The 63412-nt window shown below is 54.4% G+C and overlaps 1 protein-coding gene across 1 annotated transcript; it reads right to left on the bottom strand.

The window, feature by feature from the left end:
* Positions 1 to 24106: 24106 nt before the first annotated feature.
* CAPN15 (calpain 15) lies at positions 24107 to 57863 on the bottom strand (the record flags this gene model as incomplete). Its single annotated transcript, XM_079542853.1, has 12 exons — positions 24107 to 24284; positions 24442 to 24620; positions 24874 to 25034; positions 25227 to 25456; positions 26284 to 26445; positions 26816 to 26968; positions 27082 to 27207; positions 28055 to 28278; positions 30743 to 30926; positions 31121 to 31329; positions 34223 to 35720; positions 57688 to 57863. The coding sequence occupies 12 exons, from the start codon at positions 57861 to 57863 to the stop codon at positions 24107 to 24109; spliced, it is 3480 nt and encodes a 1159-aa protein (XP_079398979.1).
* Positions 57864 to 63412: the final 5549 nt, after the last annotated feature.

Raw genomic sequence — 63412 nt, forward strand, 5'->3', positions numbered from 1 at the left:
GCGTGCACAGGTCCCAGCGCCCTGGGGAGCAGGCAGGGCTTGCACCCGTTGTGCTGCCGATGACCCTGAGGACGTTCTCTCCTGAATGGAGGTTCCCTCCACCACCAGCCTCCCCAGCAGTCAGGATCGTCTCCGCGTTGTGCTGAGCATGGTTTCTTGTGGGCAGAAAACCCCATTTTGTGTTCTTCTCCACTCAGCTTTAACTGTCAGCTTCTCTGCCCTCTGCCACTACTTTTTCCAAATATTTCTATATTCCTTTTGCTAAAGGTCAGAAACAAAGCATTTTGCATTATAAACACGGTCTGTTTTGCCCTTTCTCACTGCTCCCCCTCCCCCCAAAATACCCCACCTTGCACTGCTGGGCTGTCATTCCTCTGCACGGAGGGACCACAGTCTGAGGTCTGAAGGTTTGTCCACAGGGCTTGAAGTCCTGCTCCCAAACCTGCATCTTCTGACAGCCATACCTCCTGAGAAACATTTGGAGCAAAAATATAACATTGTGCTCAAAGCTGAGCATGGGAGGGGAGACTTCCATCTCCAGCTGGCACAAACATGGGAGAATTTGGCTTTGCAGGGGAATCTGGTAAGTCCACCTAATGCTATGGCACCTGGGGAAGAGCCCCACGAGGGCTGGTGAAGATCTCTTTATAACCACCTAGAGAGCTAAAGGGCTGAGATCAGGCTGCCATGCATCTGAGTGGCACCTGATGCAGGCACAGGGCAGGGCTCTGGCTGCTGCCACTCCATCAGCAGTCTGAAATGTGCAGCCCTGATGCTGGAGTTCCTTACCACATCCTTACTTTTCCTAAGATTTTGCCACAGATGGAGATGTCCTGCCTGCTTTTCTCATAGGATAAGTGCTCCCTCTTGCTCTGGGAGGACCTGGCTCAGTTCTTCTTGCCTGCAGCCTGTGCTGATGCTGGCTGGGCACAGGCTCCTGACAAACCAGAATTATCTTTTCCCCTCTAACAGAGCTGAATTCAGCTTTAAAGCTCAGAGCCAACATACGTGCACTGAAACCCTCCATTCCCCTGATTCTGCTGCTCATAAAGTGAGTTAAGACATTTTGGACACCTGCACAGCCTTCACAGCTAGCTGAATGGAAGCCACATTTCTTGTCGCTGAGGAGCCCAGGAAAACTGAATCCTGGTGCAAACTCACACGCTTTCTGCCTGTCTTGCTGAGCAGGCCCTGCACAGCTCTGTCCTTGCAGATTTATACATCTTCCACTGGCCACTGATTGCTCATAACGACCTTGAAATAGGATGGCTGAGCAGACCTCACCAGGCACTGCTGGGATGAGAACTTCACCCAGAGTTAGCAAACACAGAGGGATCATGTTTGGTCCAGAAATTCCCCAAGCTGAGTCTGTTTGGGTGCTTGGGAAGTACCCAGATGAACTCACACACACTTACTCTGCCCTTCTCCTCTCCCTTGGGTTTCTGTTACTGAATACCATCCAGGAAACATACAGTGTGACCTTGTGCAGGCACTGGGTTCCTATGTCGCGTGGCATAGGGCTCAGCTGCTGAGCAAGAAGGGGAAGTCTCAGGCCAGTTCCCAAAGAGCATAGATGATGTTCTCAGCTCCAACTTTCTGTTGGGAAGGCTGATTCCCTTGGCCACAACCTCCCTCAAGTCAGATGACAACAGATGTATGTATCTGGTTATTTTTGAAGGAAAGCTTTTCTCTTTTGTGAGCCAAAGGCATGGCCAGATCCCACTCTTGCTGAGTCAAGCATCTGGAAGTAAAGCATCCTTCTGCCCAGAGCTGAAGACTAGCTGAAAGTCCCACCAGAAGGGTATTGTCCATGTTGGAAACTGAGATGTTTGTATTTCAATACTTAGAATCATAGAATCATTCAGTCACAGCTCATTAAGGTTGTAAGAAACCACTACCATCATCCAGTCCAACGGCTGACCCACCCCCACCATACCCACTGCTCCACAGCCCTCAGTGCCACATCTCCACAGCTCATGAACACCTCTGGGGATGGGGACTCCACCACCTCCCAGGGCAGCCTGTGCCTCAAGCCTGCAGCTGGCTTCAGGGTGGTGCGAGGAACCTTCATAGCAAGTGCCAGACCCATTATGGCAGCCCGTCCCATAGGGGGAGATGGGAGGAAACCCTCAGCCAAGGGAAGGGATTTCCATATTGATGTGACCTCATCCTGTGTGGAACAGAGATGTTGGAGACAAGCATCAGTGATGGAAACCATCATCAGTGATGGAGAGCACTGCAGGTGATGGAGAAGGCAGAGGCCCAGAGGGGCTGGTGCTGCAAAGTCTGTCAGTTTATGCTGCAAGAGAGGAACTCCAGAGACTGGAGGCAGCTGCTCTAGCAGAATGAAAACAGAGCTCACGTCCCTCCCTCCTGCAATTAGAAAGATGGAAAAGGGGAACAGAACAGCTTCACTGATGACCTTTCCCTCTTGCAAATCTCAGCCTGCCTCGCTTCGTATACCAGCATCAGGAGCAAACAGCCGGGCTGGGACCTGGCAGGCCAGTGGTGGCACAGAACTACCCAAGGAGGTTGGCCGTGCGTGTGTGTGTGTGTGTGTGTGTGTGTGCACACCAGAGTGCTTGCTTTCTTCCAGCCTGCAGGCTGCTTCGGGGAGGAGGGGGAGCAGGAAGGGTTAGCTTGCCAGCTTCTCCCGAGGTCCATTGAGAGGTGTCTGTAGGGCTCATCTCGAAGAATGTCAGAGTGCATGTGCTCCGCGAGACGGCCTTTCAGAAGGCATCAGTCCTGCTGTCACACAGCGGACCGCAAATCAGGAGTGACAGCTGTCTCCGTGTGCACCATCCATCTGTGGCAAATGTGTCAGCTAGCTGAACACTCCCGAGGAAACTGCTACGGAGCTGGGGAGAGGAGGAGGAGAGGGAAAGGGGGAAGTGAGAGAGGGGAAAAAGCAGCAGCACCAGGGGTGAAGGATGGCAAGGTGCAGCTCAGCAAGGCCGAGGGTCCCAAGAGGTCCTGGAAGACAGAGGTGAATGTTGTTGTGCAATGGGGCACCATCACTGCTGCATGGAGATGCTTCATAAATATCAGCCCTTTGCTCTTCTGATCCAAGAGCCTCAATGCTCTCCACAGACATTCATGATGCCATAAAGCTGTCCCAGTGGGTGGCATTAGCTATAATTGTCCTGCAGTAGAGGGAACAGGACAAACGGACTGGGCCAAGACCAACGGCTGAAGGTGCAGCAGGCTTGGGAAGAGGATGCAGCAGTGCCCACACAGCCAGCCAAGGAATGGGTGAGGCATGGAGGTCATGGTGAGACAGCACAGCTGTTCTCTCTTCTCCTTCTGTACGTATCATCTCCCTCTTTCCTCATCTTTCATACTCCTGCCCATTCTGTCACAATGAATTCTTCGTCCTGAGCGAACGTGGGAAATCACAGACGTGTTTTCTACAACAAACAGGCTGTTCCAACAAACAACAGGCTGTTGTTTTATAGTTCCTGTGGGACAGAAACTGGATGGCTAACAGAAGGAAGTCATGGCTTTCCTTTACTCTCTCCACTCATCCAGTTCTTTGAGAAAGTGATTTCTTGGGATGTAAGAAATTTGGTGCCTACGAACCACTCACACTTCAGGGAAGATCAACCCAGCTTGCTCACAAGCATTTTTGATGCTTTCCTAGTAACACCCATTGAGATCCCAACCTTGGGATTGTTGCACCAGCTTTGGGGAGCTACCAACTAAATCACATCTACTGCTAGAAAGCTCCCAGGGATGTTATGCATGTGAAACTGAGGAACCCAGGGCACCAATCAAAGCTTTCCCACCAGCAGAAATATGTCTCATCACCATCCTAGCCTTGAAAACCAGCACCACGAGCCGTTCTGCTGTTAAAAGGCCAGTCTTCATTATTGGACCATGCAGTAATCAGGCAGATCAACACGATGGGAAAGGTTACAACAGAGGTGTGATGACAGAAGGACTGGCACAATGGAAAGGCGCCATAAAGGAAGGGAAGAACGTTGCTCAGCCATATCAGAAGTTTCCAGGTTTGCACAGAAAAACTCCACAAAGGAAGGGACCTCCAACCAGAGATCCTTCCCTCCCAGCAGTCAGCCCTTAAATGAGGTCTGAGAGGTGCAGCCAGGCTCCACTCCTTCCCCTCACACAGCTGAATTGCCTTCACCTGTGCTCCCAGGGCTGACCAGGTCCTTTCCCCAGGTGCTCAATCAGTGGTTCAGGCTGTGACCCAACAGTTCCCATTTACACCAGAACTAGGTATAGCACCTCTAGGGCTGTTTAGAAGAGGGTAGAAGACTTTTTAGCCCCATCTGATGGGGTGGGAGGATAGAATTAGAAAAAGGGTGCATAGCGATCAAGCTATGCATCTTTCACAGGAGAAAACTCTCCATGCTGGTCTCAGCTGTGGGCTGCAGGCTTCACTAAGCAGAGCTCCCTGGGCTGCTCCTGGTCACGGATGGGTACATGGGAGCGATTTTGTTTCCAGTCTTGGGATTTCTGGCATGACGTTCCCACTGTGGAGAGAAAACTTCAGCACACACCAGGCCATGAAACGTGTAAAAACACCCGTTTCCCCTCCCAGCTCCCAGAATTGGGACAGACTCCTCTGACAAAGCAGGGAGGTGTCCTGTTCTCTGAACGCCATCAAGCGTTCATCAAGCAGCCCTTCCAAACTTTCAGCATGATGAGATCAGTTTCCCCCTGAATTCACCGGAGTTTCAAGGAAAACTTTCCAACTAGAGAGGCATGAAATCCCTGGCACTGGTTGGAACGAACAGGACATCTCCCTTAGCAGGGTGGCACTGATGAGAAAGCCCCCAAAGCGCAGCGGTGACATTTCAGCTTGGCAGGTCCTGCTCACGGCCACCGGAGCTGCACACTGCACTGAGCACCGCTGAGGGTCGATGATCTCAGTGCTTTGCACAATGTCATCCAAGAGGCTGAAAACTCAGCCAGTGGCAGCCAGTTACATTTCAGTTGAGACGCTGGAGAAAGCAACCTAACGCTCCTGGTGGATTTGAGTAAAAGCCTCCCGTCAGTGATACTTTTTTATGTCATTTTTCAGCACCAAACCAGTTAGCATGGCCATAGTGCTATGTATGGTTGGACTAGATGGTCTTCGTGGTCTTTCCCACTATTAATGATTCTGTGATTCTCTGATCACTTGTTTAGGTTACGAGCTCAACCAAGTAAGTCGGTGGAATGTGTTTCCATAGGGAAAGCACAGCAAAGACACACGGATAATTCCCAGCTGTTTTCTGGCCCCCTGCCTGAGTAGAGAATTGCAGTGATGGTGGGTAGCTGAGCTCAGTGGCTGGGCTACAGAGCAGCCAGGTTTGCCAGGAAGAGGTGAGCCTCTATTCAAGAAAAGAAGGAATTAATGGATTAAAAAAGCAAAGCAATTTATGGAAGGGTCAGTTTCCTATTGTCTCTTATTACACGGCCAACTAAGATCAGTTGGAAGTCAGGGCAGACAAGTTAAAGACAGCTGCTTCTATGGGTTCCACCACCAAGAGCCATCTCCACTTTGTCTCATTGTTCATTTTCTGATTCCTTCTTACACAGGCTGTGGTCAGCAAGTTGTCTGAGTCGCCCATCCCTCACTTTGTCTTCACTGACATTGGAATGACCATACATCCTCACTGTTGATGGGCTGAGGTTGGGATTAGATGGCCTTAGTGGTCTTTTCCAACCTTATCTATGATTCTATGTTGGTTCTTTCTTATTTCTCTGTGAAGCAGACTGACTGCCGTGCCAACGTTCAGGTGCTGGAGCGCATCATCCCCACCCCTCCTTTGCTGTACGAGTGGTTGTGGTATGGACAGGTCTTGGGAGTCACACATGGAGCCAGCCGGAGCTGCTCGGGGGGCTGCTGATGAAATCTCAAAGAGAAGCTACATATTTTCAAGGGACTCCCAACACAGCAGTGACTGACATCTTAATTTGGGTAGGAGGAACAGAATGAGAACAGTGTGGCAGCGCTCAGGAGGGAGGATCCCCCTGAAATCAGTACAGTGAGAACTGCTCCAACCAAAGAGCTCTGGGACACCAGAACGGAGCAAAACTGAGCTAGCAATCTGTGTGATGTTCAGCTGAAAGCTGGAATCTTTGTTCTGTTGTCTCACCTGGCAGGTAGCCGGAGTTCTTTCACGACCAAACCCGGCCAACAAAGGATATGCACCTGCCTGGAAAACTCACCAGCAGCGTGGCCATGACGTGCCCAGCGCCTCAGGGAGAGGAGCTGCTGCGTTGCTGTCCTTCAGGCTGAGGTCCCGGAGCCCTGCGGCAGTGAAGGAGCTGCACCCTCACTGCATGCACCCACATCCACCTGGCTGCCCCGTCATGGCACCACGGCATCCAGGGATGGGGCTGGAGAGAAGATCCAAAGCATTTATTGTTTTTTGCCCAGAATCTTCTGTTAAACCCGTTCACAGATGTCCTGGTTGCCACAGGTCTTTCATTGGCAGAGTTTCACATGGGCATGTGACTTGCATATAAATAACACTGCTCTTGGCAGCTCTTTTAGCTGCTCACTCTTCCTTTCTCCTGAAAGCTCTCCCAGATCTGAGCTTTGTTCTGTGCTTGGTGGCTTGGCCATTTGCTTGGCCAGGGCAGACCAGTCTCACTCTCCTGCTTCGTCTCTCTTGCTTTTCCTTTTCCATCTTTCTCTTTTTTTATTTTTCGTTTCCTTTTTTTTTCCTTTTCCTCTTTTTTTTTTTCTTTCTGTTCTTCTTTTTCTTTTTCTCCTTCCCCTTCTTTTCCTTCTTTTTTTCTCCTATATCCCAATTTCATTTTCAGGAAATGGGTGTTTCACTCTTTCCTGCTTTGCATGCAGCCCCAAACTGGAGCCTCAACTCTCTTCCTCACCAAGTGCCCTTCCTAGGGACGATCCCAGAGCCACGCACAGAGGACCTCTTCTAAGTGCTCATTTCCATCCCCTTCCACCAGAGATCTCGCTGGTCAACCGATCTCCTGGGGTTGACCAGCACCCAGCTGCAGCCTCTCCATCCCAAATCCCAAATCCCAAACCCCAAAGCAGAGGCACAGCAGCAGAGCCCCGTCCAGCAGCGGTCCCATCCTGCCCAGCTCACCTGGCGGCCGCTGCCACCCACAGCCATGTCACCTGGTGCTGCCTCACAGTGACAGCTGCAGAGCTGCCCCACACGCACTGCCCAGGGGCAGGGATGTCCACTTGATGCACAGGTTTCTCTGCGCTGCCTTATGGGCTCGGGCTGCCTTCAAGAGCCATTAACACCGAGGCAGGGAGAAAGATGCAACAAAAAGGCTCTGCAGCCGAAGCTTTCACTTCTGGGAAAGTCCTCTTGAGGTTGTGGAGGGGAAGGACCCGGGGGGGAGAGGGAGGGTCTGGAGCAGGAGATAAAGAGATGAGGCTTTCACAGCTGAAAAATCAATAATCTTTGGGTCTTTCCTTCTGACTGAGGCAAAATCTTCACAAAACCTGTTCACACTTCTGCAGTTTTGACCATTTTGTCCTGCGTGATTGAAACGAAAGCAAGCGTTTGGGAAGACAAAAAGCTTCAACCTCACGCCTTCATGGCAGCCAGGTGAATCTCTGGAGTCCCATTAGAGCTGGACCAGGGAACTGTGGCAGTAAGCAGAGCTAGGAGTGGGAGCTGCTGATCCAGCACCAGAACCTGGCAGGGCCAGAGCTGGACAGTGAGGAGCTGAAGGTAAGCCTGAGCCAGCAGAGCTGGGGAGAACAGACTTCCTTTGGTTAACCTGACACATTTTTGGAGAGGGTGGAAGGTTTGGCTGTTGATGGGAATAGCACTATGGGAAGCTGCTCGGGAAGTGCCTGAGCTGGCACTAGTTGGTAAACTGCTTCTGAAAAGAGGGAAGGAGGAGGATGGCCTGTTGCACATTGCACAAGCCAAGTCCCAGCTTGGGAACATCTCCCAGGCAAGCAGTCATCTCAGTAGCAAGCACTGCTTGGTGTGTCTTCACTTTCTAAACTGACCGTGGGGATAAGCACAGTGCAGTGTGAGCAAAGGGCACTTGGCTCATAAGCACAGGGATGGTGCTGAGGGGATGCAGAGGAGCAGTGTGTTGAGCCCTGCTGCATCCTGGCCTCAGTCCCTGCTTCTCTCTGCTTCTCAGTGGCTTTTCTGTGTGGCAGAGCATGGAGCTCAGCTCCAGCACTGCCAGCAGAGCAGCACCAGCTTCAAAGGAGAGCACTGCTATGAGAGCTGCAGCATGGGGAACGGGCATCGCTCCCAAGCAGCCGAGGAAGAACAAAATAATCAAGCAGCTTTGCTGGCTGGAAGGTGCTTTACAAAGTCTTTATGAAGTGTGCTCTTTAAAAATGGATAAGGTGTGCAGAGCATCGGCCTTCCCTCGCTGCGAGGCCGTGGAGATGCTGCATGCATTGGGATCTGCCAGAACCAGGAGGCGTGGGGACGCAGCGCGTGCATCCGTCCATCTGTCCATCCATCCGTCCATCCGTCCGTCCGTCCATCCATCTATCTGCACCGCTGAGGGCAGTGCTTGTAAGGGACACTTCCCCACATCTCTGCTCTGTGGGGCCGAGCAGCCCCCTACGTCCGGGCTCACGTCCCACCCATCCCGTGCTGCAGCTGTATCCTGCACACCCGCTGCCTGCTGCGCGACGCGATGTGATGGGGAACAGCTGCTCTGTGCAACGCAGCTCCCGCGGGCGGGCGGCCGGCGGTGAGAAAACGAGCAGCGCTGTCAGGGCCCATCAGCACAGCCGGGCTGATGGCAGCACCCGTGCCACTGGGGACGTGGGGACCGGGGCGGTGCTGGGATGCTGCTGCAGTAAGGCGGGGGGGATGGTCGGGGCTCCCCACTGTGGGCAGAGAGCATTGGGACCGGAGGGGTGTGGAGGAGGCACGACCGGAATGGTTTAGGATGCGTGGAGGGGGAGGAGGTGTCCCCCAGTTGGTGTCTGCAGGGAGGGGGATGGCAGCAGAGCTGCACAAAATCAGCTGAGGAGAATGAACAGGGATGGTGCAACGTGCTGGAGTTCTGCTGAGAGGGCGCTGGCTTGGCTGGGAGTTGCTGAGCACAGGATTGTGCAGCCTGAGTCTTTCCTTGAAGGTTGGACTCCTGGAAGTCTTTGGGGCTAAACCTTTAAGGCGTCCCATCACCACAGGCACAAGCACACCATTTCTCTTCGCTTCTGATCCAATCTGCTTTGGTTTTGGACAGTGAGTCTCAAGGACGCCCTTGGACCTCTTACCTCATCCCAGAATCCCCCTAGAGACCTGTCCAATCTCCCCTGGACCACACTTAAGTCCCCCAACAGGGCAGCTCTGAATGGGTCCTATGGATCCCATAGGAGATGGTTGGGTATGGAGTTTGTATGAGACATTGTGTTCCATGGCACCAGAAGAGAAGATGCTTTCAGCTGAAACACGACCATCATACTGGTGAACACAAAGGCAACACTCAGCATGCAGGCAGCCCAGTCAAAACACAAAGGAAGCAAATGTTGGTGGCTGAGGTTTTGCCTTCAGTGCACTGGTGATGAGAGGGAGCTTGGTGCAATAGTTGCTGTGGCAAAAATAGGGAGAAAGAAGGGAGCATCTTTCTGCAGCAGGGAGCTGGAGTTGGGCTTGGGAAGAGGACACAGAGAAGAACCCCAAGGCTGAGCCTGGTCTTAGACTGGGAGCAGTGGGGCAGGCAGGCAGGCTGTGGGATTGTGTGGCCTTTGCAGCTCTGCTCAGCAGCACAGGAACTGTGGGGCTGCTGAGGTCACACACAGCATCCTTGCAGTACGACCTTCCCACTGCTGAAAGCCAAAGGAGAAACACTCAGAGGAGCCAGCAGAGCGACAGTGCAACCACAAAGCATGAACACTGGTGGTTGCAGGGAGTGCAGGGCAAGGGATGCTGGAGTGCATTTCTGCAGGAGAGCTTTTTCTGGTGGGGTTTGTGTGGAGATGAACAAGAGCAGCTGCTCAGGGAAGGTTTGAGTCAATGCAAAGGAATAGTCTGATTTTCAGGTGGCCCTGTGTGAAATCCGGAGTTGGGCTCAATGCTCCCTGCAGGTTCCCTGCAGCTCTACGATGCTGTGATTCCATGCTCTGTTCCACACAGGAGCATCTGTTTCCCAAGAAGTGCCCCTTCGCAGGGCTGCTCTCAGCAGCAAGTCACAGCCCCCACACACACAGCCCCCAGGAAGACCTCCAGATCCCTTCAGAGAATCCCAGACTCTTTGTTCCATCTTCACTCAGGCAAAGGTTCAGCTCTGGGCAGTTGTAGAGGGAATTTAGACTCACAGCGGTGCACCACGAATTACACTTCCATAGGAACAAAGCAGCATCCTGCATGTATCATAGAATGGCCTGGGTTGCAAAGGCCCACAATGCTCATCCAGTTCCAACCCCCTGCTGTGTGCAGGTCGCCAACCAGCAGCCCAGGCTGCCCAGAGCCACATCCAGCCTGGCCTTGAATGCCTGCAGGGCTGGGGCATCCACAGCCTCCTTGGGCAACCTGTGCCAGTGCCTCACCACCTCTGGGGGAAAAACTTCCTCCTAATATCCAACCTAAACCTCCCCTGTCTCAGTTTAAAACCATTCCCCTTTGTCCTATCAATGTTCACCCTCATAAGCTGTCATTTCCAAGGTACTGAGATGGGTTTGGTGACCCACAGAGCAGAGCAGCACGGAGACCCCAGCCCTGTTCCTATAGGACACGAAATGCCTTCAGGCGAGGAAGGATTTCCACCATTAGAAGGAGCGGGTTGAATCTAATTGCCCCAAAAGAGAAAAGCTCCGTGTCCCATCCCCAGACCCTCAGGCCTTCAGCATCTCTACATGCAGCAGGAAATTAGTAAATTGCTATTTGTGTGATTTCCCAGATCTTTGCCCATAGGACATTTTTGTCCTGTCACATAACGTAAACTCCAGGCTTCGGCTGCTCAGAGAATCGTAAGTCACCGGAGGGGGAAAAGCAGAGTTGTCACCTGGTCCCTTGGAGAGACACAGCTCTGCACAGCCATCCCCAGAGCATCCCCTGGATCGGTGCTGACACGCAGAGCCATGACCGCACCGTGTGCCCTTTGCTGTCTGCTCACGCTGCTGGGGCAGCCCCACAGCATGGCTGCACCCTGAGGTCACCAGCCATGCTCACATCCCCATCCCTGTGCTGTGTGTCCCCTCCAAGAGACCGGTCCAGCTGCAGGCAGATGAGCTGGAACAGGTTGCCCAAGGAAGTTGTGGATGCCCCATCCCTGGAGCCATGGCTGGATGTGACTCTGGGCAGCCTGGTCTGCTGGTTGGCAACCCTGCATGTAGCAGGGGGTTGGATGAGCACTGTGGTCCTTTGCACCCCAGGCCATTCTATGAGCTCAGTGTGCTGGGTAAGGGTGTTCCAGGGGGTGGGACAAGAGGAGCACTAGCAGTGCCTTCATCAAGGCATTGGTGCACACCGGGGGATGCTACAGCAGGAAATGTGGGTTGGTGGTGAGGGCATGGTGGGACAGTGCCCACCTGTGCTGGTGGAAGCCCAGCAGGTACCACCAGTGTCAGCAGCAGGGGTGACCTCCTCCCACCTCACACCCAGCCTCTGCTCAAATGGGACCTGAAGGGTGTGAAGGGTGCAGCTCGAGGGTTGGCACAGCTCTGGTCTTACGATCCTGGCTGTCCCTGCAGGCACATCCAGGGACTGAGTCAGGAGCTCTTGGCCATGAGGTACCATTGGAGAAATGTTATCAGAAAGCCCAAATTCCATCACCTCCCTGGGTACCTCTCCTTGTCTTTCGTAGAATCACAGAACGTGGAATCACAGAAATGCAGAGAGGTCGGGTCAGAAGGGCCTTCCCATCACCCACTCCTGCCATGGGCTGGCTGCTCCCCCCAAGCTCAGGCTGTCCCAGGCCCATCTGTGGCCACAGACACCTCCAAGGATGGGGCACCAACAATTTCTTTCACTCCAATACAGCAACCGAAGAAAAAAAGCAATGGGCACAGCTCTACACCTGCTGGCAAAGCTGATTTCCAGCAGATGTGTGCCATCTATGAATCAGTGCAGATGGACTTACCGGTGCCTCCTGAACTTCCTGGTGTTTTTTCTTGAGGAAACCACAACTCTCAGCATTAGGATTTGCCCCACTGCCTCACATGGAGATCTCTCTTCTCCAGAGGCTGAATTGCTGGAGCAGCTCAGGACTATGCTGTCAGTGCTGTGATACCCACTGGGCATCAGGTGCCTTCCTCCTCCTCTTCCTCGGTGGATGAGAGGCTCCCAGCAGCATGGGCTCTGTAAAGAGCAGACAATGCCAACCCACAGCTTTACACGTCCCGTCCCAGGGAGGAGATGCAGCAGCAGCCCTGGTGCTGTGCCAACACAGCCGTGCACACTGAGCGCACACCTTCCTCCCTGGGCTGTGGCTTCTGAAGGCACCCAGATGCGCAGGGGCTGCAGGGTGAGTGGGACATCCATGCCGTGCCAGAAAGGTGCTGCTGTTCCTTCCCAGCAACACGAGGCAGTTTGGTGAGAGGCTCCATCCCCGGTGCCCCCTCCCCCGCTCCACCACCACCCTCCATCGCATTCAGCCTGGAGGTGCCTGGAACACGGTGAGGAGCAGGGCTGGGGCTCTCTAGTTCATTGAGCCCATCTCTCCAATGCACAGTGTTAGAGGGGCTGGTTGTTATTGTCGGTGCTGATTTCTGTATTCTTCTGCCTCTTTCTCCCTGACTGGCCTGGTGGCCCTGTCATTACTAGGCTTCCCCAGCTGCCTGTCAGGGTCCTATTGGCCTCAGTGTTGCCTCAGGCTCTGGGATAACAAACAAGGCACAGAAGAGTTCTTGGGCTTCCACGGCCTTAATTAGCCGGTGTCATTTTAGGGACGTGTGTCCTGCTTGCTGCGAGGAGACAAAGACAGCTCGGGAGGCATCTTTAAATGCAGCCAATTAGAGGGGGCATGAGAGATGCGCAGCCAGCTCCCAAATCTGTGTGGTGTTGCCAAAAAGCTCGCGTCCTGATGGGGACCCGTGGCAACTTGTTCCTCCTCTGGCAAACACAGCCCTCCCTTTGGCACAACGTGTCACGCAGGTGTTCCACAGCATCACTCCTGATCCTGCACACGCACAAGTGATGGCAAATCCAGGCAGAGCATTCAGAGCCTGGGTACCTGCCCGAATAACAGACCGACAAACAGAGGGATGTCCGAAGTTCTGCACGAAATTGTTGGCTGGCTGATTCCACGGGGCAGCTCCAATGCCATTGAGGTGTCCCGAGTTTCTGTTTCAACAGATGATATATCAGTGGTGGAACAAAGAAGTGGCAGAATTGGGGGTGTAAGGATGGGAGGCAGTAGATGCAGTTGCTTTTAACCAGGATCACCCAAGATAGTGGTCACATCTCAGCAATAAAAAAGGAGCAGCTTACCTCTTTTTGAGAATCAGGGCTCACCAGAAACTCCCACAGAAGGCAATCTCCAAGTAGAGATGCTTCCCTTTCATCTGCCAGCCCTTAAATGAGGTTAGGGAGGGGTGGATGCAGGATCCAACCTTTCCATTGGCATGGGAGAATTGTTTGCAGCTGTGCTCCCAAAGCTGGCCATGCCCCTTCACCAGATGCTCCACCTCAGGTTCAGGCCGTGACCTAACAGCTCCCATCAGGATGCCATGGGACATGCTCTGAGATGAGGTTGCTGAAAAGCAGCACATGGCTGTTCCCAATGGTGTTGCAGAGATATTCCCAAAGCTGTCATGGGGAACTCCATGCCCAAACCCACGAGCATCTCCAGCCAAACACGAACACACTAAGCCTTCCCAGTTATGGGATGGGTTTGTCCTTTCTCCGACCCCCAGGCCACCCCCAACACCCCCCTACCCCCATATCCCAGAGGGTTCCACCCAGAGTCACCCAGGGGACATCCATCCCCCCCCCCACACGCACTGCAGCACCCACCACTCCCTGCAGCCACCCTCCAGGAGGAGAATTGGCAACAAAACCCTCCTGGAGGTGGGACCCCCCCCATCCCAGCCACAGTGAGGTGCTGGGAGGACCCAGCTCCACCCTGGCCAAACGATGCAGCCGTGCCGTGTCCTCTGGCTGGACTCAAAGAGTTAACTCTGAGCTCCAGCCATTAATATTCTCACTGATAACCCCAAATACCAGCCCTGCACGGCTGTCACTTTCATTAGCGCTGAGAAAATGAGCCCTTCAAAATAGGACAGCCGGCTGGGGGGGGGAGGAAGAGGAGGGCTCTGGGGCCAAACATTCGATTTTCCGTGCGATCGACAGCCATGAAACCTCCTTCCCGTGACGTCGGGGGTCACTCGGGTGCTGATGAAGGATTCCCCAGCCCCCAGTGCCCACGGCTGGGTGCCCCCCCAGCTCGGAGGTGCGCGGGGCGGCTGTCACATCACATCAGCGTTGGGGCTGCGTGGAACATCCTTTGCTGCAGCGCTGGATGGAAGTGGGTGACTCACTGGGGTGGCTGCACGGAGCTGCAGTGCGGTCGGCGCTGGGCACTGATGCAATCGGCGTGGGGAGGAGGAGGAGGAGACGGGCCGTAGGGCTGCTGTCCATGCTGAGTTCAGAAGGGAAGTCAAGGACCTTGCTTGGTGCGTGGGGATGTTTGCCTTCCAAATGCTGCCTCGGGTTGTTGCTGAGCGCACTGGCGCTGCTGCACGGAGCTGTGGGGGCCCCATCCATGGAGGAGCACGTGGCGATGGGTGGGGGGCCCTGGGCAGCTGAGCTGGGGGAGAGCAGCCAGCCCAGGTGGGCTGTGAGGTCCCTTCCAATACAAGCCATCCTGTGATTCTCTCATCATCTCCTAAATTCACCTTTACGCTGTGCACCTTGGCTGCATCCACCCTTCCTCACTACTGTCTCCAAGACATCCACGCTGGGGATTCTGCCCAAGCTGGGATGGTTTCTCAGCTGTTGCACCTTCCAGCTGTAGCCAATCCCACCTAGCTGCTGGGGCATGGAGTGATCTGATGGGGTGGGGAAACTGAGGCAGGGGCAGGATGCTCCCACAGTGCACATAAGCATGGGGTGCCATCCAGCACAGTGGTTGGATTTAGGGCTGTCGTGGAGCTGTTGGCTTTGTTTCCTCCAGAGCAGCCTTACAGGGAGCAGCTGCAGCTCTGGGAAGCAAAGCCAAGCCTGTGGCCAGGCAGTTCTGCTGGTCTGCAAGGAGAGGACAATACTGAGGGCACCATGATCTCATCCTGCTTTCACTGTCCATAGAGTGAGAAAGCAGTGCAGGAAGCAAAGCTCCTTCCCAGCAGGTGTAATGCCCACCTTGAGTGCCACGCATCCAGGGCAGGATGCGACCCTGCAGCCCAGGGCTGCTCCAGGTGCCCACATCCCACCCAGGGGACAGCAGAACGTGCTCAGCAGAGAGCCCTGCAGCCCTGTGGTATGGAACTCCTGTGCTCCTCCTGGATGCTGCCAAGGTGTTGCCATGTGCTGGAGCTGCTCCAGCTCAAGGTAGGGGCTGCAGGCCCACCCCACTGCCATGGGACAGCAAGGGAAGAGCTGCAACAGAACCACCAGCAGCCACCAGCACTTGGCTCCCAGCCCTGCTCTGGTATGATGGGACACGGGGACAGCGCTGTTGGTGGGGCCATCCTTCCCTTCCCAAATGAAGGGACTGATGGAGTCGGTGCTGCATGTAACCTAGAAAGTGAAGGTGAACTTCAGCCAAGCACGGGGAGAGCAGCTCACAGTCTGATGGAGAAAACCCATCCCAGTAGTAGGGTACAGGAAAGGTAACAGGAAGCAGAGCTCTCTGTCTGCACTGCTCACTCCGAGCTCTGCAGCCTTTGGGATGATGCCCCCCCACCCCCAAGTGCCGCATCCCAACCCAAGACCGTGGGCCCAAATCCCACTCCGCAGCCCAGCAGGGCTCTGCATGGGGACCCGGCGCCGTGCTCAGCGCTGGCTGCGGAGCAGCAGGCAGTCTGTGTGACAAGCCAGACCAGCATGGTGGATGGCAGTAATTACCGTGCCGCCCACAGCTGAAGGGGAGCATATGGTAGGGAAAAGGAAACTAACTTGTATTTTTCCGCACCCCCCGGGCTCAGCCTTTCTGGGGCTGTCACAGTCGATTTGTGCCGCCTGAGCTGCTTCGCCCCGACCGCCTCTGACTGCAGCTCCCTCCCAGGCAGTGGTGAGGTTGGTGCTGTTCTCACTGCTCCCACAGCCCCGTGCAAGGGGACCCGGTGCCACCCAGCCCATCTCCGCTCCGCGTCCCCATGGGAGTGCAGGGGCTGCAAGGCGAGGAGCACCCGGTGGGACAGTGCACAGTATGTGCCTGGGAGAAGGGTGCCTGGAGCTGGCAGTGAGATGGATGGATTTGCAGCCACGGCACCTTGGGATGCTCAGCACATCAGGACCTGTGGATGGGGCCAGGACCTTGCGGAGGGACAGGGGTTAGGGAGATCTGCTTGAAGGAGGAGGGTTTGCTCTGTGCCTTCAGGGCACTGAGATCTTCTGGAGCCCTAAAAGTCACTGCAAGACCTACACAGAGCCCCTGGAGCCTCTGCACTGTGCTGGGACAGCGGCCACTGAGGGCTCTCCATCACTCACTGTGCCACGATGCAGCACCCAGGTGGATCTGGCCGAGGGAGAACACGGCTGCCCAAACCTGGTGTTTCCTCCCATTCATCTGCTCAGGGCAAATACTCTCTCTAAAAGCAAGCTAGAAGCTGGAGCAAAAACTTTGTTGTGAGCAAGGTGCCAGCCATGCCAGCTCATTCACTGCGGGGACTTTGCAGGTCCTGGGTGACGTGTAACGTCTCTGTTCCCCAACCCATATCCTTAGGGTGGCCATGCAGAGTGGGTAGGCCCACGGTGAAGCTGGCCGTGCTTGAGATCATTGGGAAAATTAGGATGTGGGTGCTGCAGACAGCAGGGAGCAGCACCAGGCTCCTGGGGCTGGGGGCACCCACACCCAGGAGTGCTGATCCTGACCTCTTAGTTCTGAGCCGGACCCGAGGCTCTGAGGATGGGGTTGGAGCTGCCCTGGTCCCAGTGCCCACGTCCACCCTGGCCCAGCTCCCTTTGCCCCACATCGCTGCCCAGCTGCTGGCAGGGGGTGGCAGTGCTGGTGGCTTCAGCTCCACATCCCCCCACGGATCTCAAAGCTGCTGCTGCCCTTTCGGGCACGACACCGTGCCCATCTGTTGTGCCTGCCTTTTGCCTGGGGACAGATTGCAGGACATGGTCCTGAGCATTGCTCAACGTGGGGCCACGTCCCCGCTGCCCAGCACAGCCCCCCACCCCGGGCTCCCTCCCTAAGCCCTTACACAGCACAGAAGTCCTTAGGGGAGGAAATGTGATTTTGGGGGGCCAAACCCCATTCATCGCAGGGGGCAGAGCAGGGATGCTGTTGGCCACAGCTCGGTGCCTCCCCCATCCGTGGGTCCCCTCCTGCTGCCGCCGGCCCTGACCTCCCATTTGCCTGTCAAGAGCGAGCTCGGGCACCGCAACACCCCCTGTCAAATTAGTGAGTCAGAAGACGTAAGAGAGACCACCGCTGCTAATTTGTACATTAACTGGTTCTGACAGAAATATTTCACAAGTGAAAAAACAGAAAATGTGCCTCAAGACAATGTTCAACTTCCGTACCAGCAAACTTCTGCTTAACTGTTTAGTGCGGGGGGGGGGGGGGGGGGGGGGAGCAGGGAGATGCGGGGGGGGGGGGGGGGACAGACCTGGTGTGGTGGATGCTGGGGACCCTGAGGGGAGCACATCTTTGTTTGCCCAGCTCCATGGGGCCGAGGTTCCATCCTCACCACCCCTCAGTGCCCCCAACCCAGTAGGAGCTGTTGGGGTGTCCCCCATAAGCTGGGGGCGGCGAGGACACTGCCCTTCCCTGGCACCCTGGGGCACCCACCCCACGGCCACCCCCTCACCGTGCAGAGCCCTGCAGCCATGGAGCCAGTACCGGTGGTAGCTTTGTGTGGCTTTGAGTGGCCACGACAACGTGACATCCCCATGGGATGGGACACCCACGGGGACCAGATGGGCTCAGTCCCAGGGCCGGACACCCACTGGAGGTGTGAATGGCAGCGGGGTTTTGCAGGGGCGCTGCCCCACGGCACGGGTGGAAGCAGGCACGGGCTGAGCCGGGTCCTCGGGCCAGCAGCATCGAGCGCATGATCTGTTGTGGCAGCTTCCCCGCAGCCTGGAGCCAGCCCCGAGCTAGCACTGATGATGGCTTTAATTGCTTTCAGATTCGATAGCCCAGCCCGTGACAGCCCGGGCAATGCGGTGGCTGCAGCCCAGCCGTGCCAGCCGGCCCCGTCCCAGGGCATCCCCATGCCTAGATGTGCAGAAGGCACTGGGAGCTGCTTGGAGTGGCCAGGGCTCTCCTCCCAGCATGGCCCTAACAATGCTGTGCTGCTTCCCTGGGCACTATTCAAGGTCCCAAATGCAGCTGGGCAGCGCTGCTCCAGGATGGCACTGCAGTGAAGCCACCCACCACGTGCCACCATAAGGACCCCATGCAGCCCCATCCATCCTCAGGGTGCAGCTCTGCTCTCCCCGGGGAGATGCTGGGGCACCTCATGAAGCCATCAGCAATGGGGCAGAGCAGGTCTGGGAATATGGGGGTCACAGATGAGTGCCGCATGGCCATGTTACAGAGCTGGGGGCTGCCCCAGAACTTGGGGGTGCCCAGGGCTGGCACAGCCACATCCCAGGGGAACCCAAACCTGAGTCTGGCTGTCCCCAACATCAGGTCCTTGTGCTACATTGTGCTGCAGTGAGGGAGCCGGGAGTGCTCAGCACTCACAGGTCCTCATCATCCTCATCTGCTTTGTCCTCTTCCCCCTTGCTGCCACGCTCTGAGCTGCCTCCCATGTCCCACCAAGACCACATCAGTGCAGGCAGCTGCCGTCAATACCCTGATGGTTCCCACCTGCCGGGCAGCGCCTGTGCTTGGGGCAGCAGACAGGGAGCCTAAGCACCAAAATGGCACCCGGGGCCCATGCAGTGCCAGCACCCACAGCACCACGTGTCCCCGTCATCCCCCACCAGCCCCACCGCGGCTCGCACCAAAGCCATGGCCCAGCTCCAACGCCGCAGCACTGTTTGCTTTTAATTTAGGCGGAGTTTGCTGCCCATCTGAGGACTTCAGGGGAAGCAAAGGTGCGGCGTTCATTCCGTTACCCAATTAGCCGCTCTCAGACTTGGTTCCCAGCTGCCCCGCTCCGTGAGCTCCGCATCCCTCAGCTCAAACTGCCTGTGTTTGCCATTCCCATCCCAGTCGGGCTGTCGGGGTGCAGGCAGCACCCAGCCCGCCGCGTGGCTCACGGCCGGGGCGGTGCGGAGCGGTGCGGGGCGGTGCGGGGCGGCGGCTCTTGGCCGGAGATGCTCCCGGCAGCGATGAGGCCGCTGAGCACGGAGTCAGGGGTGCAGGGCTGAGCCAGGAGCATCTCTCGTCCCCAATCCATTATTGCGGGCAGTGCCGGCGGGCGGACCGGGGCAGGGGCTGCATTATTGACGAGGGGGAGGAGTGCCCCGGCGCGGGCAAAGCGGGCAGCGGCCCCCCCCCCCCCGCAGCACGGAGCCGCGGGCAAAGCACTTTGCTGCGCCGCAGAGCCGCAGAGCAGCGCCCAGCCCGGGGCGGGCAGAGCCGCAACGACCGCACAGCGCAACGGCAGAGACCGCACGGCACCGCATCGCCCGCGACCGGGACAGGGACGGCGACGGCGACGGAGACAGGACGAGGACGGGAGCCGCACGCCCCGGCCGTGCTCCTGCAGCAGTGCCAACCCCGTGCAGCCCCCTCCGCCTCCGCGCAGCGCTGGTGATGATGTTCTTTTTAAGCCTCTCTCTGTCTCTAGGCGGAGATTTGTGGCGTAAAATGCACAATATGTTCTATCTGCCCTGTGGGAGCCATAAAATATTCACCAGCAGCTCCCATTATAGTCAGAGTGAATCACGGAGAGCGCTCGAGCACGGCGTGCCCCCTCCCTGCCAGGACCCCACAAACTGCAGTGCGGCCAGCAGTGCTGGCACTGCTGGTAGGGCATAGCGGGCAGCCAGGGCCGTGCTCGTGCATGTGGGGAACGGCGAGAACCCTCACTTCACCTGCAAGACCCACCCCGGGCTCGGCAGGTGGAGGGAGGATGCGTTCATCCCCCCCGTCCCCCGGAGCAGGGGCTGACGGCATTGGTGAGATGGGAAATACCAGAGCAGCTCCAGCCCAAGGGAACTGCGGACAGGGGAGACAAAGCTGCCATCGGGGTGGTGGGCAGTGCTGGCAGCTGACAGCGTGGGGGGGCTTCGTGCCCTCTGCTGCTCTCCATCCCACGCTGGCAGCCCCATCCCACCCCAATGTTCCCATTCAATGCCTATTCATAACCACATCCCCTGGGTCGGGGTCTCACAAAGAGGTCAGAGCAGATCCCCATGGGAAGCCCCTTGCTGCCCCTTGTCACACACACTGTGTGCCGTATCTGTGGGTCTGACACCGCTCTTCACATCCCACTGGCTGTCTCCCTTGCTACCAGCTGCTCCGCTGCCCCTTCCCCACCTCCCCCTTTATGACTGATTTAATCTCATAGATTTAATGTCATAGAATGGCCTGGGTTGCAAAGGACCACAGTGCTCATCCATTCCCAACCCCTGCTGTGTGCAGGTCGCCAACCAGCAGCCCAGGCTGCCTAGAGCCACATCCAGCCTGGTCTTGAATGCCTGCAGGGCTGGGGCATCCACAGCCTCCTTGGGCAACCTGTGCCAGTACCTCACCACCCTCTGGGGGAAAAACTTCTTCCTAAAAGGAAGGATTTAAGGGACCATAGGGATAGTTAATGAAGCGCCACGCTGCCATGAAACTGCTCATTCAAACACAACGATATCTTTTTGGCACACAATTCTATGCCATTGTAAAGCAGTCAGTTCTAACCCTCAAATACTGCAGTCGTCACTTCCCACCCTGCCGCAGCCGCTGCTCCCCGTCCCACATCACTCAGTCACTGCAGGGCTGCGCTGATGGCCGGGGACACGGGCAGCATCGCTGCTGTCACTGCACACGCACAGCTGCTGCTGGGAGATGCGCCGCATCCACGTCCCTATGCATCCCCATCCCCACCCACAGCGCAACACATCTGCGCGCAGCCGGTGCCGCAGGGACCCTACAGCTCCGCGGCAGGCGCTGTGCTGATGCCGCCCGTCCCCCCGGCAGGAGAAGTGCTGCTGGGCCGGCGGGTGCCACCGCCGAGGTCCTGGCACTGCCGGCACGGCAGGAGCACGAGGAGGGCAGGATTTGTCCCCAGCGCATTGGCCCGCGTGGGCTCACCGTGAGCCGCCCGCCTGGGGTGGCTGCGTCGTTCACCGCCACCACCACGGGGCTGCCGGCAGGGCGCGGGGCTGCGGGGACGCAGGGGTTAAACCCTGCCTCTGCCATCACGTTTCCATCCCTGAACAGACTGAGAGAGGAGAGAGCAAAAGAGAGAGGCAGTGCCCTCCCCGCCCTCCCCACCAAAATTAACTCCCCATCTGTTTCTCCCCGGCTGAGGCTGATGGCTTGTGACAGGGCCTCCTGAATGCAAAGATGTTTCGCCCGGAAAATCTATTACAAGTTGCTTTAAGAAAGACAGAAATCCTCTCCTTCTGTCTCTCCCTACTGGTCTCTCAAGGTGCCCACCCGGGGCGAGATGGGGTTGGCACGCAGCCGGCCGCCTCCGCTCAGCCGGAAAGCTCCGCGCCAGCCGGCCTCGGCCCCGGGCGGGGGGAGCTGAGCCGTGCCCCGGTGGGGGTGGCAATGGAGGAGCCGTCCCCGTCCCCGTCCTCACCCCCTATTCGCCCCCAACCTCCGTGCGGCGCTGCGGATGGAGCGCTGCCGTCGGGTCCGTAGGAGCGGCACCGTGGGCAGCGGCTGCCACCTCCCGGCCGCTGCGGCTCCGGCCGTGCCGCTGTCGTACGGTGATGGAGTATCTCCACCTCAGTCCCTCGGCACCCCTCCGCCGGCCGGGCACCTAAAGTCAGTCACGGTACCGCAGTACATCGCTGGAGCTCCCCCAGTTCAACTGCCTCCCCCAAAAGCATCTCCCTGCAGCAGGTTGCACAAGAAAGCGACCCGACAGGTTTGAGCATCTCTGGACTGCCCCAGCTCTCTGGGCAGCTTGTTTCAGGGCTCTGGTGCAGACACATCCATATGGAGCTTCCTGTGCCCATTGCCCCTTGCCCTGTCACTGGGACCCCCAAAAAGGAGCCCGGCCCCATCTGCTTGGCTCCCACCTTTCAGGTATTGATCAGATCCCCCCTCAGCCTTCTCTTCCCCAGCTGAACAGCCCAAGGGATCCCAGCCTGTCCCCATCAGGATGTGCTCCAGCTCCCCCCTCCATCTCTGCACCCCCCTCTGGGTTCTCTCTAGCAGTTCCCTGTCTGTCTGCAACTGGGGAGCCCAGCACAGGATGCAGTGCTACAGATACAGACTTCCCAGGAGACCACAGAGCACCTCCCTCATCTGCTGGCCTCTCTGCAATGCCCCCCAGGTTCCACCCCATTGGCCTCAAGGGCACCCTGAGTGCTCAGTCAACCACTGGCCAACCAGACACCCAAGGCCAACCATCACCCAAGGCACAACGATGGCTCACGTCCAGCCTGTTAGCCACCAGCACCCCCAGCTCCTCCTGCAGGTAAGCCTGTGCTGATGTGTCCTAACCCTACATCTGAAAACGGTGTCCCAACAGCACTCTGGCAACTTGGGGCCACAACCACTGTCCTGGAGCCTGCCCCAGTGCCCAAGGTCCTGGTCCCCCAGCCAGGTGATGGCTGTCACCTCTCCGCAGTTTCCCCAGAGCACAGTGAAACCAGGCAGCTTCAGTAAAAAACAAAACTTTATTTGGTCCGTCAGAACCTGAGTTTGAAAACCACCCATGGATAATTCATATCATACAGGGATTACTGATCTGATTTACAATTGATAAAATATCCTATGTTTCTTAAGAGCTGGACAGTATTTACAGGGTTAAAAATATTCACAGCTCAGAAAGACGGAGAGAAAAAGTGAAGGACAAATCATCCCGAGGAGGAAGGTGCGGGGGAAGAGAGAACAGAGCGACAAACAGACACACAGACAGAGCTTGGCTCAGCAGCCCCAGCCCTCGGGGCCGGGAGGGACAGAGGGACAAACCCCGCACCCACACATCCCCACTGCTGCAGGCTGCCCCAGAGCAGCTCCCCCACAACACACACACACCCACAGCCACACACACACACCCAGCTGTGTGCAGCCAGCCGGCCGTAGGGTCACCCCAACATGGAACCCCAGTGGCCCCCCACAGCTCTTGGCCTTTGCCTTGTGCTGACTGCTGTCCCTCCGATGGACGGGGCTCACCATCGGCCTACGGAATCACCGCCCCTCTCCCCAGCAAAGCCACGCTGCGGGAGCTGCTCCCCAGAGCCCAGCTCTGTCCCCAGTGCCCCGTGCCACTGCCCCGTGCACCCCGCAGGGCGCGGGGAGGGGACGCATGGCTTCTCTCCAGGCGCTGCTTCCAGCGGCCGCCTTTGCATAGTAACACTGCGATGGCTTGGGGGGGACGGAGCAGCACCCCGCAGCCCTGCTCCCCACCCTGGAGCCGAGGTTTACGTCCTCGTTTTGCCCCGAAATGTGGTGAAAACCAGCAGCAGCAGCTTTCTGCAACAGCCCTGCGCCTTCTCCATCCCGGCCCCAACGCGTGGGAACAACCCCGGCAGCCGCAGTACCTCAGTGCCCACTCAGTCCTGGCAGCAGACAACAGAGGAGACAAGACAGAGGGTCACACAGACGGACAGACGTCAGAGGTATATTCTTTTTGGAGCACCAGGGCCCCGGTGCTGCGGGACGGGGCAGAGCCCTGAGCGTGGTGCCTGGCAAGGACGCTGACTGCAACCTCCAGCCCCCACGTCTACTGCAGCCCCCTGCTACCACGCCGTGTGCCCAAAGCGGGTGGGATCCTGAGATGGCCCCGTGCCCCCCGACTGCTCCTCGTAAAGTGCGTGGGGGGGCAGCGGGCAGAGCTGGTCCCGGCCCTGAGAGTTTGTCCCAGCCCCGTGGCACAGGGCAAAGTGCTCGGTGCCACGCTCCCGCCCTGCCCCACGGCTCAGTGCTGGCAGCACGGGGGGAAACCCTGGGCTGGAGGCTCGCTGAAAGCAACGGGAGAGAGGAGCGGGGCGGGAGCGGCGCTTCGTCATAGAGGTCGGGGTCCGTGGAGTCCGGCAACCTCGGGTGTGAGCAGCGGGTTGTGGGTGCCTTTTGTGGACATCCAGTCGTTGAGGAAGGCCTGGGTGGCTTTGCGGTGCGCCAGGCGGTGGGTGATGGAGAAGCCGGCGTTACCCTCCAGCTGGGAGAGGATCACCAGCACCTGCCTGCGGAGACAGCGGGGCTCAGCGCTCAGCCACGCGGTGAATCACGGCTCCCCCCCAACCCCAGGCTCTGCCTTGGCCCAGCACCCGCGGGGTGCCATCACCTCCTCCCCCAAGCTGACCCTCAACCTGACTCCTCCCCCCCTTGCCTACCCCAGACCTGTGCAGGGGAGGGACGCTGTCCTGTGTTTTGAGGCTGCCACGCGTGGAGACGACATTGAAGCTGTCGGTGCAGTCACACTGGACGTGCAGGTAGGATTTGGGGTGCCGGTTCTCCACCACCACGATGAGCCCTGCCCAGCCGTGTGTCAAGTAGTAGCATGTCATCCCCTCACGGCCCTGCAGCAGCAAATGGCATGGTCAGGGGTGTGAACCTCGCAGGCAGCCCTGTGTCTATGTGCAGCATCACCCTCTGAGCACAGCCTGCCCATGAGGCACCCCATGCCGCACCACGGAGTGAAAAAGATGGGCACCCGTGGGGCAGGGAGGGATTGGGGGCAGCCAGGGCTCGGTTGGCTCCTGCCAGACTGAGGATGTGATGAAGGCAGAGTCCTGCCGGTAACGCCGTCCCGCCCCGTGCCACTGCTCTCACCTCATGGCGTTCGCCCTTGTTCTCAGTCAGCAGGATGATGGCATCTGCCAGCGTGGTGGGCTGCGCCTCCACCTGCTCCACCATCACCAGGCGGGAGCTGTAGATGGCCAGGATGTAGCTGGAGTAATCGGTGGCCGGCCGGCTGCTGGTGGGACTGGATGCTGCAGAGACGACAACGCAGAGAAAGGGAGATGGGTGACATCGCCCCCAAGTTCAAGACCAGGGCGCTGCACAAGTGGGCAACCTCCATCCCCAGAGGATCTCCTACAGCAAGGAGGATGGAGGGCACCTGACTTTTGCCTCCCGCAACGCCTCCCCCAGCAGCGCCACGTGGAGGGCGTGCAGCCCCTTACCCTGGGCGGCAGCGGGGCCCGCCAGCGCAGCGCTCCAGTGGTTGAAGGCACAGCACACCACGGCGTACTCGCCCGGCTCCAGCATCACGTCGCAGTTGACGAACTTCTTGACGGCTCGTTTGCTGTGAGCCATCAAGCGGCCGAGGCTCAGCTTGTTGCCGCTAGTGAAGGTGGCTCGGAAAACCATGATGCACAGATCCAACAAGTGGCTGTCCACAGCATCCGACCGCCTGTGCCGGGGTGGGAGAAGGGTCGCACGTCACCAGAGCTTCCCCACAGAGTGCAGAGGCCATGGGTTCAGAGTCCTTCCACTGCACTGGGGGCTGCTCCGGGAAATGGTGTCCAGGCTTGGGTTCTGGCTGAAACACGAGCCATGGGGATCAGAGAAATGCCAATTTGAGGCCCCATCTGCAGTGCTGCGTCCAGGCCTGGGGCCCCCAGCGCAGGAAGGACGTGGAGCTCTTGGAGTGGGGCCAGAGGAGGGAACTAGGATGATCAGAGGGCTGGAGCAGCTCTCCTATGAGGAAAGGTTGAGGGAACTGGGAGGCTGCTTAGAAAAGAGAAGGCTCCAGGGAGAGCTCGTTGTGGCCTTCAGTACTTGAAGAGAGCGTATAAACAGGAGGGGGAATGGCTGCTTACAAGGATGCATAGTGATAAGACAAGGGGGAATGGTTTTGAACTGAGACAGGGGAGGTTGAGGTTGGATATTAGGAGGAAGTTTTTCAGCCAGAGGGTGGTGAGGCACTGGAACAGGCTGCCCAAGGAGGCTGTGGATGCCCCATCCCTGCAGGCATTCGAGGCCAGGCTGGATGTGGCTCTGGGCAGCCTGGGCTGCTGGTTGGCGACCTGCACACAGCAGGGGGTTGGGACTGGGTGAGCATTGTGCTCCTTTGCAACCCAGGGCATTCTGTGATTCTGTGATTCAATGGATGCTCATTGCCGAGCTCTACAAGCCCAAGGGACAGCACAGGGTGAAGAGGAGGTATGATAGGGACAGCCCTGAGCATTTCTCCCTGCTCTGGTCACTTCCTGCAGCCCTTATACTGCCCCAGCTCACCTGCTGCCCTCCTGGAAGAGGGCAAACTCCAGGGCAGCACGCTCCAACACTGTCAGCGATGTCACCGTCACTGGTCCATTGGCCTTGTTGGGGAACATGCCCTGCACACGCACCTCGTGCCAGTCTGAATGGAGCTTGCAGATATCCACGGAGTCAAAATACCTGTGGGGAAGTTGGGTTCAGTGCCTGTGGGGTTCTCAGGTCTTGCAGTGCTCTGTCCCATTCCTCGGCATGCTGCAGCTCACACAGCCCAAAGCTGCACACCCTGCAACACCACCTGCACCCAGAGAGCGATGCCTGGCTACGCCTGCTCCATTTTGCCTCGGTGTCTCGTTTTCCCTTTCTCATCCTCCCTGCAAAGAAGGGGAAGTGCAACCCTGGGTCTCCACTGCTGCCCACTGCTCTGTGTTTTTGGGGCTTCGCCTCCTCTGAGCAAAGAAATTCCTAAATGAAGCAGTTTTGCCCCACGGTCTCCCCCGTCACACTGCCTGCTCCCACCCTCACTGCCTCTGTACCCTGCCTGCTACCGTACTTGATGAAGTCGCTGTACTCCATCCAGAAGACCCCCTCGCTGCTGCCATGGGGCATCAGGTCGTGGCGCAGGGGAGCAGGCCAGTGGGGCCACTCGTCAGACCAGCTGCCATTCCAAGAGAAGCGACCCCACGGGTTTCGGAGCCGCAGTAACCTGAAGGATAGGGAGCAGTGGGGTCAGACACTCAGGAGAAAGGAGACTCGTCCCCAGGGTTTTCTGCTGGCAGGACACGTGTTGCGTTACGCCAGCCTCTGCCCTGAACTCACCTGAAGCCTTGGACATCCCGCACGTCCAGGATGGAGTAGGCATGCCGTGGACGGAGCCCCATGCTCTCATAGGCCACATCGTCCACTTTCATGTTGCCCCCACCACAGGATGCACCCATAAGGAACCTGCAGGGGGAGAGCAGAATGCTTGATGTCATGCAAGGCGTGATGGAAGCTCATACCCACTGCTTGAGGCACGGGACAGGCTCTCCCCAGCAGGCTCTCATACATCCCTCTGCAACCACAACCGCTCCCTGAAGCAGGGCCCTGGTCCTACTGAGCACAGCTTTCCCCGGGCAGAAATGACCTTCCTCCATTCTCTGGGGTTTGTGCTGAGCCCAGGCTCCACGGTGAGCTTCTCTGAGCAGTGCCCTCAGAGCAGAGCGCTTGGTTGACTTCCAAATCACACCAAACAGTGCAGAGCCATCTTGCCCTGCCCAATCCCATCACTTCCCACTTGCAGGCCTGGAAGCTCTGGCTGTGTCCAAACCTCACCCATTTTCTGCTAGAGCCATAGACTGGGCCAAGTGGAGAGGCAAACGGTACAGCTGACTGCATGCTGCTCTACAGCGGTGAAAACAACACATTTGGGACAGGGGGGGCTGAACGGGCCAGGCTGGGGGGCACCACATGCTGGGATGCATGAACCCATACGGCAAAATCCCAGGTGCGACCCCAGCACTGCACAAGGGCAAAGCAACCCCACAGGCTTGATACTGGCCATCTAAACTTCTGGGAGATAAAAACCACGAGGTTCACCAGGATTTTAATTTCATACGAAAATTAAAGGAAAAACCACTTCACAGCTTGGAGGCTCAGTCTACAATTGAGGTGAACTCCAAGCGTGGAAGGCCCCACCCCAAGTCATGCGCTAACCCTCCCTCCTCTGAGCCTCTGCAGATGAGAGCTGCCCCCCTCATCCCCCTCTCCGAGCTCCCACACTGCTGCCACGGCCCCTCCTGCCTCATCTTACCCAGCCTCCTTAGAACTCAGCATTTTGGCCCAGATGAGGTCAGTGTCAATGGGCTCCTCGCGAGGGTTAGTGGAGCTGACCTGCAGCATCAGGCTCTCGCAGGGGGCGCCGGTTAGTGTAGCCAGGCCTTCAATAGCACGCCCTGCCTGGAGGGCAAAGTACGAACCATGAAGCTTGGCCAGGGCCTTCTCAATGAGCGCGACCCACAGCTGCTTCCTCTGGGCCTGGGGAAAGAGAAACACATCATGAGCCACTCCGAGCAGGAGATGGACAAGCACTCACAAAGCCCAGCTCACCCACCTCTGCCAGCCCCCAGTGGCAGCGGGACCAGGAGCTCAGCCCCACGAGGCCATGGATGAACCCTTTGCTGCCTGCTCAGCACGCTGTCTGTGTGGTTCAACTCCCCCTTGGGAAAATCATGGAATCTCAGAACCATCTGAGTTGAAAGAGACCTTTAAAGGCCATTTGGTGCCACTCTCCTGCAATGAAGAGGGACATCCACAGCTCCATCAGGCGCTCAGAGCCCATCCAGCCTGACCTTGAATGTCTCCAGGGATGGAGCATCCATCACCTCTGCAGGCAACCTGTGCCAGTGCCTCACCACTCTTATCATAAAGAACCTTTTTCTTCTTGACATGCCCAGTGCTTAGATGCAGCGTGGGGCACACAGAAGGGGTTCCTACCCACCTCCTTCCTCAGTGGGTCAGACTGCAAAATGTTCCATGAAAGACACATGGAACAGCAGGCCTACACTTGCACACTTGCAAACAAAAACCAACACACCTTTGGTGGAAGAGGCTGCCTAGAGCACACACAGCTTCAGGGCCAATCAGATTTCACACGTGGAGCCCAGAAGATGTCTCAAGGACAAGCTCCACAAACTCAGGCAAACTCGTCTAGCTCCAGCACAGAGACAGAGGCGAGATGAAATGAGAAGATGTGTTTTCACAGGGGGAAAAATCCCTTTGCACCCTTGTGGTGCCAAGCTATAAATCTCGGCACAGCCAGACTGAGCAGGAATCCATAAAGAAACACAGAACATGCATTAATGTACCCAGAGGTTTATGAAGCCTCTGTAAACCCATCAACACAGCGTTGGTGTGCAGCATTCTCAGCTGTGTCCAAGTCACCACTCAGCATGGCTCATGGTGCAGCCAGCAGCAGTGCTTTGCCACAGTCCTGGGCACAGCCAGCCCTGGGAGGAGACGTGGCTGCAAAGGCTGCAGGTGTACAAACACAGGAGGCAAGGAGACAGGTAGCGAGGCTTCTGTGTCTCCAACAAATCCAGTTCAGCTGGTGACACTCCAGCACTGTGCTCAGAGGGCAGCAGGAGAAAACTCCAGTACACGTGTGGCTGTGTGTGACTCACAGGTGGCAGCCAAGGGTTAGGAGGGGAAAGGAGGGCTGTGAAGACTGAAGAAAGCTCACAAATTCTTTTCTCTGGCTTGTTTCTGAGTCTCAACAAAATCCATGGTGTTTATTTCTGGCTGAGACACGGCCTCTGATCACTGACAAAAGCATGATTTTCCTTTCATTTTAAAATTCTTTGGCTTTCCTCTGCTAGGCCCCCACATGCAGCTCACACACTTGAACACCCCGCAGAAAAATCTCATCACGATTCAGACGCATTTGGAAACAGCAGCAAGGCAAGCCCAGCGCCCGTGAAAAGCTTCAGTCTCAAAAAAAAACAACAGTGCAGACTCAAAATTGATAAAAGGAGTGAAGATGAATGGGGGGGAGGGGAAGGGAAGTCTGGAAAGGCAAATTCTACGCTGAAAATAAAGAACTGCATCTGCCTGGATCCTGCCCACCATAAAGGCCAACACCGGGCACTTTCATGCTGCGGGAGACACTGAGTGCAGCTCAGGCTGGGGACTCTGTGAGCTGCACCAGCCTGCAGCTTCCCTGATGCTCATCTCCAGGCCCTGTTTCCCCATAGTGCCGTCCTCACAGTCTGCACGCTTGGAGCTGTGTGTATTGTAAAAAGGATTTGGATTTGCAGAACAAAGTCAAACCCAACAGTTCCAGCTCCCTGTCTCCAGCACGGTTTGGCTGACAGATTCTGCAGTCTGAGTTTCAATAAAGACGTTCTCAGTCTCCTTCATGGAAATGATCCCAGCAAGTGCCCCTGGGCCTGGCAAGCAGGGCAGAATGCGCAATGACGTCCCAGAGTGGCTCAGGGAGCTTCATTCATCCTAGCAGATGCCACCTGAGTGTGCTCAGAGCCACCGGGCACTGGCTCCAAACTGGCTGCTCTGTGCATTCCCCCCCTCACCACAGCCCCTCCCTGGCAAAGCCAAGCTGCCAGACCTTCCTGCAGAGCAAACACACAGCTTTTGCTCAGCTCCTCTCTGCCCCCTCAGTGCAAAAACATGCAGAAATATTTTCCTTTTGCTGTGCACGTAAAGATGTCCTCCCATGCCCATGAACTGACCTGCAATGCAGAGAGGAGCGATGCAAAAAAACAACTGCAAAATCAACTTCTCCATCGCAGCATGGAAAACACCGAAAGGTCTACGTTGGGTTTACACAACGGCCTCAAAGAGCTCAGCTGAGCTCAGGGTGCAGCAAACAGCACCCACGCAGCCCGCAGAAGGTGCCCCATGTAAACTACAGCACAGACAACTGGGCACAAGCTCCTTTCCCCAGAGTGCTGCCCACCCCCCAGTGAGCACCGGAGCTGCTGACCTGTGAGAAGAGGAGGTACCCGCACTCATCGCAGGGCAGCATGTCGTCCACCAGCACCGTGGTCCACGTGCCATCCTTGCAGAGCCGCACCTGGTAGGCGCCTTCGGGGCACAGCGTCCGTGTGATCATCACCCTCTCCACCAGCTCTGGTCGCTCAGCCAGAACAGCCAGGGCGCTCAGGAACCTGCAGGGAATAGGGATGCACTCAGTGGGGTCGGGTGAGCAGCACGGGGCAATGGCCCTGCCCAGCAAATGTGTGCTTGGGAAGGGGAGGATGGGCCCCATGTAAGTGGGCTTGGGTACGGCTGACGGGTCTGAACCCAACCTGGGTGTTGGGGGAAGGAGCAGCAAGGGTCACCCAGCTCAACGCCTCCTTACCAGCAGTTTCCCAGCAGTCCCTGAAGGATATCCGAGGGTCTGGGTGTCCGGAACACCGACCACTTCACCGATCGGTCTTTGAAGATGTTACAGTTGATTTCGTGGGGCCGCAACCACTGCTTCACCCTCTGCTGCACGCTGTCACCTTCTGGGAATCCCACAGACTTGGGCCCAGGGTGGAAACTGTCATCTACAAAATTGACTTTGTTCTGCAAGAACAAAAGGCAAGGATAGCATGAGTGCGTGCGGCACACGCAGCTCCTGGGGCCTCCAGCTCAGAGCCACAAGCCCATTCCCTCCTCAGGGCTCCCAGCTGCAGCTCAAATCTGCCTTTCTCTGTTTTACAGGAACCTTCTGGGCAGGCAATGTCTCACACCTCACACTGGTGCTAAAAGTCAGACGGTGGGGAAGCTTGGCTGCCTCTCCAAGCAGTGAAGCAGGCGAGCAGCAGGCCTGCAGGGAGCATCTGGCAACCAACGCTCCCCAGCACGAGCCCCACGCTAAGCTGCCCTGGCTCTGCAGCCCCAGCCCTGAGCTCCGGATAATCACAGAATAAAAAGAATAAAATAAAACAGGATGGACCGAAAGGCAGATGATCCTGTAGGTATCAGCTGCAGATGTAGGATGGAAGCCCAGAATTTCTCCGAGGGGAGGAGAATGGCTTTTCCGGACACTTTAACACAGGGTGAAGTAAGAACCGGGATTTGTTACTGTTAATTAAATGAAATTAAATTCTTTCTGCTTTAAATGAGCTTTTATACACAACAAGCTGGTATTTGTCCTTCCTCTTCTGCTGCAGTTCTAGCTCACTGATGTGAACCCTTTCTACACAGTGCCTCAATTAGCGCTCCTGTTCTGCAGAAGGGTGTTTTGCAGCTCATTGTCACCATGCAAACAAAATACAGGCCAAGGAGGACACGTCCCCAGGATTCACATTCTCAAGGAGAGCATCTGATCCACGCTCACAAGTGCAGCTGGCACTGCACATTTCAGAGCACACGCATCCAAACGCCACGAAGCCCTGTGCTATGACAGACTGGGGAGCATTGGCTGCACAGGACATTTGATGGACACTTTGCCAGGCTCCTGCACGCTTGCCAGGGCAGCAGCGAGTCTGCTCCTAGACGGTGCCAGACAAGGAGCTCTGCCTGTTTGTCCTGCGAGGGGATAAGACTGTAAACAGAATGGTTCTGCAGGCAGAGGTGCCAGAGCAGGCACAGAGAGCAGAGTCCTGGGTCGTGTTTCTGGCTCTGCAGAATCCGCTGTACTGCTGACACACGCCGTTATGCAGAAAGGGGAAGGACACTGAATGAGAGGAGAGGAAAAGCACGAGACAGGAGGATGAGCAAGAGAGGGGACAGCACAGGGCAGGAAGCAGCAGCCCTGCGCAGAGCAGCAGAGGTCAGACCATCTTTCCTCCCAGATGAACATGAAAAGATTAAGTTAAAAATGAGGGCCTGGGGATAAAGCTAAAAATGGGGTCCAGGCACTGGACTGAAACTCCCTGCATGAAGGGTTTTGATTTTGAGAAAGGCACTGCTGGAATAACAGAGGAGGCAGAAATCTCTGCTGCAAGGTAGGCTGCTCCTACGACTCACGGACAGCAGGCAGAAGGTTTGGCCAGTTGATGCTCCCCTCCAGTGCTGACACACAGCAGCCAGAAGGAGGATGTTCTGAGGCTGCCCGACATCCCAGCTTGGCCAGGGGGAGCTGTGGTTGGGCTGCTGCAAGAAGTCACAGACACACAGGGAGAAGAGAAAGCAGGAGTCTGAGAGCAGCACCATCCCACCGCTGTGGGAGCTCCACGAGCCAGGCAGCCCACGCTGATCCCCTCTGCTCTTACGGACAGCTGCACAGGATGAGGTGAGGAAGACTCCTTCCCCTTTTAGCACTGGAGAGCTGCTAATTCAGCTTGGCCATCTCACCTAATATTCAGGCCTGATTCTACTGGACATTGCAGATGCTCCCTGCCTACAAGAGAATGCTCACTTGCAGAATCAGTGTCTCTCTGCTATAAAGACACCCAGGTCTATTAAGGAAGGACACATAGCAATTAAAAGAAAAACAACCCCAAAACAGAATCATTCTCAGTGGTTTCGTTCCTAGGTCAAACACCTCCATGATGACCAGTCTGTGCAGCACAGACACAGGCATGGAAGCACTCCTTGGCCCAAGCAGGAAGAATCTTGTCTGCGTCAGAATGGGACTGCAATTCCCTTTCCATCTGGTCCACAGAAGCTGGAGGCTTACCCCAGAAGGAGAGCAGAGAAAGAACAGCATTTGCAGGAGCATCTTCTGCCACTTGGGGGAAAAACAGAGCCATGAGAGTGCTGTTTGAGACCGAGACCCAACAGATTAAAACAGATAGCGCACAGCGGAAGGGAAGCACACACATTCTTGAGACCCTCACCTGGAACCAGGACAAAGCTCAACCTCTGCTGTCCTTCCCCAGATGTGGTGAGGTACTTACAGCTGTATATTTGCAAACATATCTGCAGCCTGAGAAGCCTCAGGACAGAGAAATGGTGCAGGACAAAGGCAGGACTTTGGAAGCCCTCAGAACCCCAGGCTCACTCACAGCTGCAGAGGTAACAGTGTCCTCTGCTCGCACGCCTGCCAGTGCTCTGAGCTCTGCCTGCAGCATCTTGATTTCCTGCACCTGCACTGCAGCTGCTGCCCAGAAACATTGGGACTACCAGCACGCACTCCTTCCCAACCTTCACTCCTGGACAGAAAAGAACTGGACTGATCACCTAGGAATGTCTCCTTCAGCACTGATCTCTCTCACTGATTTGAAGTATCGCTATGAGTCAGAGCTCATGCTCACACTTCCTCACCTTTGGACAGAGAGTGAACCGGATAGGACCTTGGAAGTGAACCTTGGAAGGCCCCTTCACCTTAGAAATTACCTTACATTTAAAATACTACACATTTCAGTGCAATGACCCAGCATGCATCCATTGCAAGTGAATGTTTCTGCAACTCCCAAAGTCACAGCAACGGCTTGCTTGTCCAAAGCCACATCCCAGATCCACAGGGCAGGAGTGACAAGGGTGCTCTCCAAGCGAGATCAGAAGCAAGAGGAGCTCAGCTCACACTCACCTCCCTGCAGAAGGTCACAATGTTCTCCCACAGGGCCTTGGCTTCTCCTTCGTCTGTCTGCCTCCTCTTTTCCACGTGCATGCTCTCCCTCCTTTTGAGGGGCTTGAGTCCCTTGCGCTGGGCCACGTACTGCTGCGGGGTATGGCAGGCCACGCAGTGCTTGGCTTTCAGCTCATTGAGCAGGGTGCACGCAGGACAAGCCCACTGGCCCGGCCGGTCCTGAGCGCCAGGCAGCTGGGATGGGAAGAGACGGGCGACCTTGCGAGCGGAGGGTGCCTTGGTGCCACAGGAGGAGCAGCTGCCCTTCTCACCAGCCCCACACTCGGGGCAGCGGGGGGATGGCTCACCCTGTGGGCTGTGCTCCTGGAAGCCGTGCAGCTTGGAGGAACCGCAGACTTTGCACTTCTGGGCTGCGGTGGGGTTCTTGAGGGTGCACTTCGAACAGGACCAGGTGGTGAAGTCAGGGCTGGAGGGGCTACAGGGGGTGAACCTCACCGAGTCCCCCACTAAATTGATGGTGTCGCTGCCCTTCTGGGTGCTGCAGGCCTCGCATTTGCCGGTCCCGGCGGAGTTGAGCAGGGAGCAGGTGCTGCACTTCCAGTGGGACGGGCTGACATCCATCTCCTCCTCCAGCACGCTCAGTCGCTTGTTGGACAGCAGCTCCTGAAGGCGAGCAGCCGGCGCGGCCCTGGCCTGGCCCTGTGGGGAGCCCTTCTGCCCCGCAGTGCCCTGAGCCCCAGGCTGTGGTGCTTCGGGGCCCGGCATCTGCAGCTGGGGGGGGACCTCGCGCCGGCTGCGGGGCACTGGGTTGTTCTGCAGCCCGGGGGAAAAGGGGCTGAAGGCCGGCATCTTCTGTGCCTCCTGTTCCATCGCCACCGGGCCCTGAGTGGCCGCGGCGTCACCGTCAGAGATCTCTGTGGGGACTAAAGACTGCGGGGTGGAAGGGGCCATGTGAAAGCCAGCAGGGGTGATGACCTCAGGGACGACCAGCGCCTCCGGTGGGATTTTGGGCAGGGAGAGTTTGCGTGGCCCGCCGCAGGCCGAGCAGGAGTTGGCCACTGGAGTGTTGTGCAGCGTGCAGCGTTGGCAAGCCCAGCCGCTCTCCAGCTCTGCTTCGTCAGGACTCTTCCCCTCTGAGTCTTCGCTGCTGCTTTCCACCTTGGCAGCCTCCTCCTTGGCTGTGCCCTTGGGCTCCACCAGCACTGCAGGCTTGGGCAGGATGCCATTGATGACAGGCAGGGGAGAGCCGCTGGGCCCCGGCTCCGGAGTGAAGCCGCACACCTCGCATGTTTCTTTGCCCAAAAAGTTCTTGAAGGTGCAGCGGGCACAGGCCCACTTCTGCTCCTCCACGCTGAGCCGCAGGATGTGGTTGAGGTCAGGCTTCTGGCGCGGAGCTTCGCATATGGAGCACTGCCGTTGGCCCACAGGGTTCAGGAAGGTGCAGCGGGTGCAGGACCACTCGTGCACGGCAGCCATGGAGCCAGGAGAGTGGGAGTGGCTGGAAGAGAGCAAAGACAGAGTGAGCGAAGGGCCAGCAGGTACACGGGGGTGTCAGGTGTTCCCCAGGCTGGCACAGGCAGGACCTTGCTTCCAGGAAGGAAACAAGCAGCAATTTAGCCGTTGCTCTCCAGGAACTCATTTCTCTGGCACTGACAGCATAATTCTGCAAGTGCACAGCAGCATGCCAGCTTCCACCCAAAACACCTTGGGAAGGGCACAGAAAGCAGTCCACAACCCCAGCGAGCCTTCTGCTGCACCAGGAAGCAGAGCAGGAGGGCAGGGCACCTGACCAGCATGGGCATTCACACCTGAGAATTGCTCATGCCTCAGCTGGGCAACACCTAGCCCACTTTTCTGCTCCCAGCATCAGTTCATTCCTCTTTCAGAGCCACTCCAGTCCACCTCTGAAGCATTTTCTGCTCTCCTCTCCTCCAGGCTCACCTCAGGTACCCTCCTCCAGGCTCACCTCAGGTACCCATGCTGAAGGGAACCAAGATCTCCTCTGTTGGTACCAGCTAGTAGTTCCAGGGGCTCAGCATTTCCCAATTCCCCCCAGTTCAGTCAGCAGCAGGTTTCTGTGTCCAGTAGACTCCAGGGGGCACCGTGCCCCAGCTGCACCCCTGCTTACCTGGGACGTGGAGAGGCCACAGACCTTGGCAGCCCTTGGTTTCAGCCTCCAGACCTGCAGGGAAAAGCCTGACACCTGAACACAGGAACAGATCCAATACACGCCAAAGGCAGTGGTAGCCCCTGGGCTTACCGAGAGCAGCCCTCCTCGCTGTGGCTCTCCTGGTGCTTTCAGGAAGGCGATGCCCTGATTGCACATGTGCTAATGAGAAACTGGAAGAACAGCAGCACTTCAGATGCCCTTTGTCCCCTGCTCTGGGTCACTTCCTGAAGCGTTCAACCATACTGGGCTGAAACAGAGTTTCCTGCTTCCTCCTCCTTTGTACAAAGACCAAATAGCTCTCCTGCAGGTAAATGCAAAGCACTAGAGCACTAGTGCACTCCAGGTAATGCAGAGCCTCTGAGTCCACCCCACACCTGTAGCTCTTCCTGGGAACACTGACTTCAGGCTGCCCCAGAGCAAGGAGCCAGCAGCCTGAATCAGAGGGCTCACCATCTACACAGCACAGACCGCAACAAAGAAGGGAGAGAAAACGTGTTGTACTACAGAGGACAGGTAGAGAAAGCTCTGAGATGCTCATGCACTCCATGGAGGGAGTGTGGTGCCAGCTGCCCTTCAGCATCCTGAACAGCAGCACCTGCACAAACAGCTTCCCAAGGCAGTTGAACTGATTGCATTGCAGCAGCAGGGCTTTGAGGGGACAGAGGACACAGCAAAAGCCACCCCCCATGGCTGGGTACAGGGGCTGCTCTCCCAGGAGCATCCCAGCAGCATCCAACCACATTTCCCAACCACATCTTGCTGCTAGTAGCAGAGCAGCTCTCCCTCACAAGGAGATCAGATGCAACCTTCAAATCCCTTCTTTAATCAAACGTTTCTCTAAATAAAGCCTGAATCAAAAAAAATCCATTTTATTTCAAGAAAGAGCTTGAAAATTCATTTGGGTTCATATACCGTGCCTTCACAGTTTGAACTTTACAAGGCGTGTATTTGCTGGAGTTCTTTCAAGAATCTTTCCCAGCTAAAAGAAATATAAACATTGATTTTTCTGCCTGAAGTTCTACAGCCATGAGCACAGTCTCTCCCTGTAGCAGCTCACGAATGTCTGAAAGGGAAACTAGTCTTCAAACAGAGAAAGGGAAGGAGCTGTGTGACTGGCTCCAGCAGAGGCAGAAGCAAAAGGGGCCATGAAGGGCACCGTGATCCTGTCACATCCATTTGTCTTACTGGATAAGGCTCATCAAACTACAGACATCAGCAAAAGGCAAGCAAAGGCTGCCAGCAACCAGCGCCATCCACATCCATCCTGCAGCATCCAGTGCTGAAGAAGCATGGGCTCAAAAACCGACCCCTAACCGCGCACGCCGCACTGCTTACCGCAGGTTGGGACCCTCCAGCTCCTCCCGCTGCGCAAAGGACAACAGAAAGAAATCACCCCCTTTCCTGTGTCAGTAGAGAGAAGGGAAAAAACAGGATACCCAACAGGACACGAGGGGACAGTGGGATGAGCCAGGAGTGCCTGATGTGCTTCCAGCAAGGAGCTGCAGGCTCAGGAAGACAGCACGGCTTCCCTTGGCCAGGCAGGCAAAAGGATGCAGCAGCCAGAACACTGCAGGGCTCTGCCCTGCTGCTGCACTGCCTGTGTCTGTCCCCAGTTCTGACAACAGCCACAGCTGTTGCCTCTCCCTGGCATTGCTATCCCTGTCCTGGTCCCCCCTCTGCCCTTCCATGCTGTCCACTCCAGTAACACCAGCCCGCTCACCACTGGGATTTCCATCTGCTTGAATCTGACAGCACCCAGAAGAGCTTGCTTTTTGCCAGCTTTTGCTTTTGCTGCTCCCTCATGCATCTGTGACTTTCCTGGCAGCAGAAGGACCACCAGCATGGCAAGCTGGTAGGGACATCCCTGTCTTCTTGTCCTCAGGAGGCTGTCACATCTTGCCACCAAGCACAGCAACCACACAGCTTTCAATGCAATCTAGTAGGAGATGCAGAGAAATGGAAGGGGACATGGGCAGGCATCTTGGGCCGTCCCCAGCCCAGTACTGGTGCATCAGCCTAGACGACTGGCAGTGCACAACTGCAGCCTGTTTCTGCCCAGGACTGGTGAACAATCCCACTCCCTCCCTGGAGCACCAGGGTCCCGAGGTGACAGCAGGTGCAGAGCTGAACAGGCAATGCTGGGTGCTGGCCCTTGGCCTATCCTCATGCAGCAGACCTCATACCTATGCTCGGAGTACCACAGCAGCAGCCATTCTCCCATGGCTCCACTTACCTCTCACAAAGATGCTGGGTGAAGGAGGAACCCTCAACAGCTTGCCCAGGGTCTCTACTTCTCCCTATAAAGCCTGGCTGGCTCATTTCCTGGCAGGCAACAAGCCTGTGTGAGAAAATACAGTTGTCTCCGCCATCTCTTCCCCAAACCCATCTGCTGTATGATAACACACATGCTCTCCAGCCCCAGAAGACGCAACTGAGATAAACATTGCCTGCCACCTCCCTGAGTGCCCTGCAGGAGAGGGGTTCTCCTCACAAAACCCACTCCGTAGTGACCTGCAAACTCACCCACCCACAGGAGGGCTTTTTCCTGGAAGCAGGCACTCTGTAGGGAGCACGATGATGCAAGCAAAGGGTGCTGAGCCTCTCAGCACTCAGCGACGTTGCACGTCAGCTGGCAGGAGGCATCACCACCTTAGCAGCACTGCACCTACCTTAGCAGCCTAACTGTAATACCTTAAAAAAAAAATAATAAAAAAAGCCTGTACAAAATACTCAGCCAAGTATGGCACTGTCAGTGTGATGTGATCAGGTCCCAGGAAACCTCACTGCTTGCTCTTCACTGGAGATCTATGAGTGCCACCAAGCCCAAGGCCAAGATGACAGCCTCTAGAGAAAGAAGCCCAGGCAGGTTAAGCAGTTGTTTGCCTCTGGATACTGTTTTGAGGACAGAGATGGCAGCAAAAGGCTGTCACTAGGAGGGAAGGGAGAGTTACTGCAAAGGTATCGCTGGTCCTTTGCTTCCCTTTAAGGAGCAGGAATTCTCCTCTAACTAAAGCAGGGCAGAAGACAGTGAAAGGATTCATAAGGCATTTCCAAACCCACCTCAGGACAGTGATGACTGCCTCTGAGGGCTCTGTTCAGCTTGCTTGTCTTGCCACAGCCCTGGCACCCACACATCAAACAAGCCAGAGGTCTCTGTTACTCCTGGGTGTCATCTGGGACCAAAGGCATTGCCCGAGGCCTCCCCAGAGCAGGACAAGACAGGAAGGAATAGGGCAGGGTGCAAGACTGGGAAGTGCCCCAAACCTGCAGTTTACGTCTTTCCTGCAGACAGGGAGCTGGTGCTGTGCCAGCCCCAAGTGCCACGCATCCCCAAGGGCAAGAGATGCCAGCCAGCCCTGGCCAGAAGCTCAGACTACCACTGTGAATGACTCGAGGTGACCCGGGCACTGGAGCAAGATATCCAGCATTCTGCTGCACAGCCCCCAGCAGTGTGCAGGGCTGCATGAGCTTGTGTCAGCACCAAGATCAGGCTGCTTCTCTAAATAAAGCTCCTCCAGAGGAGCTAAAGCCTTACAACTTACTGCTTCAGTTATCTCCAGCAATAAATAAACAAATAAACAAAAATCAATTGTTCTCGTCAGCAACATACAAGCCCCGAGTTCTCTGATACAGAATGTATTGTAGCAAAATCCTCCTGCTTGATAAATACAAGAAAGGGCATTAGATCTTTGCGGTGGAAAAAGGAAAATCATGCCAACCAAACAAACAGAATCCTGCCTCAATTATCTGTGAGCTGTAAAGCAGTTCTCCCATGCAGCTGTTTTCTGTTTAACTCCTTCCAGCAGCACCGACCCGGGGGAGCAGCCTCACACACGGACCTACCACACCTCCAGCAGCAGCTGCAGCAGAAGACAGCCATGGCCGTGCAAGGACGGCTGCAGGAGGTCAGGGAACACGCAGCACTTCTCTGGCAGTCGAGCAGCTGGAAGGGCACGAGGGTGGCACTGCTGGCTCCTGCCTACAGCCGTGCAGCCCAGGCAGGGAGAGACTGGTGGCTGAGCTGCCTTCCTCCTGCAGAGCCAGGCAGGGCTGGGCTGGATCAAGGGGAAGGTTTTGGCAGATGAACCGGCGGAGCAACATAGAAAAGCTATGAGCGGGGACTTCCCAATATTTACAGATTTTTATAGGAGCATCAATAGAGGAAAACAGCCTCTGATTCACACTTGTAAGCCCCCAAGGCTGCAGAAGTGTCATCAGCTCTGTGCCAGCATCATACAAACAGAGCAGGTTGCATAAGCATTTCCAAAACCTTTCTCCCTCACTCCTCTAAAGTGGGCCAAGTAAATAAAACAGGCTGAAGTTCCATTGACCTTCACCCAAGCTCAGAGAAGCGCAGTCAAAATGAAAGCACAAGAAGGGACCTCTCCCTTCGTGCTCATCTCCCTCTTTCCCCCAGCACAGTTCTTCAGCTGTAGAAGGGAAGATCACAAAGAAAACAGCCCCTGAGCTCACCCGAGCTTTCTTGGAGGCTCACACGAGAGCAGCAAAGTCAGAATCCACACCAGGTGGATCCTTCAAGATGAGACTGGAGCTGGGGCCCTGGTCTGAGCTCCCAGCTTTCCTTGGACAGAGCAATTACGTTTATGCAGAAAACAGTAACTGACAATGCTAATAACTCATGATGAAGAAAGACAACTCTATTTGTTCTGTTTGGTGAAGTAATGGTGGCAGAGGAGGATCACTTATCCAAGTAGAAGGGAGAAAATAAATTCTGCAGCAGAAGACCTTGCAACAGTGAGCACCTGAAGGCGAACAGGGCCATTAAAAGATCCGTGAGCAGCATACAATGCTCCCTACAAAGGGCCAAGAGGCTCAGGTAGATACTACAGGTTTTCCAGGCTGATGACACACTTCCTGGGATTTCTTGGTCCCGTTGCAGCAGATCTCGTGTGTGTTCTTGCACAGTTTCTGTTCAGCTTCTACACTTTTTCCCACGCCGGACACAGCTCACAAAGTGCTCAGCCAGCTCACGTGTAATTCACTGGCCAGGGAGAAAAGAGGCTGCGAGTTTTAATAAGAAGGCTCCCGGGGGAAAATTGAACTCTACTAAATGAGAAGTGTGAGAAAAAAACATAGGCCCCAGCTAAATGGAGTTTACTCAGCAGTACATGTTTGTGGCAGCCAACAAAACCACAGAATCTGCTCTCAAACTGCAACTTTCCCAGCAATTTACTTTGCAGTCAATTCCCAGAGAACAGGGCTTGCGTGTCTTAACAAAGATGTTACTGGGGAGAGGACAGGGAAGAGGAAATGATTTCCAAGGCAACACTGTAAGTACAACTGCTTGCAAAGGATGCAAGAGGAACAGAGAACATGCTTCTCTACCTTTTGCTGGCAATGCAGCAGGTCCCAAGGAAGTGCCCGGAGCCAGGTGGGAAATGAGCAGAGGCAGAAGCACAGCAGACACAGGAGCACCTTGAAACTCCTAGAAGATGCACCAAAACCTGGCCTTGATGAAGGAAAGAAGTTGCAAAGATCTTCATCGCTCGCAGAGTCCTCTTGACTGAAATCCCTGCCTGGGTTTGACTGGGGAAAAGGAGAAAAAGAGCAGAACCTTTGAAGGCATCAGCACGTCTGATGAGGTGGGCACTGGAGTTCCAGGCCTGCAGCTGTTGCAAGGATGCAAAATAACGCAGCTGGAAGGAGCACACTTCACACCTGCTTTCTTCTAAGGCTGCAGACATACAGGTAGTGTTACCCTGAGCTGATTTGCTGGAGTCTTTCATCATTCTTCATGCAGAATCTTCAAAGCAGAATGCGAATCTGGAAGGCTTGCCTTGTGAGAAAAACAGGACGTGCATCACTGGCCTTTAATATACCTTAATTGCTTCAGTGCCTAGAAATACTATTTTGGGGAAGGAAACCAGTTTGGCTAGGAGAGCATCATGCAGCTCCACACTGATGAGACAAGACTGTTCTCAAGGGCTCCTCTGCAAATGAAAAGGTTACTCAAATTTCTGCCCAAATAAGAAGAATCCCTGCGGGCACAAAAGGAAGAGGCACAGAGAGTATTTCAAGGAGGCTGGCAAGTCCAAGTCCCAGCTTTGATCAAACGCCGTGAGCTTCAGCAAGGTTTTGGGCTCACAATCTTCAGACGAGGGACCAAGCATCCCACCCCAAGGCAGCACCTCCACGAGGTGCAGGGCCCAGAGCAGATGGACTCTGGCAATGTGATCCATTCAGATCCCAGCAGTGCTGGCTGCACAGCATACCCTAAATAAACCCATCAGTGCTGCCACTGTTCCTCAGTACAACTACTCACTTATCTCTTCTGTACCTCATTTCCCTAGTTTTGGGGTATCTGGGGAGATGAAGAGCAAATAATGCTGTGGTCCAATTGCACGTAAATATTCTGCTCCATAAGGAAAACTTGCATGCCATTAACTCTGCCTGGCATCTTACTATGGCTTAAACAGGTTTGACAATGTCTTAATACATTGATTTTGCTTCAGGGAGTGATGAATTAATGGCCTCAATCTACATCTTGCCTCGCTTAGGTGCATTTCCTCACTGACTTTGACTGAAATCCACATACAGCTGCTATTTGAAACCCACTTAAGAGCAAACGCTTTGAAGAAGGTACACCATACCACTTTTACTGTTGTTTTTTTTTTCCAGACTCAGGAAATTTGGTTGTAGAAAGAGCAAAGAAATATTTTGGCAGTGCTAAAACATTAGGGAGTGCTTCAGCAGGCACACAGCCCCACAAAAGCTGCCCTCTCAGGTGAAAAAGACCCACAGCCTCCAGCAAATGAAACACAAGAACCAAATTAATTTGCTTTTTTTGTTGTTGTTGCCACAAAAATCTTTTCCAAAAGAAGAATAAAGATCACTACAGCAATGCACAGGACTGCGATTAACTCCTTCTGCTGCACCATTCTCAGCATCACTGCAAATAATGGAGCCAGAGAACAGAAAGCTCTGATCTCCAGAAGACAAACAGAGCCAAGTCACATTGGACGCTCGTGGCTTCAGCTGCCTCAACACGTGGAGCATGTAGAGAACAGGAGTCTTGTCTGTCCAAAAGCCCAATATGATTTGATTCAGCTACCTTGCATGTTGGTTTTTTTCACTGCGTTCTATCTCCAGGCTGAAGAGCATTCCAGCAAGCTTCCCACATCAAATAAAACTGACCGGCAACATTGACGAGCAGCTGAGATGGAGGAAGGCTAGGACTCTTTTGAAGTCAATCCCACAAATGAGAACAGTGCATCTTGTGGACTTGCTCCTAAATAAAATACTTATCTGCCTAGATAAGTATGGCTTTTTAAAAAAGGCTTGAAAAAAGCACTTCTACACTGAGCCATCAAACCGAGGCTGAAGATCAGAAAAACAATGTTTTCCATGCCCAGACAGGGTAAGGGTCTTGTAAACAGGTAGAAACACAAAGCCAGGACTATGAGAGACACTGTAATTCAGCTTGTGGCCCTTCAGTCATCGACCTCAGCATGGTACAAGCAGCTCACCGTGCACACGTGCCAGCAGACACCCCTGAGCCCATTTGCTCATCAGTGTTGAGAACAGATTTAGAGCTAAGATGCACTGCCGCTTCCAAGTGCTCACCTCCATGGTCCCAGCAGGAGGAGATCTGCAGTTACTCACGTGGAGATGCCTGAACGCTTCTGCAGAAAAGGCAGTAAAGGAGAAATTTCAAACTCAAAGATCCCCTCAGTTAGGAAGGAAGAGCTCAAAGGAAGTGTAGGGACTCCCAGAATGGATCCACTGAGCGGCCTCTAGGCAACCACAAACTCCCCAGAGGTTTGTGATGGCTCGGTCCCAGCAGACACCTTCCCTGCTCGGTAACAGAGATGAACTGAAGGAAGGTGAAGCTGAGGGAGAAGAGCAGTGGAGCTGCCAGGCAGCAGGACCAGCTGCAGCCCAAGACAGACCCAGCAGAAGAGAAGCAGCGCCTGCTGACTGGGCTCCAGCATCCAGCCTCAGATCTCAGGCTGGGGACCTCAGGTCCTTTGAACACAGAGAAATTATTCCAAAGCAAACGTGGCCCTGGCTCCATCAGCACAGTCAGAACTGACAGAACAGCACTGATAGCACCACACACGTATCAGGGAGCAGCAAGGGCATCTCACCCTCTGGGATGAGCTCTAGGACAACCCCCACACAGGGCAAGGTCCTCTAAACATCAAGGTGTGCCACAAAGAGGGTGGGAGATAACAGGAGCACCCTGACAGGCTCCTGTGGCCCACAGGACAAACACACTCACAGCATCCCACAACATGAAGCCTCCACGGCCACTTGGTGTGATTTCAGATGAGATGTGGGATGCAAGGGACAACAGGCACCTAGTGCAATGTTACAGAGCTGACAGAGCTCACGGGCACTGCTTCCAGACATACTCTCATGCTGCCCTGTAATTTAAAAGAGTAAATTAAATTTCTTCTTCCTGTGATGAAAAGGAAATTGAATGTGCTGAAAGCAAAATGCTGCTGTTGGAGGAAGCCAGGCGAGGTTGGAAAGGCCCCCTGCCCCTCAGGTACCCCCATGGGTGATCAGGGTGATGGAAGCTCTGGCAGGAAGGGAACCCGCAGGGAAGGGGGGGCAGGAGCACCTGCTGAGCCCCTCTCTGCCTTTGTCACCCCACTTCCCAGCCTGTAATTAGCTGCATGGGGCACTGCTATTTGCTAGGGCAACACCTACCTTTTTCCCTAAATTCTCCCTGAAAAATATCACGGCATAACTCTAAGGGGCAATTAAAAAATCCTACAGTAATCAACAGCTCCAAGTCATTTGGGATGGAGGGAGTGCAGAACTGTGCCGTGAGGCACTGGCAGAGGGAGGGAGCAGAGCCTCAGCTCTTGATTTGGAGCTGTTATCCAGCCAGCATCCTGGCTCCCTCGCAGAATTGATGCCAGTCGCCTTTCATGCAAACAGGGAATATCGATGGGAGCCAGCCCTCACTGCCAGGCTCTGCAGCATCACCTCTCCCATGCCAGTCCATGAAGCTACCAGCCATGCTCAGAGCACTGCAGGCAGGACTGTGAGCTGCCAGGCAATATGAAAGGCAGTGAGACACCATGGTCACTGTCAGTGGCTGTCAGCCTCCCTTTTAGGGTGATTAACAGGCCTTAACAGAAAACTAAGCCAGCCCTATGCCTCAGGAAATCAGCTCTTGTTTAATAACTCTGCCAGCACTGATCTGCATAAAGGAAAAGTTTCCCAAGACACAGAAGAAGAAAGATGAACTCTGGCAACTTCTGATTTCCCTGGAGTTCATCCTCTGGTCAGATCAGGGCACAGTGATCACTGCCACCCTACAAACAGCACAGGTGAGGATGGTGATTCTTTCTGAGCCATTTGCCTTCAGTGCCCCTAACCAGGGAGCACTGCAGTCTCCCAGCGTACCTGAACAGCCCTCCTCCTTTGGCAAAAAGAAGCCTGAAGGCAGAGCACAAACCTGAATGTTCTCTCTTCTACCTCAGGAAAAATATTTGCAACTCCTCAGAAGACTGATTCCAGAGGAGGATCTCAACACACAGAGCAGCAGCTCAGGGCACTGTCCCAAACAAATCAGGACGGGAGCTCACACACACATGCACCCACTCACTCTCTCCATCAAGCCCCTGGCTCTAGACACAGCTTTCAAGGGCACTTACATTCACCCACTGTCAGACACTGGAAAAATGAACAAGGCAATTTGGAGCAGCCCGCTGCATTGGAGCCATGTTCATCTCTAACCATGCTGGGGGTATGAGGCAGGGCCAAGGGTGAACAGACTTGCCTGGCCCCGTATGGAGAGCAGAGGCTTCAGAGAGGAGTAAATCCTACCAACCTCACAGCTGCCTCCACAGCCTTTCCTCTCCTGGATCATCTGCACCTTCTCCAGCTCTGTTCCTCCTGCTGTGCTATTTCATGGCAATGAAATGCAGATGAATGCAGCACTGCACAAAATCTGCTGCTGCATCAGACATGTTCTGGGGAGCCTGCAGCCAGCAGGCTCTACTCTCCTTGCAGGCTTAGAGGAAGGAAGAACAGGGGGAGAAGCTGCCGTGGGTGCTGCTCAGGCTCAGGTCAAATGAACCAGCATCTCCTCCTCGCAATTGGAGGAAGAAGCAATTTATTCTGACAAACAGTGAAAGCCTGCAGCAGGGTTGGCTCCTTCTATCAAACCCAGCGCACCACACAGAGGCTTACGTGCCGGAGCAGCGAGGGGAGGGTACTGGCAGTCAAATGATACATCTCCCTGTGTGAGTGATGCATATCAGCAACTCTGAAGAACAAGGCTGCAAAAGACACCTGCCTACTTACCCAGCATCCTGGAGGATGGCACATCCCCTCTCTTCATCTCAGAAGTGGTCAAACCTTTGGGCACAAGTGCCTCGGAAATGAGACACAGCACCGAGGGTACTTTCAGCAATAGGTTGGCCATGGATTGTCCATAGTGCAGGAGGCTGGGAAATAAAAGCCTTCAACTCGTAAAAGATCTGCAGCAAGAAGGATCTGGGATGCTAAGTGTCCAGATTAGCCAAAAGAATACAGGCAGCAGCACAACTCCTTCTGAAGCAATGCAACTCCAGCGTCCCTTTGGTCTCCAGGGAACACAGACATGACTGTGTCCTCCCTGCCCTGCAGCAGTTGCTTGGCTGACAAACTGCTTCTTCCTATAAAGAATCTGGGGAGGTTCTGGTCAGGATTGGGAACAGCTTTGCTACTCCAGCCTAAGAAACACCACCAGCACGTGAAACAGCTAAGACTGTATGCACCTCTATGTAAGTAACTGTGCAGCTCTGCACCCGCTTTGGAGCCTTGGATTCTCCTCCTGCAGAGGTCTGTGATCCAGACAGTGAACAAGGACTGAGACCAAGGACTGTGCTCAACTAAGTCTATAAGTCCAGAAGCCAAATATGAATTTCTTAATTCCTTGCAATGTTTTTTCACCATCCTCTAAATTACTTGTTAATTCAATGATTTCCAAACCTTGGGATCAAGTCAGTCCTGCTGTCTGCAAACAGTAATAATCACAGAAATCAAGCAGACCAAGAATACTGAACTGTTCTCAGCCCAGAAGTCACAGGGCTTGGCAATCAAACTGTGTGAAGACATAAAGGCACGTGCTGCACCACTGCTCAGTGCTCAGCCTGTGCCTCATCTAAGCCAGGATGGCCACTTCAGGCAGCACAGCCCTCACATGCTCTCCCCAGCCTTTCTGGGATCATACATTCGCCCATATCCCAGAATAAAAAGCAGCTGGAGTCACATCTGAGTGCTGCCAACAGGAAGATGAAAGACTGAATCAGACACTCCTCTTTTTCCACTGATGCTGCCTTTATGGGCTCTTCTCAGCACTGCTACATACACAGCTCCTTTAATTATCAATTTTCTACAGGTGGTGAAGTTCCAGATGCTCCTGGGAGGCTTTTCCAACTTTATTTATTTTATTTAAATAACAAGGGCATATGGTTTATGACAGCTATTAAAGGGTTGGTGGGTGTACGTGGAGAGAATCTTAAGAGAACAAAATAAGCATCCAAACCTGGGATTCGGCGAGCTACCGGGACCTCTGAGTTCCCCAACACCAGCACCTGGCCACAGAGGAGCAGAGAGCAGCCTCAGAGCTGTGAATGAGTTCCAAGCTCCTCTCTGACAATGCACTCGATTTCTTCAGTGCTGGCAAGACTTACACCTGTTCGGGTATAAACAGGTTGCAGCAGGCTGTGTGCAGGTGATGAGTTAGCCCAGATGAGAAATAGGCAGTAACACAGTAGCCCAGCATGCTGGGCTGCATGGGCAGTACTTCTCTTTGGTGGGGAAAACAATCCCAACAAGGACTGCTGTCCCATCGACCAGCTGCGTGTCCTGCAGCCCAGCTGTGGGAGGAAACTGCAGAAGCACAGGGGGAGCTCACAGACCTGAGCACAGCAAGCTTCAAAGGGCAGCCTTGATCACCTCTCTCCAGCTTGAAGTTGAAACAGACCCTGGAGGAGCAGAGAATTGGCTGGTCTTTGAAGGAGGATCTGACCAGGGAGGCAGAGAATGAGAAGGAGCCCTTCAGTGCTACAGCTGTGAGACCACAAGACAGAAAAGCAAAGATGGGACTGATTCCCATGGCTGCATTTTAGATTCACCTGCTCCCGGTGGGGAGGGGAAACGCAAGGAAAGGAGCAAGAAGCTGAGCTCATGAAGCTGCTCTCCCTGAGGAGCTGGGACAGCTTCAGCAAGATGGGTGGACTCCTGAGACCAAAAGACCCCCGACTCCTCCCATTTAGCCACCTGCATCTGAGGTATATCTGAACAATCATTCCAAATGTAATCCCTGCGGAGGAAAGAAATCAGGATGACGGGGAAGCTCTACTTGCTGTTTTCATTTCCCTAACTGCCTTTAAGCCAATTAAGGAATTTCTTTTCAAGTGAGGGTTTGCAGACTGCCTCAGAGGAGCCTGCGCTCCCTGAACAGAACAGGGCAAGGACGAGGCAACCATCTGGAGTCAGAGCCCTGCAGTCCCTAGACACTGCAGGGAACTGCAGGCCCTGCGCTTCTCTGCACAAATCCCAGCTCTTCCAAACCCCCAGATCTCACGGCTTTGCAATGCAGTTCTGCAGTTCTTGCCTTTCGCTTTTGCATCTTTGTTTCTGCATCAGTACCAAAAAGCCTTACTGATCTCAAGCAGACCAATCCTTGCAGCTTTCAACACCTTCCCGAAGTTGTAAGAATCCAACATGGTAAGTGCCTTTGAAGCCTCAGGAACAGCAAAGATGAGGTTAAGATGAAGGCATGGTCTGTGCTTTTATCTTGCACCCATAATACTGTGCACAGTCTGTGGATTATATATGCATTCTGCATCAGAAGAGCACCTGCATGGGCCAGGCCTGGAGGAAGAGGTCCATCTGTTGGGATGAAGACCATCTTCTATTATCTTTAAGAAAGGGAACGATTTCAGATGTCACACAGCTGAACAACAGCTGAACAACAACAGCATGCCATCCTCTCCCACGTTCAGCACTATTTCACACCACTTTCCAAAACACCAGGTCCCATAGACTAGACAGATTGAGGGTCACAGCAGGAAAGAGACAGGAAAGGCTGATGGGACTGTGAACCACGTGCACCAGGGGCTCATCCTCAGCCCTTACTCCTCGTGCAACTTTTCTCCTGTGTGGGGAAATGGAAGAGATTTAGTGGTGGACATCAACTTGGCTAAGATTTATCCTCCAATCTGTAGTGCTGTTAAAATAAAAAGGAAAGAAGAGTGGGGGAACAGAAAGAGAGAATGAAAGGAAGGGGAGGGAGGAGAATTGGAGCAACAACACAGCTCCAAAGCTGTCTGCTTCCATCACTCACATTTCCAAGGAATAATTCACCCTGAGTTCCCAGCTGCTGTGCTCCAGCCTTCACTTCTTGCCATGCTAGTATCTGGGCTCACTTCAGAGGGGAGCACACAAAAGGTCTGGTTAACAGAAATCCACCCATCTCCACAAGCAGCTGCACTCAGGCTTGACACAAGAGGCAGAGAATGGCACAAGGGATCATCTCCAGAGGGCAGGAGAGGACTGTCCCTCCCTAATTTCCACCCTCTCATTCCAGCACTGCTTGAACACAAACTCCATTGCTACCCACCAAGGTCAGAGATGAGCTCCTGCATCTCCAGGAGACCGCCAGCTTTGCACACTCATCAACGGGCAAACAACCTGAGTGCCACCACCAGCAGCTCCAAATGAATGCACGTGAATGCCCACGTACAGCGGGCCAACAAAGGTCACCTGCTTCTCCTTCTCACGTGTCTGAACTTTGGAAGGAATGGTTATCAGCATCTGTTTGGTATCTCAGAGGAGTGCTGGATGGGGAGTAAAAAGAGGCCTGGAGCAGAGCAGCACCACAGCCTGCTCACACCCCACACTGCAGCTACCGCCACCTCAGCTGAGCCAGCAACACGTCTGAGACATGCCCTGCTCCAGCAGTCAGACAGTAATTACCAGGGAAGTCACCACAATTCATACTGCCCCCAGGAGGCCTCTGGACTCAGTAATTCAGACTATGGTACTGTTTACTGCCTCATAAAGATGAAGCATACTTAAGTTAGTGCCTTGATAGCTGGAATCTAGAGGATGCTCCCAGCTGACCACATACAGCTAACCTTCACGTGTCCACACACCACTAAGAAGTGCCAACTAAGGCCACACTGGGGCTGCCTCCCACAGCTCAGCAACCTGTCCCCACAGTGGGACACAGTGCTTCCCACCACAGAGAGCAGCTCCTGCTCTTCCTTAACGCTCCCAGAGCTCTCCAAGCCATGCACGCTCCCATTGGTCTCCCTCAGGTCTGCAAGGACAACCTGAAGGTACCCATGAGCACAGGGCAGAGAGAAAGCACAGCCCTGCCCTCATCTCTGCACAGGATGGATGGATGGATCCCCACTGTGAGCCTAACAGTGAGCCAGGGGCTGCAGTTCATGCATGCCTGGAAGACACAGCATTCGAGCACTAAGAAAAACAAGCCATTGTGCCAAGCTCTGCTATTTGCTAGATGCCCTGGGGTATGTGGGACATGAGGATGTGCCCAACACAAGTTACTGCATGGACCACAGAAGTTGCTAGGCAAAATGACAACAGCTGCAGTGACCAGGCAGATTTGTGCCATGCACTGCAGTCCTGCAGCTTCTACAACAGCTTTTTCACATTTCAGAAGCAACAAGTGTTTCCACATTTGTCCCTCTCTGCAGAAAGTCAGAGCAGCTGTGTGGTGAGGCAGCAGAAGAAGCTTGGATTCCTTGGCAGGGAAAGGTGGAGAGGATCCATTTGCTGCAGTTAGAGGTACAAGTGTGATGGGAGGTGCCAGCACAGCACAGTACAGCCAGCTGTACCAGCGCCTGGTGTATCAAAGAACAAGAGGAAAAAAAATCACCTAGAAACACGTACAGAGTTTCACTTTTCCAAGCAACGCAGGTAAAAACAAGGCTTTCAGCAAGATGAAAGATCCTGCTTGTGACCACCTGCACCTCCTCCCCACTCTGCCATCAGGGAATGCGATGGAAGGACAGCAGGTGCAGACCTGCCCTCTGCATCTTGAAAGGCAGTAAGAGCCAGCAAGAGCCAGCCTCCAGCACCTGCGGTGAGCCTGCCATGCTCGAAATGCACAAGCCCAGCTCCCTGCACCTCTAAGCTCCAGCACGCAGTACCACCCCACACTGTGCAGCGGGGCACAAACCCAGGCGTCTGGAGACAAAGCTGTTCTGCAGCTCTGAGCAAGGGCAAGCAAGGTCCCTCTGGCTCCCAGCTTGGCAGCCCAAACTCTCCTCCCTACCCCAGGCACTGCCCTGAGCCTCCTGCTGCTCGTCCCATCGCCATCCAGAAGGGCTGCGTTCACAATTCAGATCAAGTTTCCTCCCGGTTTTCTCATCCTACTGCAGCCTCATAAATACCATCTGGAAGGCGGGAGCAGTTATTCTGGATCAGCTGTTCACAACACCCCTCTGTGGCCTCCAGCACCTGCCCCTCGCAGGGATTCGGTGCTGCTGCAGGCACAGCTGCTGCAGGATGCACTGTACTGCTGGCTGCACTACTGCTGCCCTGCGGTACCCAGGCAGGGTCATAATGGAGCACGAAGAGGATCCCGATTCAAATGAAAGCACAGGGCAGACTGTTGACATGGAGAGATGCTGAAAAGGCCATCTCCTCGGGCAAGCCACAGACCTCTGGGCAGGAGCAGACAGATTTGTCCTTTGTTTTGCAGCCCCAGTTTGCCAAACTGAAACAGCATCAAACCACAGCTTATCTTTCCCCTCTGTGTCCCTTGAACAAGTGCCTTTTATTCATGGCAGTCCCACACAGCAAGACAGTTTCACATGAGCAAACAAAGGCCTCAGGGGTTTGCTCAGCATGCGCTGCCCCGTCCTGGCACACACCAGCACCGGCCCCAAGCCCAGATGGGATCAGCATCACCTTGGTGCTGGCAGCCAGGGATGGAGGCAGGCTAAAGGGGACTGCAGCTTCACACATTCTCCTCCCCATTTCTGAATCACAGTAGTCAAGAGACCCAAGACCAGAGCCACTGGTGTCAAAGTGGATTAAGTTACCAGTAGAGGAAATCCAGCAGCAACTGGTGCCTGCTACTTTTGGAAGGAAGGAATGAGCTCCAAAACAAGCCTGGAAGACAGAGGGCAGCTGGCAGTGCTGAACAGCTCAGAGGGTCAGGGAGTTCCCTGGAAGCAGGCAGCAAGTTGGTCCTGCCCTCAGCCCCCTCTGCCAAGCCCAGAGCACCAGGAGCGCAGCCCTAAGGACAGACACTGCACAGCATCAGCTGGAAGGGCATGTGGTTCCTCCCTGGCACTTTCAAGGGGCTCTGCTCCACGTACCTCATGTCCTCCACTAGCTCCCTCCTTGCAGCACTCAGGCTCCTGAGCAACTGCTGTCACCACATCCATTCATCAGCTCCTGCTGGAGGACCGAGGCTTCTCCAACAGCTCCAGGTCACATGCATGACACCTCTCCAGGGGACAAGGGATTATACTTCTGCCAGGCTTCTGCCTCTGCAGCAAGAGAAAAGTCAAAGGAGCAAGGCAGAAGGGCTGCTCTAGAAAAAATCCTGCTCTGGTTCCTTTTACTCTTAAAAAATGAACAACAAATTCACTTCCCATCAATCCACCTCACAGCATATATGCACCTGGGAACAACCTGCTCCAAACACAACACCCAAGTGCTCTCCCAGGCTCTCCCAGCACAAGTGAGCACAGTGCACAAGAGGCTGTCCCCTTTCACAGCAAGATTGCAGCTCCAAGATCCCTTCCTAAAAGGGAGGAAGAGGACAGGACTCTGGATCTGGCCATAGCCAAAGATGGATACCAACCTCCTGCATGCACAGCCACATCCTGAGAGCACCAAAACAAAATTACTCAATTCCTGCACCTGGAGAAGGACCTGACCCTACATCTCGGCACCTGGATGAGGACCTGACCCAACCTTTGTGAACAAGAGGGATCAGCTACTGCAGAGCATCCCAAAACCACGAAAAGGTGCTGCTACTCTGTCTAAATGGCAGATTGGAGTGACAGGCCTGCTTGTAGCTTCACATGTAACAGTAACATTCCAGGCATGGCACTCAGGCATCTCGGTAAGATCTCAGCACAAGTTCTGCCGTGGCTTTTACCTGTGTTTGTTGAAAACAGAGATGAGGAAGGTGACCTGGAGGCACGGAGCAGCAGAGGAAGAGAAAGGGAAATTTGCCCTCATACCACTGGGGCCATCTGGGATCATAATAAAAACTTCAGTTTCTACTACTCTGTACCATCCTCCGATTTCTTTACAGCTCCAGAGCTATAAATAGCCTCATTTTAGACAATTAAGAGGCTTTGAGAGGAAACGGAGTGCTGGAACAGCCAGCACAGAAAGCGGACGGACAGGGATGGAAGCCACAGCACGACGTGCTGCCAGCTGCGCAGCACTGCACGCTTTCTGGGGCAAGGTTCCAGCTGCCAGTGCTTTGGTGAGAACTGGCAACCAGTTCCAAGTCCAATGCTCCCATGTGGATACCAAGCAGGTATCCAAAATGACCTGCAGCATGGTTTCCCTACCGCATCCCAGCTGGATGCCACAGCTCCCCTGCAGGGACACAGCCACCTCACCACAGCTCTTGCACAACACCAGCTCTGCTCCAGCGTGATGAACTGGCACATCCTGAGCATTAGAGCCAATCTTAGCATCAATCTAAATCTCCTCTCTTTGTCTGAAACCGTTTCCCTTTGCCCTGTCACAGCAGTGCCTGCTAAAGAGTCTGTCCCCTTCTTTCTTACAGCCCCCTTTCGATACTGAAGGGCCACCATCAGGTCTGCCTGGAACCTTCTCCATGCTGCACTGCCCCTGCTTTCAGGGGCCATAAGGGAGGTGTGCCATCTCTTGGATAATTTTTGTAGCCTTTCACAAGAGGTATTCATTCTGAAAAGGTTTTTAGAGAAAAACAGAACACTTTTCCAGTATGCTGCAGGAAACTCCAGAAAACGCCAATTCTCCAGACAAGGGAAGCCATCCAGAAAGCTCCAGCCAAACCAAGTGGTGGACAGAGCTGCTCACATTCAGCTACACAGACCTCACAGTTTAACCATGCTGCAACCCACGGGTGCTCCCAGCCTCAGCAGCCTGCTGCTGATATGTGCACAGCTCCAGCAGGGACCTCGCAAAGACCCCCAGTGAGCAGAGGGCCCAGCAGGGAAAGGTCCATCTCCCTGCACTGATGGAAAAGCAACCATCAAAAACCCTGAGCAGAACAGGACCCTGATTCCCCTCTTCACGATGGGTGTGGAATGGGATGGAATCTCAAAGACAATCAGTGTCCTGATCCCTTCCTAGCACCTTACAAGTACGGAAGGATGCATGGGGAAGAGTTGCCACCGCCACCACTTCCAGCAGCAGCATGAGAAGGCACTGCAAGCCCCTGGCTCCCAACGCACTCAATGGCATCAGCAGAGCAAGGTCCTGCCACCAGCACCTGTGGCACTGTACTGTGCTGCCTGCAGCTTCATGAAGGGTTTGGTGTGGCAGGAACCTTGCCATGAAGGGGTGGCACCTCACCTTGGCCATGAAGAGTCTGCAGTCTCAGCTGAATGCCCCAACACCTCCATGTGTGCAAGCAAGACGGAGCCCAAGCAGACTCAGAGCTAAGCCAGAATTCATCTGGAATATACACACAGCTATCGAGGATTTATTTAAAAATAAAATCTTCGCCCCAAGCAGAGATTTTAGCAACAAGATTCCTTTCACTACCATGCATTTGTTCCTTTAATGCACCCTCCCAGTACACTGGGGAAAGCAGGTGTGCGTTCCTGTTTAAAAGATGAGATGCTAACACGTACAAAGAGACTAAGCAGAAGAGAACAGGCACTCAGATCTGGATGTCACAAGGCTACTGCTTCCATCACCAAGGTCCTTTCGCTGTTCCCATGTCCAGCTGTCCCCAGCAGACAGGGCTGTAGACCACCAGCCTCAGCCCTCAAGGCACCACAGCTTCCAGCACACCTCCAACACCACACAGCATTGATCTCTGCCCTCAATCCTATCCTCACTGTGACGGAAATCTCCCCCTAAGAACAGCCCGCTCGTGAAGCACTCCCACCCCTGTTTTCCTAACAAGATGTGCACGCATCCCTGAGGCACGGGATACACCACAGCAGGCTTGGCTCTGTGCTGGCCTTCAGCATCCAAACATTAGGAGCTCTGAAGGTGGCCACAGGCAGGGGCAGGAAACCAGAAGGAAAAGCAAAGTCTATCCCAGAACTCCTGGCCAGCCTCAGACCAACTCCCCAGTACTCCATTTCCTTCCTGCACTACAGGGCTCCAGGGATGAGGCCACGAAGAGGCAGACCCACCTACTTGGACTGCTTCTATTTACTTTTGTTTTTCTTTAAAAAAGGAGAGTGTATTAATCTGTTTCTTTCTGGAAACCAAGCAGCTGCTGCTGCTTCACCCCATTGCTGCACCAGTCTCACCATGGGAACCGTGGGGACTTTGATGCCTGGCAGCCCGGCTGATCTCAGCACGTCTTTTGAACCCGCTTCCATAATCACCGCCTAAAGCAAGTCCTTCCCACGCAGAGGCTGCTCGGTGAATCATGGCCAGCTATTTTCCTGTCTCCAGGAACCACGCAGCACTCAGCTGGGATGAGCTCTCTCCTTCAGCAGAGGAAAAGCATAATTCTCACCGAACTGCTCCTCACAGGACACTGCCTTTATCCGCACAAAGAGCAGAAGTTCCTGTGCTTGCCCCAACATCCGCCCCGCTGCGGAGGCTGGCTGTGCAGGAAATGTACTTCTACACATTAGGATTTCATGTAATTTCTCCAGCTCCAGCAGGCTGCAGGCTCAGGATGGGGAGCAGCAGGCAGAGCCGGCACAAACTGGGCTGCACAAACATCACCCTGCAGCACCGATTCGCACTGCCGGCTCCTGAACGGCAGTGCTGGCCATGCACAGGAGTGCCACGGCAGTCTGCTGCTATTTCCACACCTTCCTCAGCTCATCTGGGGAAGAGAGGAGAAAGCAGCAGCTTGGAGGGAGTCATCCTGCAGGAAGGGCCCAACTCTGTTTGCACGATCCCCCAAGAGCTGCAGGTCCAAGCAGGATGGGCAGCCCTGCAGGCTGGGACAGCAGCAGTGGTGGGGGGGAACTGCACAAAACAGCCTTTAAAAGCATCTTAGGCATTGCTAGAACTCAGACACGTGACTGAGAGCAAAGACAACATTGCTTCCATGCCGTTATGATCCCAAGGAGGAAACCCAAGGCAGGGCCTACAAAGAAGCAGAGCGCAACGCTGTGTGCCTTGGGGTCTCCCCGAGTCGAACACCAGACACTGGGAAGTAAACTTGCTGGGACTGGCAGCAGCAACAAAAACAAGGACTACACCACAGATAGGACGTGACCATCACAGCAAAAGCCTCCAGTGGAAAGCCACAACAGCTCGGGGACACTCAGAAGCAAGCAGCTATTCCTAAAATACTAGTGGCTCCAAACGGACTCAAGCAAGTACAGACACCAAACCAGGCTGGCACTACAGAAAGCAGGCTTCAGGCAAAGGCTCAGATAGTGTTAGCATTAAACACAGCAGTCTCTGTAGTCAAGCCCCCAGGCTGGGGATTTTTAGCTGCTTTCAGCATACCTCTCAGCCTAGCAGAGCCTGAATGCAGCTCGCAGCCCTCTAACAGGAGGAAATATTCCTCACTCTCAGGTGGCTGATGGGGAACGAGCACAGCCAAATGACTCAGAGGCACATCTTGAGATGCTGATTTTATCAAGGAGGGACAGAAAGCAAGAGCAGGAAACACTGAGCTCTTTTTCAGAGTCTGTTTTGGTGTGTTTTGTTCCCCACAATCCGGTATTCAGAGCATTTCACTGCACTGTCACGAAAACAGCATCTCTTGCTCTTTTAAGTTCAAAGACCCTCGCTACTTCTCCCACTCAACCTGGAGTCATAATGCTTCATCTTTGACAGTTAAAGTGAGCTGGGAGGTGAAAAGGGAGTCGCAAGAAGGTGGCAAGCTTGTTAAAGGAATGGAGATCTCATTCCCAGGTAGACACCTCCACCACTGGGGTGAGTGAGGAAGAGGTGGGAAGAGTCCTGCAGTTATTCTGCAGGAAACACTGGCAGCCTGGTAAATAAGATGAGGTTTGGCACCCTCCTATTGGTGGAAACTCGGCTCTGAGTTTCACAAGGACTAGAACTGAGCCTCTGGATGAGAGCCGACACTCAGCAGGACGCAAAGCGACTCGTCCCCACTGCACTGCCCTGGCTTGAAGCTGAGAGGCAAGCAGGTAAGCAGGCTCCTTCCCCTTCCCCTTACCTTCGCAGCCGGTGATGTAAATTCTGTTGCTGCCGTGTTATAAGGTCACTTTCCCAAACGGGACCACCGTGACTACTCCTATACCAGCCCACAGCTGGGTGCCCTGGGTAGGGTGGGCTAGTGAAGCCATGGTCCGACTCCGTCTCTGCGGCCAGCGACGAGGCAGAGCTCCCCATGGTTCCCCCCTACCCAGGCCACGCAGAGCTTTATCCTAGGTTAGGTCCAAGGCAGTGGCACAGGCAGTTCGGGTGGGACAGGCGAGGCGCTGCGGCATGGGCTGCTGTAAGGATCCCGACTCGCTGGAGAAAGGAAGGTCGGTTCTGATCAAGAGTTGAAAAAACAAAGAGAAAAGGGAAAGAAAAAAAAAAAAGAAAAAAAAGAAAAAAAAAAAAAAAAAAAAGGAAAAAGAGAGAAAGATAAGGTATGATTTCAGCAACACCCCTCCTGTCTTAGAAGCAGAAGCGTGCATGTTAGTGCATGCTCTGACCAGGGCCACGTCACCGAAGCCTGCTTTTGCTGCCTGGAGATGTGGAGCGCAGGGCTGCAGAAGAGGATCTCCCCAGGGAAGCACCAGGACTTTCCAGGCTCAGGTTTGTCTGCAGGGAAGATGTACGTAAAACAAAATATCCCTCTTTTCCTGCTTCCCACTAACACTGCAGTAACGCTGCATATGGGCTGACTGGCCATCTGCACAAGTATGTTTTCTGTGACCAGGGCAATGAAATACTCTCTTTCAGCTCAAGCCAATTTTTAGCAGATCCTGAGCATTCCCCTACCCAAAGAAGTGGGCTTGGGGCTTTGAATGTTCTTCCTTTTCGCCCTCTCTCTTTCACGCTTCTTAGAATCTCACAGTTAAAACCCAAAAACATTTCTTGTCCTCTGACATTCAAAGAAGTTTAAACATATATGTCTCCTTAAAGGAGAGAGGCACGGCAATCTGGATGCGTGTCAGAAGGAGCGGATCAAGGGAACATTTAACAGAGAGAAAAGAAGAAAGGAGGAAGAAGAAAAAATTAGCACAGCTGAGCTTATTCAATTACCCACCAGGATTTACAGAGATGAATGAACTGTAGAAAGACCTTTGCGAAGAATCTACTTTGCACAGCAAAAAGGCTGAAACAAAGATTCCTAAAATACAGCTTTTCAATCCCAGGGTTGTTCTGAGGGACCAAGAAAGGCCTTGATAGATAACAGCCTCTCAAACGCAGCAGCTCAAGGAGCAGGTGCAGTTTTGCTACAAGCTTAACGCTGAAACGTGCCTGCATAAGGCCATTAACTGAAGAACATTAGCTACTTTGTCACGGTGCCTTCTCTGCAACCTGCAAAGCCTGTGCTAAGGAAATAGAACTGGTAAAAATAAAAGCTCAAGAACACAATTTTCCCTACCTCGATTACTTTGCTGTAATTGGTCTGCCTAATTGCTGTGCACCAGGCAGAGTGAAGACATCACATCTCCACACTGAGCTCCCTGCACAACACCAGGACTTTGATTTCTTGCAGGTCCAGCCAATGTGGATCCCTGGCACTTCCTCTCTCATTTCCTCCAACTTGGGCAATTAGCTTGCAACAAATCTGATTTCCTGGCTAACTGAAAGCAGTGATGTGAGGGGAAGTATCTCCCAGTGTCATCAGTTCAACTCTGACTGAGACAGCCCAGTTTCACACCCTGCTGAGAGAACAAGCTGCCTCACCTTAGGAGTTGTGTTTTCCCACAAGAAAAAACACAAAGTAAAAGCAAATTGGGCAGAAACAGCCCCGCAGAGTTCACTCCAGGCAGTGCCAAGCAGAAGGTGGGACGCTCGATTTGCTAACAGCCTTCTCCCCTGCACAAACCGCCTAACGAAGCCATTCCACAGCCTGGATCGAGATCGCTTCCTCCTCCGAGTCCTGAGCTGGAAAAGCAGAGCCCTTTGCTTCTTCCTCCTACGTGCAGAAGCGCCAGTTTTAGCTCACCACAACAGGCACAAGACCTGCCTGCTGCCGGCATCGCTGCTGGCTCCCAACGCGTCGCTCACGTCTCAGCCGTTCCTCCTCCTCAGGTCTGCACCGGGGACCAGAGCAAGGCTGCAGAAAGGAGAGAGGCTGGGAACCCTGCTTTAAAACTCCACGGTGGGTGGAGCTGGGCAGGGACCTATAAATAGGTGCAGGATAACCCTGCTAAGTCCTGGTGATCTCCAAGACTGTCTGGTCTATACGGGCTGCTTGGCTGCGAGCGCTGCGTGAAATCGGATTTCTCTGGGCAAAGCAGTAAATCCTTCTCTCCAGGGTTACCCTTCGCACCAGGTGAGAGCAGCCAGCAAACAGTGCAGAGGGAAGCACTGAATGGAGTCCGTTTGCAAACAGGAGGAGAGGCATCGCTGCAGCTCAATGCAAAACACGTACCTGCTCGCCACGCTGAGCCAGAAAACGCCTTTGGCCAACAATAAGCAAAGGAAGAGTCTGCAAGATGGGAAGATGAGAATCTGCAAACTACACTCTAGCAAGGGAAGGGGTCAATTAAAAAGGGCTACAAAGAGGAAAGCCTCACCGAAAGCACTGAGCTTTATTTTTTAGGAGCTTCTCCCATTGGGCAGGAGACACCCCACGCAGGTACACAGCCCATGCTGAGCAGAGCAGACCTCAGGGGGAGCAAACTGCCAGCAGCTCCTCTGCCTTGGCACAAAGGAACAGGATTTTCCTTCTAATAAATAAAGCACTGCTTCCACCTACCTCATCAGGACAGGAAGAAACAAAGCAAATAGATTGAAATGTCTCAGGAAGGGTGGAACTCATTCATGGAAATGAGCAGTTAAGCACCTTAGTAAGATGCTGAGTTGGGATTTTGGTTTTTTTTACCCCTTGCAGCTGCGATAATTATCAGGTTTCAACTGGCACTGCTTAACTGCTCCCAAAATATTGCTTCCAAAACTAAAATAGATTTCATCTTTCTGCTTCCGAGTCACTCACATGCATTCACGCTGGTTTGTGAGGCAGACCCTTCCTCAGTTTGCACTGATACCGGGAGCAGCAGGCTCTGGCAGCAAGCTCAGGACAGCAGAGCTTCCCTGCAGAGGTTGCTCCTGCTGCTGGAGAGCAGAGAGGTTGCCAGGGTGCAGGATGAGCTCTATGCCTCAACACCAGCGAGCAGGTTGGGTCCCAGCCCTTCTGCCACAGCACGCAAAGCCAAGCACAGATGTCCTCAATCACCTTCCTTTCCAAAGTAGATTTCCATTTTGAAGTGAAAAACAAATAAGCAAACAAACAAAAAAGATAAAAGAAAAACAAGACCTAGCTCACATGTTCCAATGTATCTAGGAAACTGCAGGATCAGCTTGTCCCAAGATGTTCCTAGGATTGAGCCCAAGCTCTTCCCTCCGGCATGCAGCAGGAAGAGACAGATTTCTGGAGCTGCTCCAGCCCCTGAAAATGCCAAGGGCAGATTCACCTCACTTGGTCCTGTGTGCAGAAGCCCCCTGGTACGTGATAGATGCTCCCCACGCTCCTTTTGTTATCTATCTGTTCATGTAACACAGCTCAGCTCCTGCCCAAGTCTTCCAACATCTCGCTGCTCTCAGCCTCCCACACCTAAGACCAAGACTCTGTCACATCATTAGTTTCTCAACCCCATACAGTCACCTCTGAGCTACTGCCTTCTCTGCTAGGACCCAGCAATGCAAACACAGCCGCCCTGCCCACCATACAGCTCTGTTCACAGCGTCCCCCCACGTACCTGGAGGAAAAGCATCCTCAGAGCTGTTCCAGAGGAAGATGAGAGCCTCCTGCTACAACACAGAGGCTGCCACTACCAGCCCTTCTCTTCCCTCAACTGTGTGCATGTCCCTGCCTTGGGCATCAGAAAGGCTCTCACCCTCAGGAGCAAAGCTCTCTGCTTTCACACACATGCAACTTGTTGCTTGCAAGCTGAAACAAGGGTTCCTGAGACGTCCCCACCCAAATAGTGAGAGGTCAGGCACAGGTAACTAAGGCTGGACGTAGCACAGAGGCCTGATGGTGTCATACCAACCGAGCAAGTAAAAGCAGCTCAAGCATTTGTGTACACAGCAAGTGACAAGCAGCCAAGCTCCTCACTGCTCAGAGCAGGGTGGCAAAACCTGTGCATGTGTAAAGGCAGGCATGGGCACCAAGCTGAGCACGATCTGCATTCACCATGCTGAGAGGACCTTGATAAAAGAAGAGACAGCAGGAAAGGATGGGAGAACAAGCTCTCTTTTTCCCCATAAGGCAGGAAAAGAGCAGACAAGCAGTAAGACATCCATATCACACAGAAACAGGCCAGAGTGAAATCCAAGATGCTAAACCCCAACTCAAGGAGAGCTCTATGGCTCAAGCACAGCAAAAGCTCCCACGGCTGCCAGCAAGACCCATGCTGCAAAACAGCCAAGCAAACCAAATGCCCCATGCTGATCAAGTAAGTGTCCTGCATAAAGGTGGAGTCTTGGTAACAAGAAATGGAGTTTTGCTGCTCTTTCTTCCCACCCTCACCTGCTGAGCCAGCAATGTAAAGCAGCCCGAGTGCTGCAGCCTTGGCAGGAAATTAAGCTGTCAGAAAGTTCCAGTTCCTTGCAAAGTTGCCGGAAGGCAGGGGTGGGAAAGTCCCTCCAGGAGCAGACTGAGGAGACATAGGTCTAACAGGAAGGACAGCCCAGTGGGAAGCTGTTTCAGCTTCAGGCTTATCACAGAGCTTGACTCGGGACACAGTCCTGTGACTCAAGGCACTGCTCTACCTGCCAGGGCCAAGAAGCACTCAGGCTCACCAGGCACGAGGATGCCAGGCGTTACACAGCACCACAAATGGGAGGGCAGGGAGATGCAGAAAAGGGAGAAGTTTACCCACTCAAATGTTCATTACAGGGCAGTAGGGCTGGGAGGAGAGAGGCCAGTATCAGGATTCCTGGCCCAAGATGAAAATCCAGGGGACTGGAAGCTGCAAATGAGCTGTTTTCCTAATCACAGCAAGATACAAATTGCTGATCCACTTGTGGAAATCTAATTAAATGAAATTAGGTGCCTGGACAGAGTTTTCTAGATGGGCTATTAATGAGGTAACAAGATAATTTAACCTGGAAACCTAGACCAGCACATAACAGGACCTCATACTTCATGCTACAGTTCAGCAAAGTCCAGAACAGCAGCACACCTTTCTGGCCACAGACATGAACATGCAAAGGCAAGCCTGAGGATCTTTACCTTCTTTCAGCTGCCTTGAAACAGGTTCTGGCCCAACTTTAACCCAGAAGAAACTCATACACATCAGCTGAAGTTGGGCTGAGCTGCACTCAATGCCCAGCACTGACTCTTCATAAGTATGCAGGCAGAGGAAGAGGTGTCCAAAGCCTGAAGCAAAAGATTGATAGGAAAAGTAGATTTATTGCAGAGCCAGCTTAGCCACAAAGCAATTAGCGTCAAAGCCTGAAAAGTTTCCTCTTCTCCCCTGCACAGCACACTGTAAACCAGTGATAGATTACCCAGTGAGCTACTGGAGATCCATCACGGTCACTTTGAGAGAGGGGATTATACAGATTTGAAATGGGAAATAGGCAACTTAATTACAAGCTGTAGTGAAGACAACAGACAGGAAGGCTTCTTCAAAATAAAGGTTAACTTCAAACCCACCTCCATCACTAAAGAGTGGGAAGGCCCACCTGAATAAGCACGAAAAACAGCAACAAAGCCACAGCAGAAGCAGGGCCTGGATTTGCACAGAATAAAACACAAAACAAACAAA

Source organism: Tetrao urogallus (assembly GCF_951394365.1).
Source record: "Tetrao urogallus genome assembly, chromosome: 15".
Taxonomy (NCBI): domain Eukaryota; kingdom Metazoa; phylum Chordata; class Aves; order Galliformes; family Phasianidae; genus Tetrao; species Tetrao urogallus.